Consider the following 60,948-nt stretch of genomic DNA (forward strand, 5'->3'; position numbering starts at 1 on the left):
CGTTTTCATTACATTGACAAGCCAGGGAAGATCATCTGGAGATCCACAGATTTGCAAATGAGCTTGGAAAGAATAAAGTTAATGAAGGAGCTACAGACCAAGCAGGAAATGGGAAGGAATCATATTTCAAATGCTTATTGGTCAACTGTGGGAAACCTGGTGTCATCCAGATGTATCTGTTGGAAGTTAAAACCCACCCTCTCCTAGGAAAATGGAATAGTTTAGGACAGGGGTCCCCAACCGCCGGTCCGCGGACCGGTACCGCCGCGGAACAACCCTTACCGGGCTGCTGGTTGCTGGCGCCGCCATCTTTTTTTTGCAAAAAGCGCTTCTGGTGAGCTTTTCCGGGTAAGCTCACCGGAAGCGCTGTTTTCATAAAAGATGGCGGCGCCAGCGCTCGTGAGCTTTTCCGGTAGAAAGCCATTTCTACCCGAAAAGCTCACCAGAGCGTTAGCGCCGCCATCTTTTATGACGAAACAGCGCTTCCGTGACGCCACCGGAAGCGCCTTTTCGTCATAAAGATGGCGGCGCCAGTTGACGCTGTACCGGGCCGCGCCCAGCTGATGTCGGAACCGGGCGCGCGGCGTCGAAAAGGTTGGGGATCCCTGGTTTAGGATATACTAAAAAGGCAGAATATTTCCCCTAAAAAGAGTAGAAACTCAGAAGCAGAAACTCACCTCAGAAGCAGAAACTTAGCCACCCCCACCCCCCACACACATTTGTTAATGGGCCATTACTCTGGCCTAGGCCAGCCTATTTTACATAACAAAGATCTATTCCAGGTAAAGCTATAATAGGAATTGCCCACAGCCCTTCATTACATCATCATCTAGCAAGGCTCAACCAAACCTGGGACTCAGGACAGCCTACAGAGTTGCCCCTGCATGGCCCAATGGGAGTCTGACAACCAATCAGAATACAAGCTCAAATTCAAATCCCAACAGAGGGTATAAAACCCAGGCACTTTCAGCATCTCACCCCTTCCTTCTTTCTTCACCCAAGGCATATGATCCTGTCCACCATTAAACCATCTTTCCAAGCAGTCACCATGTTTCCAGTGTCTTTCTTCCCCACTTGGAACTGAACCCAGAAAGGTATTTCTTCCAACATATCAAAATACAACTCCTAAAATTCTCATCTAGTATGATTAAGAGTCACGCTGGTTAAGTATTACGAAAGCAATTGTTGATAGCCAGAAGACATGAACTTAGGAGGAAACAGAGGTTAAACCATTCAATTTAAGAGATTTTTTTTTCTTTTGTCCAGAAATCAGGATCGGATCTAATGGACAATTTTCCAGAATGGTAGATTTTAACTAAACATTAAGGGCAAACTCTTAAGGCCTTTAGCCCCTACTGAACTATCTGTTGTGAAAAAGAAACTCACCTGCTTATTCAAAAGTATTTTCTGTTGTTTATTTATTTAATTTATTTATTTTGTTTGTCAAGCATGTATGAGAAAACAAGTATGAACATAACATATAAACATATGTATAAACAGGTATAACTATATACAGTATATAATAAATGGATACGAATAAATGGATAAATGGGAACAATAGGACAGGGACGGTAGGCACGCTAGTGTGCTTATGCACGCTGCCTTTACAGACCTCTTAGGAATGGAGTGAGGTCCATGGTAGACACTTTAAGGTTAAAGTTTAAGGTTAAATCCTTGGAAAAAGGGTTTTAAATTTTTGTTATTTCCAAAGTTAAAATACAAAACCCAAAAACAAAACAAGAGGAAAAAAAGAAGAAAAAAAGATAAAGACAGAGCAGAAAAAAACCAGAAGAATGTGCCTAAAACCAAGGTGATGAAGATACACGTAGGTTGTCCCTCCTGCTTGAATACAGGTAGTCCTCGACTTACAACAGTTCATTTAGTGACTGTTCAAAGTTACAACAGAGCTAAAGAAAGTGACTTATGGCTGTTTTTCACTCTTTTTTTCACACACAGCACAGCTGGGGTAGAAGCCATAGTGACATCACACAAGTGAGGCCAATGATGCCATTATGCATTGCATATAGTTTGTGTCATTTGCGTAATGACATGATAACTCCTATGACATCATTTGCCTCTTCCTTGTGGACACCCACATAAAGGCAGCTGTCATGGTCCCTTCAGTCAGGAAGAATCAGAGTTTTTAACGTGACTGATATAATCCAGGTAGGCCTCAACTTACAACAGTTACAACGGCACTGAAAAAATTGACTTTTTTTTCGCACCTAAAACCGTTGCAGCATCCCCATGGTCATGTGATCAAAATTCAGAAACTGACTTATATTTATGACGGTTTGCAGTTTCTCAGGGTCACATGTTCCCCTTTTGCGACCTTCGGACAAGTCAAGTCAATAGGAGAAGCCGGATTCACTGATCAACTGTTTTTATTAACAACTTAACAACGGTGGCAAGAAAGTTCATAAAATGGGGCAAAGCACACTTAATAAATATCTCACTTAGCAACAGACATGTTGGGCTGAACTGGGGTCGTAACCTGTACAGAGGTGGGATTCAACGTTTTTTTACTACCAGTTTGGTGGGCGTGGCTTGGTGGACATGACGTGGCTTGGGCGGCGTGGCTTGGTGGGCGTGGCAGGGGAAGGATGCTGTAAAATCTCAATTCCCTCCCCACCCCCACTAACCTGCTTCCTACCTCCGTTCTCCTGTGCAGGGCAACAAAAGAAGACCCAGCCAATTAGCTGGGACTTGGAAGGCAGAAAATAGATTTCCAGTTTTGGATATTTCCCTGCAATTAATCTTGTGTTCTTGGCAGCCTTTCGCAACCTTGAAAGGGCTTGCTCTTATCTGGGACAATTAGTTTTAATGACTCTTTGCTGTGAATGAACAGAATTCACAGAGACGCATTAAAAAGGTTTATTCTCCTACACATTTGGTGTTTGTTTGATTTGAACGAGGCTTGGGTCAGAACAAGCACTGAAAAAAGTGACTTGCACCTGGTCCTCACACTTGTAAACATTGCAGCATCCCTCCTCACGTGATCAGCATTTGGATATTTGGCAACCGATGTGTATTTATGATTTTGCAACACCCTGGGATCACCTGATTCCCCATTTGCAACTTTCCCGACCAACCTCTGAAAACAAAGTCAATGAAGGAAGCTGGATTTACGTGACAGCCACATGTTTCACTTTAATATCTGCAGGAATTTGCTTAATGACCTTGGGTGCGACTCACTTAACATCTGCCTTGCATAGCAACCGAAATTCTGACCCCAGTTGTGGTTGCAAGTCAAGGATAACCTGTACAAAGTGGAACGGCGATATAGGAAAAGAAATTGAACAGACTAGGAGAGAAAAATGACAGCTCCCCCCCCCGCCCCCCCCCAGGCCAAGTCTACAGGCTGGGCCAGCTGTCACTGAGGCAGAAGTGTTAATAAAAGAAACACGGCCCAGCACCGGTTCCCAGTCTCGGGCAACAAGTGCAGTCAATGTAAACCATCTAATTTTGTCCCACTTGCAGCTCTGCTGTCTGTAAAAGTCATCAGTGCATGGCCAGAAGGCCTTTCAGCAGTTCAAGAAGAAGTGATAAAAATAGAGTGCATAGGAGAGCAGGATCTTTAAAATTCAGTTGACTTGCAAGCATTTTGCCTCCCTAACCACTGCCCCCACCCCCCAGATACTTTAATTTTCAGTTGTGCAGGTCCTGCAAATTTTTTTTTTGGCCACATCCCCACAATATTGTTTTCACTCTTCTCACCAGACCAGAGAGGAACTACCTTAAGTGTCTGCAGAATCAGAACCTTTGTCTGCAGAATCAGAAGCATTGTGGCTTCTGAAGCTTCCCTGGTAATGATGTGATGCTGGTTTTTTTTTTTTTTTTTTTGGCCTCCCCTTAAAATTAGGGGTGTCAAACTCGATTTCATTGAGGGCCACATCAGGGTGGTGTTTGACCTTGGGGGCGTAGGTGTGGCCAGGGTGGGTGTGGCCAGCATGACATCACTCGTGTTGGGGGCACCTGTGTTGGCCCGAGAGCTCTGCCAGCAAAAACAGGCTCCCGAGCTCCAATTTCAGCTGCAAGGGTCTCCTGCAACTCTCTGCCAGCAAAAACGGAGCTTGGGTGAGCTGCCCGCAGCCCTCGCAAGTTCTGTTTTCAGCTGCAATGGCTTCCTACAACTCTGCCAGTGAAGACGGAGCTCAAGAGGGCCGCATGCAGCTCTTCCGAGCTCCGTTTTCACCAGCAGAGGCACTGTGGGCCGGTCCTTTGCTGGTTCCAGGGCAGCCCCACAGGCCAAATCTAAGCACCCCAGGGGGCCGGATTCAGGCCCCAGGCCTTGAGTTTGACATCCCTGCCTTACATCATCCTGAGCTGAAACTCTGTCAAATTGTAATTTTAGAAAATAATTTTAGAAAGTGAGATTTACTGAACTCACTGCAAACTTTTTTTTGCAGTCCAGCGGCTATAAAGTGGTTGTCAACACTTGAATGAAAAGTTAATTTTCTGCTAGAGGGAAAATAAAGTTATAATTTTCCCCCACCCAAGTTCCCAGATCCCTTGGCAATAGAATAGAACGGAACAGAACAGAATAGAATAAAATTATTCATTGGCCAAGTGTGATTGGACACACAAGGAATTTGTCTTCGGTGCATAAGCTCTCAGTGTACATAAAAGATATAAGTGATCAATCATGATCATAGTCATCATAAATACATTCATCATGAGTCATAAGATACAACACTTAGTGATAGTCATAGGATACTAAATAAGCCATCAAAATCGATCCACTGACTCCTGACTCCTGCTCTAAAACAAGAAGACAGAAAGCCAGCTTCTTTAACCAGGATTCCATGTTCTAATTTATCTGAGGACTCAAGCGATAAACAGGTTATTATTCCAGACTGACATACAGACCTGTAAATATTGGTGGTCAGCAAGTGCCTGGGGGGAACCACTTAATTTTAGCACTGTGACTCATAGGGTTTGGATGCCAGCAAGACTGGTGTTAAACAGATTGGCATCCCCAGGGATCATTCCAGTGTCATGTAAGAAAGCAACTGGAGAGCAAGTTAGGAGGACAGCTGGCCCTGCTCGTTTGTCCTCACTCTTCTGGGGATCCAACATCTTTCATCTCTCATGAAAGTTACAATTGCTGCTGGCCTCGGGGCCGGGATTCCCCGGTGACTCAACCCAAGTCATGAAAAGATGATCCCAATAGGGTAGAAGGTGAGAAGGTGACCTTACCTACCACCAGGACCCCATCTAGGCCAAAGGTATTTCTTCAAACTCTTGAAACTCTACCTGAATTATTTTCCCATTGGCCCATTTTCCTACATTAAGGTAGAAGAAAGATTAATATGCAAACCATCTTTCCAACTCTGGGGTCCTATCCAGTGTTAGCTATGCTTGTCCACTTTAATCTGGCCACATTTTCCCAGTATACTGAATTGCTATTTAACTGCATTAAACCAACTGGATTTAGCACTCTGTGTGCTATTTTTGTGATTCACCTGATTTAATATTGTGTGAACCCAACCAGTGTAACTTATAAATTCATGGAATGTTTGGTGGCAACATTGTCTAATCTTGCATGTAAAATACACTGCCTTTCTGCAGTTTTCAGCTATAAAATGTCTCAGGAGGTTCAAGCAATTCTAATGTCAACCTGAGAATTTTTTTAACAGCTCCTTGTAAAGAATTTAGGGGTGACCTCTAAAGAATTTCTATTGCTAAGAAAAGACTATTTCCAATGGTGCATGAGCTGTTGGAGAAATAATTCCATGACAAAGACTGCCGTTCTTTGTAGATAACTATTTGGAAGTAAACTATGTTGGACACAAACTGACGTAGCGAGGAACTTGCTTAATAAAGAATCCAAGAATAGAAACTCACGATGGTGCAGATGATCACATTGCTCTTCTGCTGATAATTTTTTTCAAAGACCAGTAACTGTTTATTTCAAATTTCCAGGAATTAAGTAGCAATCATTCAGTTCATCATATCATTTCTCAAGCAATTCAGTTTTTGTGATCTTTGTGGGAAATCTGCAAGGAGAGAGAGGATGTTTGTCTTTTTTAGTGTATGCTGAGAAGGTCTTCTACACAATTTGGGCAATTCTCATTTAATTGGTTCAAAGATGATTTACTCTAGAAGCTTCTTTCAAAAGAAGACTACTTCTGAAAAATAATTCTGACTGAAAAATTCAATTGAACATTCTTTATCAGTGTTTCTTCAACCTTGGCAACTTTAACGTGTGGACTTCCAATCCCAGAATTCCCCAGCCAACACAAAAACAAACACCCAGTTTAAAAATGAGTGTGGTATCATGCTATGGTACATCACTGGAGGTTTACTACAGAAAACTCAAATGCAGAGTATCTCTGATTGGAAGCTGGCCAAATATCTATCTGAAGATACCTAGCAAGGGAGAGTTTTATCTAATCCCAAGGTAATTAATTCAGTTTTCAAATTAGTGTTGCCACTAAAAAGCAGCTGAAAACTACTTAGGGGAATTTATTGACTGCATGCTTTTTACTTTTTTTTTTTTAACTTCCCTGCAGATGCTAATGTCTAATACTCACTGAAGGCACAATCTGACAGATGTGGACAGTTGGGGATGAGTACCCAGGATATTTTTTTTCTCAAGGAAGGAGGGAAGGAAGGAAGTGTAGGAAGTTAGCACCCACCCCTCTCCTAGAAAATTGAAATATCCTAGGAAATATTAAATAGGCAGAATGTTTCCTCTAAAAAGAGTAGAAACTCAGAAGCAGAAGCTCACCCCCACCTTTATTAATGGGTGGGCCATTAAGGCCTGGACCAGAATACTTTACATAACAAAGATCTCCAGGTAAAACTATAGCAATTACCAAAAGCCCTTTCAGTGCATCATCATCCAGCAAGGCTCAACCAAGCCTGGAACTCAGGACAGCCTACAGAGTTGTCCCTGCATGGCCCAATGGGAGTCTGACAACCAATCAGAATACAAACTCAAATTTAAATCCTAACGAAGGTTATAGAACCCAGGCACTCTCAGCACCTCAGCTCTTTCTTGATCTCTTCCTTCACCTTGAAGCATGTGATCATCCTTCCTTTTCACTCTGGAGCTCCAGGCCATGTGGTCCACCATTAAACCTTCCAAATAGCCTTCATGTTTCCAGTGTCTTTTTCCCCACTTGGAACTGAACCCAGAAAGATATTTCTTCCAACAGAAAGAAGGAAGGAAGGAAGGACCTCACAATCAATAGAGATATTGGTATACAGTAAGAACAATTTTCAAAACAGCCGAGTAACCCTTGATCAAAAAGGCCTGAGAGAGTCTCAGCTGTTGCTTGGAGAGGTGTTGATCTAACTCTCACATATCTGGCCAGGAAAAGTGAGGAGATCTGAACCTTTGCTTGCCTTTCCTTCTGGGTAATGCTGCACACCACCCTTTGCCTGCTATGACAGAGGTCAAGGTTCTGGCTATAGATTGATCCCAGGCACTGAATTAATCACCTGTCCATGATTTATGCTATCTGCCCTATTGGTTTAACAGGGTTATTACACACTCATTTTGCAGAAGAATATATGAGCTAGGAAAAGCTTGTTATATTCACTGGGGATTCATGGTAATTTTCCTAATGTTGCAATAGGCAGATTGGAAAGTGCTTGTGATGGCACCCTAATGCTAGCTTCTACATCTGGATCTATTTAATAATAGTCAAAAGAAACCATTTTTTCAGGACAAACATACGTATGTGCGTTCATAGCTCCAAATCAACAATTGGATTCACACATTACCCTAGAGTCCTAGACCATAATATGATTATATGGTTATTTTAACTTGGGCTTCCTGTTTTCTGCAAATGCAATTACTATGATTTGTGAGCCAGAGTTTATGGCTTAGCTTTTGTGTGAAGCCAATTTTAATCAGCTATGATTAAATGAACCACAAATTGCACATCACATGATGTGCAAATCTGCCCACAGCTTTCACTGATGCACATTGCAGCCTTACCCAACGATCTAATGCAATGTTTCCCAAACTTGGCAACTTTAAGATGTGTTTACTTCAACTCCTAGAATCCCTTGAATTCTGAGGAATTCTGGGACATGAAGGTTGAGAAATACTGACCTAATGCATATATACTGTGAATTGTCTCCATAGAACTCATTCCCTGGTAGTGTGTTAATAACTGGATACATTTGATTAATGATATGAATGTTTAGGATTTTTCTAAAAAAAAGAACATAGTGTTTTCTAATCCACCGCAAACAGCTGGCAAAAGAACACAAATATCCCACAAATAGGGCTCTGACGTAAACTAATATTGATACAGTACATACTCAAACAAGATATAGTGATCAGCTAATGGAAGAAACAATGACACTTTAGTATCTTCAATCTTTTTGGAATAGCTAAACATTGTACCAGGAAATTTGGCTGTGTTCTTAGTTAGTAGCCTTAGAATGAGGGCAGTTTCTGTTTCCAATTACATAGAAATCCTCCCTGTGAGAAAATGTACTAATGTATTAAAACTACAAGGCTGTGCGTAAGATTTCCAAAACATCAGTTTTGCATAAGCTACAACACATTAGATACTCTTAGCCTTCTACCATTGCTGATGAAGCAATGTGCTAGGCCCAGCTGTAGCAAAATGCTTCTCCACACTTAAAATACATTTAAAATTGCAGGCTGATAATATTTAATCAACCCTGCCGACCAAAACCAGTCAAGATACAATGATGTGAACAAGTGCCATTTACCAAGGTAAACAAATTGCACTAGAAATGAACTAAAATGCTTCGTTGATATAGCAACAGCTGCTGTTTTTCCTGTCTGAGTAGGAAGGTTGCTGTACTGTAAGAAATAACCAACTGAACTGAGTTTATCATTAATAAATTTAGGCTGAGCGCAAAGCATATTTATGGATAGAGAAGACCAGAGTAAAATAAACCAGATCAAATGAAACGAGTATGGAGAGCTCCTATCAAATAGCAAGGGATGTGCAATTGTTTTCAAAAATTGCCAAAGCAATTTATATTTGCAGATACCGTAAGGGAACTAAATAGTACTGTAGGAAGTGGGAGGAAAATATTCTTTTACTTATGATCGCAAACAGATTTTCCACTTCTGAAAAGTGTTATCCTGGACCACACTTCATTTTGGAGAAACATCCTGGCAGACATACTCCCCAACTTGATACATTTGATTCCATCTTGTTTACATTTAATTGCCCTGCCTCTCCAGCTATATCTTTAATATTCACTTTTGCTGACATCAGACTACATTTTAGAAACCACTTCCAGGTATTGGGGAAGGGTATCTCTGGCCTTGGAAGCTGAGACTGCGCATTTCTGTTGTTAGTTGCGAAGTCGTATCCAACCTATCGTGACCCCATGGACAATGTTCCACCAGACCTTCCTGTCCTCTACCATCCCCTAGAGTCCATTTAAGCTCATGCCAAGTGCTCTCAGTGACTCCAACCAGCCATCTCCTTCTCTGCCGTCCCTTTCTTCTTCTTCTTTTGCCCTCAATCATTCCCAGCATTAGGTTCTTCTCCAGGGAGTCCTTCCTTCTCATTAGGTGGCCAGAGTCTTTGAGTTTTCTCTTCGGGATCTGGCCTTCTAAAGAGCAGTTAGGGTTGATCTCCTCTAGGACTGACCAGTTTGTTCACCTTGCAGTCCAAGGGACTCGCAGGAGTCTTCTCCAGCACCATAGTTCAAAGGCCTCCATTCTTTGGCGCTCAGCCTTTCTTATGGTCCAACTTTCACAGCCATACATTGCAACTGGTAAAACCATAGCCTTGACTATACACGCTTTTGTTGGTAGGGTGAGGTCTCTGCTTTTTAATATGCTGTCTAGATTTGCCATAGCTTTCCTCCCCAGGAGCAATTTCTGTTCTACTTAAAGCTGAAAAGACTCTCAAGAAAGTCAGTGTTGAATCAGCATTTAGCACGAAATAGGCTGACTATATCCTGGCCACTATCTTTCCTTCAGTGCCGAGATATATTGCAGTACAGTATACCAACAGTCCTCAACTTACAATCATTCATTTAGTGACCATTCCAAGTTACAATGACACTGAAGAAAGTGGTCCTTGCATTAATGGTCATCACAGCATCCTGAGAATCCCTTGATCAAAACCCAGAGACTTGGGAACCAGCATGTTGCAGCATCCCAGGGTCACGTGATCACCCTTTGGGATCTTCCCAGCCAACTTCCAACAAGCGTAGTCGATGGGGGAAGCTGAATTCACTTAATGACTGCAGTGATTTGCTTAACGACCATTAAGTGAAGTGGCAAAGAAGGTCATAAAATAAGTTGCAACCCACTTAGTAACTGCCTGGCTTAGCGGTAAAAATTCTGGTCCCAACTGTTGTCATAAATCAAGGACTTATATTTCCCATTTGTTTCTTATCATCTGTTTACCCAACTGGCTGTTCCTCTTCTGTTTCATCTTCCTCATTCAGTTCTTCATCATCTTCTTCATCTTTAGGGGGGGGGGAGAAGGGGGGAAGGAAATAATTTAGATCCACTTTCCAGAACATCTCATATTATAGAGCTGTCTCTGAAGTATCTCAGATGCTTATGCAGTCCTTGGGAAACTTTCCTTCTAACTCAGCTGGTATCTATTAACTTTGTACCTCTTGCCACACAAAAGGTGTGTTAAGTTTGCTTGTGCACTAGAATATTAGAAAGTGCCACTTTCATCATGGGAATCAGCAGACATCAGCCCTAAGGCAAGTGCAGAAGGAAGCTAAACTGGGGACCAACAAGGAAACTGCTCTCCAAAATCCCCCACTATGAAACAGTGATGAATATTCTCATAATATTTATTATTCGCTGAACATTTATCTGGATTTGGCACTCTTCCCTCATAATAATCTAATGTCAGAAATATTTGGCACCCAGGATCCTAGGTATTATTTGAGTGTTGATATGCAAAAATGATAACCTGGTGCACAATGCTGTTTGCTGCAGTTATTTCCATATTATTATTATTATTATTATTATTATTATTATTATTATTATTATTATTATTATTATTATTATTATTTATTCCTTTTATGATCCTGTAATAGACTTACATACCGCTTTACAGTGCTTTACAGCCCTCTCTAAGTGGTTTACAGAGTCAGCATCTTGCCCCCAACAATCTAGGTCCTCATTTTACCAACCTTGGAAGGATAGAAGGTTGAGTCAACTTGAGCCGGTCAGATTCGGCAGAATTAGCCTGCAATACTACATTCTAACCACTGTGCCACCACAGCTCCTAAGAAAACATGATTCACTGCAAAACTTGATGTTGTGATAGTTTGTTGCAGGTCCTCATGTTAAGACTAATATGCGGCCATTAACCTTGTAACCGATACCCCATATTGATACCCAATATTGCCGATGGACAGAAAGGAGTCTGTGTACTGAGAAAATAGAAAATGCTTAATCCTATTGATGAGCATTTGGTACAGGATATGCAATCCAATAACACCCAGATGTTAGATCTCCCCCAGTTGGCACTTTCCCAAATAGATTGAACCAGCTATTCCACATGGATTTAGCTCATGCTTGCTGTTTACTAACAAGTTTTGTCTTCTAGAAACATCATACCGTAGCCTGGAATTGCTCTTCCTTGACCAGCCGTCGTTGTCTGTCACTGTGGACTCATCTGTGACCTCCCAGAGGGAATGGTTAAAAACCCAGCAGTCAGGACTGGCTCCTTGGCCCATCAAGAGGCCCATATCTCTTCCTATGGCCCTTTGTATCAAGAGTTCCATAATGCTGAGTTTCCACCATTTTTTTCAATTAGCTGTCTCCTCTTGAAACAGATGTTTGCCGTTTCTCTATTTCTTCGTTCTTTTGGTAGCTGCAGATTCTCTTCCAGCAGCCCTATTCAACACTACCCACACCTTTTGAGGAAATGATAGCCGAGAAGATGTTTCTGGAGGCCCTGATGTATTTATGGGACTTTTGTCAGATAAAATGGCTCACGTTTATGATTTAGATATCATTTGGCCAGAGTCTTGCTCAGAATTGATCTTCTGAGATTTGGGGTTCTAGTTTGCTTGTAGAGATAAGGGAATGAGATTCGCTGTGGTTTGACATCTGCCATCTGTGATGCCACTCACAGTAGACTCATGTCTCACTGGCTAGGTGGAGTGCAGGTACTAGGAACTGGGAGATGCTTCATGCCTCTTTTAGAGAAGGAAAGGAACCATGTGCTTTCCAGGGGACAATGATATTTACTGTCCCCCAGTCTAAACATTTTTGCATGGTTTCTGCCTACTTTCTAGTCTTTCATTCTGGAAGTAAGATTTTGGAGAAGGTAATTGTACAGAGAATCTTGAGGAAACGGGTTTTCCAAATCCCTTCCTGTCCAAGTTCAAAACTGCATGAGATGGAAACAGTCATTATGGTAGATGCCCTACATCAGAGCCTCCAAGGAGGTCCCCAATAATCCTTTCAGCTTTTTGGGTGGCTTTCAATACCATCAGTCATGGTATTTTTCTTCTGAGTAGCCTACACAGGTTGTAAATCAGAAGTGCCACATTATAATGGTTCCACTCCTTTACTAAGTAAGTGGTTCCAGTCAGAGACATTGTTATCCGATGTGGGGTGCTATTGGGTTTTCTCCTTGCTATTCAATATCTGTGTGATACTACTGGGAGAGGTTAACTGTTGGTTTGGGATGAAATATAATCAGAATGGGGATGGTATTCAGCTGTACATCACCACCCCAGGCCAGCCTGGAGATGCTATGGAGGTTATGACCTGGTCTCTGGAGGCCATGAGATACTGGGTGGATCAAAACAGGCTTAAATTAAATCCCAGCAAGATTCAGCTGTTGTTTGTAAATGATAGATCTGGCTTAGTTTCTGTTCCAAGCTTGGCTCAAGACTGAGTTGTATTTCTCTGCAGGAAAGAGATCTGTGAGTAGGGATCCTCCCGGATTCACAGCTCCTTCTCAAGGCAGCGTTGGAGGCTCTGGCTGGTTGGGAATATGTGGTGGCTAGTTGGGAGTATGTTCTGGCTGATGCACCAGTTTGCAGAACTCCTCGTGTGTAGGAGTTTTTTGGGGCGAGGGGAGTGTTGCAACAGATAGCAATCATGACATATATAGCCTACTGTTCACATGCAGCTGCCTTTGAAAATGACTGGGAACTACAGTTGTAAGAAATAAGGAAATTCAAAAATAAATTGGTATACAAGATGCTTAAATGTCTAGAAAAACATTTCTCCTTGTATCTATATGTTTTGCCTTTATACTTTTGACATGCTCCATTGTTAAGCCTTTTTATATTTTTATCTTATGTATAATGATGCCTTTTATATTATTGTTATTATGTTTTGGGTTTTTTATTATAATATCTTTGGGAAAATGGTAGTAATATGCTGAGCTTTTAAAATTTTATCTTCAGAAGTTAGAAAGAGGGGGTGCTACATTCCTTAAAGCTAAGGAAAGATGCCATGTGGGCAGCCAAACTAAGAGGTATGGAGGGGTATGGATGAGAACATAACAGAAGGAGATGATGATTCTCCCTGGAGACATCCTAGGATTAGCTGCAACACCTGAGGACATGTCCCATGAGTTTGAAGTTGGGAGGGACTGATTCTCAAGAAGGAGGGAACTTGGGCGTTGAGATGAAACTGTATATAAAATATGTTTTGGAATTCAAAAGTGTGGCTTTTGATTTGAACCTGCTTGTTGAGGTTTAAAAGGTCACCGGCGTTTTGCAAACTGCCTTTTTATTTTTTATTTTAATATAATCTTTGTTTTCAATGATCCAAGTTTCTTTCGTTGGCTTTGAGTTATTTCCAACAGTTCAAAATGCAGAGACCAGGCTCCCAATAGAAAAGAGGAGATTTAGCAGCATGGTGTCTGCTGTGGTCACTGCTCCAATAAGTCATACTATTGGTTTTGACTTGCAAAGCTCCACATAGCTCAGTCCTCATGTAACTCCAGGAGGTAAAGTCATTTTTTAGATAGTTGCTCAGGGTTCCCAGCCTATGTGTGATGAAGCAAGATCAGAGAGTGGAAACAACCTCCCCATTTCCCGATTGCCTTTTATAAGATTATTAATGTCATGTTGTCCCCACTAGCTTCTGATGTAGATGGTACAGTTATCTTTATAGATTTTTGTTTTGCCATGGCGGTTTACAAACATTTTTATTGGGGTTTGATATTACATTGGGGTTAGTTTTATTTTCTTCTATTATTGTAATCTCCCAGAGTGGGAGTGGTGCGATGGTCTAGAGGTGGAGCTCTTGCCTCACAATCAGGAGGCTGTGAGTTCGATTCTAGGTAGAGGCAGATATTTCTCTCTCTGGGCATACTGAGAATATATCTGCTGGACAAAACTCCGCATTGGTGACAGGAAGGGCATCCGGCAGTAAACACTCAGCTCCATTGCCAAGACTCCAGCCCGCAAGGGATTATGGGGTCGTTAAAAGATGATGATTGTAATCTCCCAGAGTGGGCAGTGTACAGATAATCCTAAAGTTATGACCAATCACTTAGTGACTGTTTGGTGTTTTGACCAACCTCCACAGAGTACTTACGACCTCTTCTGAAATTCCAATGGACGAGCCCTATCTACAACCACTTGCAGCATCCCATGATCATCCCATGTTTTACGACGTTTTTGCTGAAAACCACCATTCCTTCTGGTTTTCACCAAAACCAATCCATAGAAAATAAATGGTTCGTTTAACAACTGTGGTATTCATCTAATGACGGCTGCAAAAAAGGTCATAAAATTGGACCAATCACATAGGTGACCCACTTTACAACAATCATGATCTATGACTGCAAAGGTCAGGCAGGGGATACGTTTTCATGTGAATTAATTTCTACCCTGAATTTTCCCTTGGACCAAAGACAGTGTTCAACGGATGGTGGGAACTGCCTCCCATTTTATTCTCTCAGCAATAATCTGATGGAGATTGGATTGAGAGATACTTGACCAGCTGGGTCTGGGAGGAGAACCATTATTTTTGCCTCATTTTCTTCTTACTTCATCCTTCCAGGTTTTTTGTTTGTTTGTTTGTTTCTTATCAATAGAAATCAATAAACAGAACAATGAAAGTGTGAGTTAAAATATTGAAACAGCTTAGTGTTATCTTGTGACAGGTTAGTTTCACTGCCTTGAATGAGAACTATCAATGTATCTGATGCTTTCAAATCCTGTGTTTTTTTCTTTTTTAAAAATTTTATATATAAACATTTTTGAATGCAGCGTTTTGTCCAAGTCTGTTATTTACAAAAAATAAGAACCATAGCTAGCACTATAGAAAATATTGTCCTATTTTCTAATAGGAATACTTATATTGTAGTTATATGCCACCTGTTTTTATTTAAAACATTCATTGTTTTCTTTCTTGAACTTCTACCTTCTGTCTTTACCAGTCATAGAATTTATTTCATATCAAGCAGTATTCTGAGTCTTCTTTTTCTTTTATTTTTCAGGTTAATCTGTCCATCTCAGCACATTCTAAAATTATTCTCATTTTTCCAGAATTTTGCATAGCTAATCCTTGCTGCTGTCAGTATATGTAAAATTAAATATGCAGATCCATTATCATAACCCTCCTGTATTTTTCTTAGATATGCTATGTGTAGGGCCTGGATTATCAAAGGCTTTATGACTTATAAAGTCACTTAGGCAGCTGTATGATCAAGTTCAGACTAGAAGCTGATTCTTAATGATCCACTCTAACATCTCAATCATAAGCATTCTCTTGCCCTCATACAAAAACCCCAGTGTTGTTTTTATTCTAGGTAATCATGTAATTTCTCAGAGCCTTTTGAGGTTCATTTTCCACGAAGAGTTGAGCAACTTATATCAGAACAGTGCCAACTTAACCAGACATTCGGTACAGTGATATACTTCAGAAACCCCTAATTTAATGTTCTCAAGAAAGGAGTGTCTTAAATAGCCAAGTACATTATTTGGGAATATGTATCATTTCATTCTAAAAGGTGATGTTTAAGATTCTGTACAACAAGCTGCACACAATTATAACATTTAAATAATACAAGGAATAGGAACTCTGGCCTTCAGACACCAAACTTAACTCTGAGTAAATACCTTGAGCTTGAACATTTATATTTTATTAAGCAAGTCATATCTCCTGTCATAGCAACTGTTTGGTTGGCTATTTTAAGTCTCCCTGGAGTGATCTCCGCCTTGAGATCTGTCTTGGATGCTCCATGAAGTTAGTTCTCCCTCGAGATCATTCTTAAGTGATCCATGTACATATCTCTTACTCTATGAAGGATTTACAGTAGGTGTGCTGCTATTGTTGAGAGTTTTAGCAAATGAGCTATGAGGTCTTGCAAAAATATATAGTTTATGTTGTCTGAATCTTACAATCCGTGCATGATATGCAAGATAAAAGCAAGGAGCAGCCCATTGCTATATCTTTCAAACATGGCAGGAAGCTCAGTAGGGCTGGACCTATGTTTGATTACTGTGCCCATTTCTATGGTTTGATTGGATAGGTGCTCCAGGCTAGGATTTCTTTCTCAGAGCCTGGCCCTTTAAAAGCTGCACAATGAAGATCAGAAATCAACAAGCGTTGCTACTTGGAAAAGCTTAACCAGTTGACTACCACCTGTTATGCAAGCTGGTAAGAGCACTCAAGCTATAAAAAGACCCTTGCCCAGGGGGTATCAAATGACTACCCAGAAGGATTTGAATATTCTTAATGAACGGAATTGAAAAGGGGCCATGAATCTGGCTTCATTTAGAACTAATGTTTTCTTTTAAAAGGTAGAAGGTCCTTGCAAGGTAGGAAATCTGCCTTAATTTTATTTTCACCATTATGTTGTAGAGACTGGTTGGGGTGGGGTCTCTTATCCAAAGTCACCCAACAAATTCTGCAGTCACCCTGTGTTTCTCAACTTTGACAACTCTAAGAGGTATGGCTCCCAGAATTCCTCAGCTAGCTTGCTGGCTGAGGAATTCTGGGAGTTGAAGTCCATACCTCTTAAAGTTGCTAAGGTTGCAAAATCCTGCATTATCCTTGATTTCCATGGACATCCCCACAAAATAGGCCCGTTTAAAAAGAGGCGCTTTGCAAAACCTCTTTCTCTTTACTTCAGCAAAGCTGCACCACCAGAATCCTGCTCCCTTAAAGTATTTTATTGTGGTTCTTGGACAATGAGCATTTCTGTCTCTTTCCTGTCTCCTATAAAATCCATCTAAGATTGAACTGAGCTGACTGTGTGTACTGAATGCATTTCCACTGAAATTCAGGAAAACCCTCAAATTATGGTCAATTTCTGCAATAGATTTATTTATTTATTTGATTTGATTTGCCAATTGTTTACAAGATAATAAGTATAAGTGTATACATAGTTGTGAATACATGAAATGGGTACATATAAGAAAAATAAAAGAATAAGAGAAACAAGAGGACAGGGACGGTAGACACGTTGGTGCGCTTATGCACGCCCCCTACAGACCTCTTAGGAAAGGGGTGAGTTTAAAAAAATAAAGAATTCCTCCAACTTTTCCAAACTCTAGCAAATTATATTCCACCACTTTGCATGTTTTCTTATCTATTGCGGTCCTGGCAACCGCCTGCCAAATATATAACATGGAATGTACAATCATGGTTTCGGGATTCATGCTTGAGCAGGGGGTTGACCTCCAAGCTCCCTTCCAATTCTGTTATTTTGTATTTTCTTAAATATGATGTGGCTCAAGCTATAAAGATTGTCAAATTGATATAACGAATGACTGAGCTTTAATCATGTAAAAACCACAAGGAAATATATATATGGTAGTAACCTACATTATTGTCTGGTCTAGTTCAACCGTAACTTTACCTACCCTCATTCTAAATTTGGAAGCCCAATTTGCAGTTTTTCTTTATGGGGGGCTTAATTTCATTTTATTGCCCGCTTTTGCATCTTTTCCTACAGAGGCAAACACCTCCCTCCGTATCTTTTTCTCATTTTGCAAAACTCATACTAGGCGTCACAACCAAGCAGAGGTCTCCCTTCATGTTATGTCCTTTTAGTCAAGTAAAGATGTTGGTAGTATATTCATTACAATGCCTCTGAAACTGAGCACTACCATGTAGAAATGGACCAGGGGATGTCATAGGACTGGAAGAGTTGGTGCCAATATTAAGCCAAAGGATTTCTCTGCCTTTTCTCTATTGTGGTAGATACAAAGTTAAGCTCCTTCTGAAGCTCTAAGGCGCCCTCTTCCGACAGATATTCTGAAACAACCTAATTTTAGCAGAAATAACAGTATTGGAAGGGGCCTTGGAGGTCTTCCAGTCCAACCCCTTGCTCAAGCAGAAGACCCTATGCTATTCCAGACAAGTGGCTGTCCATAAAAGCCTCCAGTAATGAAGCACCCACAACTTCTGGAGGCAAGTTGTTCCACTGATCGGTTGTTTTGTCAGGAATTTTTTCCTTAATTCTAAGTTGACTTTATACATGATAGCAGCGTTCCAATATTTGAGGGGCTGCCACAGAGAGGAAGGGGTGAAGCTATTTTCCAAAGCTCCCAAAGGCCAGACAAAGAATAAAGGATGGAAACTGAACAATGAGAGATTCAGCCTAGAAATAAGAAATTTTCTGACAGTGAGAACAATCAACCCATGGAACGAACAGAAGTTGCCTTCAGAAGTTGTGGGAGCTTCATCACTGGAAGCTTTCAAGAAGAGATTGGACTGCCATTTGTCAGAAATAGTGTAGGGTCTTGCTTGGGCAGGAGGTTGGACTAGATGACCTACAAGGTCCCTTCCAATTCTGTTAATCTGTATCTGTCCTTGATTAATTTCTATCCAGTTTCACGTCCTGCCTTTATATGCTTTGGAGAATAAGTTATCCCCCTCTTCTTTGTGGCAGCCCCTCAAATACTGGAATATTGTTATCATGTCATTCCTAATGCTTTTCACCAGACTAGACATACCCATATGTCTACTTAATTTCCCTTTTGCACCATGACAACTCTATTATAGTTGGGAGACTATTTTGAACCCCCTGTCTCTCCACTGAGTGTGTGAGAAGTTTGGCTGGGCAGTATTTTCCCGACAACGTAGCAGAGTAAAACCGATGAACTGTACTTCTAGCATTTTGGTAAGTGCTGCATCTTTGGACAAGCAAATGTAAACCAAAGGATACTAGCAGGTATATTATATGTATTCACCTAACACTTCAGGGGTTCAAATAATTCAGTATAAAACTGAATTCAACTACAAGAGGTTTCTAATTTGAAAAGGGAGGCAAAGCAAAAGAGGAAAGATGTGTAATAAATGCAACACAGAATCCCAATAGAGTACAGACAATCTAATTAAATACAGGTAGTCCTCAATTTACAACAGTTCATTTAGTGACCAAAGTTATAAGAGCACTGAAAAAGTGACTTTGACCATTTTTCACACTTACAATTGTTGCAGCATCCCCTTGCTTACATGATCAAAATTCAGATGCTTGGCAACCGGCATGCATTTATGACGGTTGCAGTGTCCAAGTCATATTTTTGCAACCTTCTGACAAGCAAAGTCAATGGGGAATCCAGATTCACTTAACAATCACGTTACTAAATGCAACAATTCACTTAAACAGCTGTGGCAAGGAAAGTTATAAAATGGGGCAAAATTCACTTAATAAATGTTTCATTTAGGAACATAAATTTGGGGGTCCATTATGGTCGTAACTTGAGGACTACTTGTAGTTGCATTTTATGGCAAGAGTTAAGAACTTGGATTAAATTATATATATATATATATATATATATATATATATATATATATATATATATATATATATATATATATATATATATATATATATATTTTCTGAGGTTCTCGCGGATATTTGTATGTAGATCTTTGGTTATTCGGGTTTTCTTCCGCGTAAGATTGGAAGTATCTAGGCAACGTTTCGATGAAGTCTCATTCATCATCTTCAGGCTTGTGTCTTCTGCTCTGTGCTTCTCAGAGTAAGAATACTAGATACTTCCAATCTTACGCGGGAGAAAACCCGAATAACCAAAGATAGATAGATGATAGATAGATAGATAGATAGATAGATAGATAGATAGATAGATAGATAGACAGACAGATAGATAGATAGATATTTGTTTTCTTAAGTTTTCGCGGGAGAATCTCATCTGCCATCATCAGGCTTCTGTATAGTGTTCGTCTGTGAGTCAGACTTTTACAGTGGTTTCAGATTTAAATTTGGGGCAGCCTATTGCTGTGCCAGAATGGTTTTTTCTTCATCCTGATTGGTTGGGAGTCTTCGTCTGTGTTTATTGGTCTCGGAGTTTGCTGTGTTCTGCTTGATTGGTGTCTCTAATATCTTCTGTCTGTTTTTTGGCTCTTTTTGTATCTTGATTGGCTGGCAGCATTGTGTTACTTTATTGGAGGCCTTTAGTGCAGCTTGGCTTCGGGTAAATGGACAGCTATCATTAGTTAGGAAGCTGGGTTTCATCTGGGTGCCTGGTTGGGGTGTGTTTGAGCTGGAGGTATCAGGGGATCTGTTTGTGCCCAGGTGTTTGCCTGGCTTGTGGTGTGGAGATTTTTTTGTTTGTGAGTGCAGGCTTCCAAATGATTGACAGCCTGGTGGAATCATCTCTTCTATTCATGCTTTCTGATCTTTTTTCAATCTCTATGGCTTCTCTGATGATTCTGTGGCTAGGGTTTTCTATAGTGGCTAGGGTTTTGGTGCCATTGAAGTTGATGCTATGACCTGTGGCTTCCATGTATTGGATTAGTGAGGAAGTGTGTTCCAGCTTTTTGACTGCATTTTTGTGTTCATCCAGGCGGGTACTTATTCTTCTATTGGTCTGTCCAATGTATGTGGCTGGGCATGATGCACAGGGGACTTCGTATATGCCTTGGTTTTCCAGGTCAATTTTATCTTTGGGGTTGCTAAGGATGGCTGCTATTTTTCTGTCTGTTTTGAAGGCAGTCTTGATGTGATGTCTGTGTAGTACCTTACTAATTTTGTCTGTAGTACCTCTTATGTAGGGCAGGACAGCTGTTCCATAGGTCTGTTCATCTTCTGGGTCTCTATTATGTTTCAGTGTGTTTTTGTGGATCAAGCTGGTGATTTTGTGGATCAAGCTGGTGATTTTGCTGGTGACTTTCCCACGCCATTATAGTTGTGCTTTTAAAGTTGTAGCAACGTTTTGGCAGAATCTCATCTGCCATCATCAGGCTTCTGTATTGTGTTCGTCTGTGAGTCAGACTTTTACACTGACCAAGGCATATATGAAGTCCCCTGTGCATCATGCCCGGCCACATACATTGGACAGACCAATAGAAGAATAAGTACCCGCCTGGATGAACACAAAAATGCAGTAAAAAAGCTGGAACACACTTCCTCACTAGTCCAACACATGAAAGCCACAGGTCATAGCATCAACTTCAATGGCACCAAAACCCTAGCCACTATAGAAAACCCCAGCCACAGAATTATCAGAGAAGCCATAGAGATTGAAAAAAGCATGAATAGATGATTCCACCAGACTGTCAATTATTTGGAAGCCTGCACTCACAAACAAAAAAATCTCCACACCACTAGCCAGGCAAACACCTGGGCACAAACAGATCCCCCCTGATACCTCCAGCTCAAACACACCCCAACCAGGCACCCAGATGAAACCCAGCTTCCTAGCTGTCCATTTACTTGGAGACGAACACAATACAGAAGCCTGATGATGGCAGATGAGATTCTGCCAAAACGTTGCTACAACTTTAAAAGCACAACTACAATGACGTGGGAAAATACCCGAACAAAGCTGAATACCATACATGTAAGTACCCGAGAAAACATATATACACACACACACACACACTTAATGTCATTTTACATCTGTGGTTTTTATATGTGGTTTTACCCATTTGTTATGTGCCACCCAGAGTTGCCTCCAATAGATGCGTAACTATATAAATTTGATAAATATATATCCATAAATTTGATTATAAATAAATGCAGAAAGGGGAAGGGGTTTTGGAATTCTCAGCCCTCTGCAGGCTTGTTAAAACATTGCAGGGCTGTGGGGAAAACATATCTGAGAAAATTCTGCAAGCCTTTCAGAAGGAGGGGGCAGAAAAGTGGGAAAAATCAGAATCTCCAAGAAAAATGTACAGTACAAACAATCCTGCATTTGAGTGGGCACTTCCTATAGTTCACACGTCATAGATGTGGTGCATTCACTCTTCAAAGCATTACATCTGTGCAGATTCTGCATAGATAATAAGGTCTCTTCTCAACCAGTTATGAAAAATGAGAAGCAGTGAGGCTTTCAATTAAAATACAAACAGCTGTATTTTCCAGCTGCAGAAGAGAAGCGTGGGGAAAATCCTCACCCTCAGATTTCAACCTTCACGTCCCTGCAGCATACAAATAAGCATCTCCATGGACTGGCGTGGCGAGCAAGGCGGCCACCCACCAGCCCCACGCTAAGAAAATAATAATCGACTATTCATGAGGAAAACCGGATTTTCTCCCTCGCCTTCTTCAAGCTAAATCAGCTTTAAATAATTTAATTTAAATAATTAAGCATTAAATAGACACCAAATTAGAGGACGGAAAACAGAGGTGAGAGATGCAAACAAGATCCAGCAGGGAAGATCTCTAGGCGATCGCCACGGCAGGCTTTGGGCAGGGGGAAAATCAGTCGAAGAGGGGGCAGCGCGGGCTGGGGAGAGGGCTGCAAAAAGGAGGTGAAAAGCCCAGCAGGCGCCACCAAAGACGGTCCTCAGCTCCCCGGAGAGGGAGGCTGCGTGCGCGATGGACAGCCGCTGGAACAAGCCGCCCTCATCACAACCCAAACCTCCCTGGAAAATCCGCCGTGCATCCGCCGGTGTCTTCCTCGAGATGCCCAAGCCGCAGAGCCGACTCTGAGCGTCTTCTTACTCCATTCCCAACGATTTGCTTCCAGCCAATGCCCGCAATTGCAGCAAGAGAACTGCACCGCAGCAGCAGCAGCACCGCCGCATTTTCGGTGCCGCAACGCAATGCAACGCTCCGAGCAAGCAAAGCACCAAATACAACAAAACAGCCATGCAGCACTATTCTGCAGGATTCCCGGGCGAGCGCGCGAGCCTAATATAGCGATGGCGGCGCGCGCACGCGAGAGAGAGAGAGAGAGAGAGAGAGAGAGAGAGAGAGTGAACGAGAGAGAGCGAGCGGTGGGCAGCCAATGAAAAGAGGCGCGCGCTCCCCCGAGCGCCCCCCTCCCCAACTCGCGAAATGGACGCCGAAGGCCCGCCTTTCCTATTGAACCAATCAGAGAAGCGGAGCGAGCGAGCGCCCGGGCCGACTTCCCGGGGCGCGGGACCGCCCCTCAGGGTGCGCGCGACGGGCCCAGAAGGGGTGTGTCAGGGAACCCGGGAGAAGAAGTAAAGCGGGGCGGGGGGGAGGGAGCCCGATAATGGCGGCCAGGAGGAGAGAGCTCCGCGGCAGCTCTGAGGTAAAAAATAAACATTGAAAGCGACGCTCGGCCGCGTTCGGGAAGCCGGGAGGCGCCGGGGCGGCGAGGAACGCCTCTTGACAGGCCCGGGGAGCATGGCGGGCAGCTGGTGCGCGCCCCTGTCTTGGGCCTGTGGAGGAGGCTGCAGCGAGCGGCCTGACCCTTGGGCGACTGTGTCGTCGGGCCCTGGCGCTGCGGGCGAGGCTGCCGCTGTCACGGCCGCCTGCTTTCCCCCACGCCAGGCGGGGGTGGCTGTGGGCGGCCGTCCGTCCGTCCGTGTCCAGATACGAAAGCGGCCGCCGCGGCTGTCAAACCCCGGCCCGTCCGCGCATAGCATGACGCCGGGCTGCCGAGTCCCGTGCAGCGGTGGAGAAGGAGGCCGGCCGGGGACGCTCTTCGCGGCTGCAGCCGGTCAAGCGCTTGGCGGCCGAGGGCGAGCTCGGGGCCCGCGGTCGACGGTGGGTAGACTGCCGGGTTGGGGTCTTTAAAAGTGGTGTTGTCTTGTCCTGAGCCGGAAGGATTCCTCCCAGCTGAGAGGTCTGACAGCCCCCCTCCCCAAATGGGGTGTTTGCGGCTTCTTTGCAGGGGCCATTGCCCGCTCATGCCGCTTGGCGGTGCAGGAGCGTTTGGTGCACCTTTGGAGTCCCCTTTGAGGAGGCCCAAGGTGTAGATTACAGTGAAACCTATTCCTGAATAAACAGTGCCTGGGCTCGGAATATAAAAAGGATGCAGCAGCGACATCTCCTTCCAGGTTGTGAAAGAGGAATTAAGAGAAAGAGCTTCCTGTGGGATTAATTTCATATCAAAATGTTGACAATTCTCCTGAACTGAGTACAGGCAGCACGCAAGGGACAGTCCTTACAAACAGTTCGTTTAGTAATCGCTCAAAGTTACAACGGCACTAAAAAAAAAAAAAAGTGACTTACGACTGTTTTTCACAGTGGCAACCTTTGAAGCCATCCCCATAGCCATTTGATCAAAATTCAGATGCTTGGCAACTGGTTTGCACTTATGACGGTTGCCGGGTCCCTGGGTCATGTGGTTTGCGACCTCCTGACAAGCAAAGTCAACGGGGAAGCCAGATCCACTTAACAACCGGGTAACTAACTTACCAAGTGCAGTGATTCACTTAACAACTGTGGCAAGCAAGGTTGTAGAATGGGGCAAAACTCACTTAACAAACGTTTCTCTTAACAACAAAAAATTTGGGCTGATGATTGCGGTCAAGAGTCGAGGACTACCTATAGAGGAATTTGGGCCTCTTCCACCCAGGTGTTTCTTTTGCTTTCCAGGAATATGATATGCTTGACTTGGCATGGGGGGAGTTCAAATGAGCAATGGAATCAAGCCTGGGCTGAATAATTTTGGCTCTAAGAAGGCATTTCCATAACAACTATAAGCCTGCATTGTTATCTTTAGAATGTGGCGGGTAAAATTCTAGTCAACCCTACTAGAGTGTTGAGAACTGAGCAAAGGTATGAGCAAGAAAGTTGATATTTGGTCCATTAAATAGGTATGCGCAGAAAATACGCTCTTGCTGCTGTACAGATTGACCCAGTTTGTTTACACTTTTATTTTAAAAATGGGTTTATGAAGAGCTATGAATTACCCATTACAATTCTCTGCTCAAATATGCTGTGTGTGTATAATACATTCTCCTGCAACTCTTTTTTTCTGCCATTGGAGGATGTTTAGCAGCATTCCTTGTTTCATTTGATTATTGTGGTCTCAGCATTGTTTTCCATACTGCTATAAGAAAAAGATAGCTAAAGCATATCTTCCCCTGCATTCAATCTTATCCATTTCATAGGAAAAAAACAAGGAGCCAATTTCTGGATTGTACTGGTACCTTTGTTTTATACTTTCATGCATCTTTATATGACTTTCTTAATGTTAAGTATTTTGTTTGTAATATTTTTACATACTACTAAATGTTCAAGAGTAACAGAAGTATCTTCATATGGGCAGCCAGAATCACTGCTTGAATCAGCATTATTTAGTGTACCAGTACTGTACCAGGGTGGTACCAGTAGCAAAATGGGGTAGTAGTCATGAGATTTTGTTTGTTACACATATTGCATTTTAGGATATAAAGGTTCTTCAAGGTGGCTTGCAAAATACGAAGAATATGGTAGGGACATTCAAAGTTAGCTATAAATAGCAGCATTTATTACAATTTTCAACTTCAGTAACCAGATCAATAAAACCCTTATTAAAACCCAGATACGCTTTTTAAGAAATGGAATTCTACAATGGTAGTTCTTAGTACTAGATTTGTTCTCTGAAATGATAGGTTATACTTGCAGCCAGGTAAGCTATGGTAGGCCTTGACAGGTTCATATAACTGCAAAAAGGTTTCCAAGTAACCTTATACCAAACTGCTTAAGACTTTCATTCTACGGTAACAGCTAGCAGTTGAATAGATACATTATACAGTATTATATGACTGAATTCATACATCATGTTAAATAATAGTTTATTGACGAAACTAATTGCTTGAAATGTGCCAAATGTTAAGCAATAAATTGTGCTATATTTTGTCAGCTACAGTGTCTGGATTAACAAAAACCCCATTTTTATCTTAAGATGTGTGAAAACAAAAATCAGCTGCATTTTTTGTGTTTTTATCTCCATAGACACCTTGACCTTGAAGATGGTGAGTAGCCAGCCAAAATACGAACTAATAAGAGAGGTTGGTCGTGGCAGCTATGGTGTGGTATATGAAGCAGTAGTAAGGAAAACCTCTGCACGTGTTGCAGTGAAGAAAATTCGGTGTCATGCTCCAGAGAACGTAGAACTAGCCTTGCGTGAGTTCTGGGCACTTAGTAGTATTAAAAGCCAACACCCAAATGTAATCCACTTGGAAGAATGCATATTGCAAAAAGACGGCATGGTTCAGAAGATGTCCCATGGTTCCAGCTCTTCGCTTTATTTACAGGTAAATGAAGTTGCAGACAATGAATGAAAGAAACATTGCATTAAAAGTTTAAAAAAAAAAAGGAACAGCTATTTGGTTTTCGAACAGTGAACTAGAGATTGCCATTCCGTATAAATACAGGAAAGCAAATATGTTTGCTTTTCTGTATTTGATGTAGTTTTAGATATCTCAAAAATCTTGCCACTAAACAACATTAAGCTTCAGGGAAACAACAGAGTACACCTCCACTGTAGAACATTGGGTCTTCCCAGAATATTCAATTACCGTATATACTCGAGTATAAGTCGACCCGAATATAAGCCGAGGCACCTAATTTTACACAAAAAACTGGGAAAACTTATTGACTCGAGTATAAGCCGAGGGTGGGAAATGCAGCAGCTACTGGTAAATTTCAAAAATAAAAATAATTAATTTGGGAAACGATCTCACTATCATGAAAGGTTTAATTGATTCACTAACCCAAAAGAAGAAGATGATGATGACAGCGGGAGGCAGGAGTCACTCTCTTCCCCTCCCTCGGAGGCCCCCTGAGTCAGGAGTCACTACCGCCAGCGCGGCCCCAGTCCCGCCGCCTCGGGAAGGGAAAGGCAAAGCGCTTTTTGCCTTTCCCTTCCCGGCTGGGGCTGTTGGGAGTCGCTGCCGCCGGAGGCCGCGACTCCACACCATTTTTTTCAGAGGGAATCTGACTCGAGTATAAGCCGAGGGGATTTTTCAGCACAAAAAATGGGCTGAAAAACTAGGCTTATACTCGAGTATATACAGTAATTGTCTCTGAGTGCTTGTTTAAGCAGAAATGTGGGTTATACATTGGGTAAAAAAAATTTGTAGCATTGTAAGGAAAAAATTGCTCCCCATGGAAAAGGTACATTAATAATCCTTTTAATAGCTTTTATGTGGGACCACTTAAAAAATCAACATTGTGGTAAGAAATAGCTTGATCAACTCCAATGAAATTTGTTTTGTTCTTTGAACTCAATTATATATTGAGATTAATAAGATCAAGAATAAAATGCCATTAAAATAATATATTAGTACTCTTCTTAAAATGCCATTAAAAAGCTTTAAGATTAATTGTCCTCCCCATCCAGTATGCTACAGAATTATGACAGTCTATGAAAACAAATTAGTTTTTTTTTATGCCAAGCAGATTGTCAAAAGAGCTGCTCAGCAAGATATATTTCATTAATAGAATATAGAAATACACTTGGGACATTTAAATTTAACTTTTAAAATTAAAAGCTAAAGCCTCCTGTTTTGTGGTTGTGCTATTTTATTGTTTTTTCAGGTTAGTCTGGTCACATTTAATTATACAAATAAAGAAATAATTGTGCTCAGTGGTTTATTAAATAAGTTTTATTACAAAGAGTTAAATTAACATTTGTGTTTATGCTCATAATGGTAATCTGTGATTTCTACCTCAAATTTATAGTTTGTAGTGTTTGTCATTTAACATATTATGCTAATTCATGGTTTGTTGAACAAGCTACCAGCCCATTATGTGATGTGTCAAATGCAAAAGACCAGGTCCACATATGATGGTCCAATTAACTTGACTTAATGATAAACAGCCTATGCATAGGAATGTTCTCAACTAAATCATTGGTACCTTCTTCAAATTAGATAAGTGTCCACAGAATTCAAAGGGGAGTTGGACTTAGTTCACTTGTGGTTATGTAGAGATTCTAGGCTGATCCTTCTTTTAACCCCACTCTCAGGGTTGGCCACTCCTTCTCCTAAATCTTGTTTGTTTTAGCTTAGCATAAATTGAACATGGACAATTATGATTTATTAAGTTATAAAGATTTGGTTTACATAACAGCCATAAACCATTTATAAGCCGTAAGGATAAATTCATATTAAGCCCAAATCAGACTAACAACATTCTGGATCAGCATAATATGTAAACATAGACTCACTTTCTGTTTTAGCCCGCATATCAGAAATGAAAGTATAGCTTGGTTTAGCTTTATAAACCACATATGAGCATATGAGAAAATGAAATGATGAAATTCATATAATTTTTCTACTGCATCATGCCATAAGCGATGTAAGAAAATCCTTATATTAAAGACCAGAAAATGTTGATCAAATGAAAAATGATATTAAATAAACATAGTTCCAAACTAAGTTCTACTTTTTTGTTTAGAAGCCAGTATTTTCCAAGATTTAGGGGGCCCTTGGACAGTCACTCATGGCTTGACTAATGTGCTTTACATTGGGATTTGAATCATGTTTGTTTAATATATACATGAAATATCTTTGTATTGTAGCTTGTAGAGACCTCCTTGAAAGGTGAAATTGCCTTTGATCCCAGAAGTGCCTACTATCTTTGGTTTGTGATGGATTTTTGTGATGGAGGTGATATGAATGAATACCTTCTATCCCGAAAGCCCAGCCGTAAGACCAACACTAGTTTTATGCTTCAGCTTAGCAGTGCTCTGGCTTTTCTGCACAAAAATCAGATCATTCACCGCGACCTCAAGCCTGACAACATCTTGATCTCTCAAAGCAGGATGGATGCTAGTGACCTGGAACCTACTTTGAAAGTAGCTGACTTTGGCCTAAGCAAGGTTTGTTCAGCATCAGGACAAAATCCCGAAGAGCCTGTGAATGTAAATAAATGTTTTCTGTCTACAGCTTGTGGCACAGACTTCTACATGGCTCCTGAAGTTTGGGAAGGTCACTACACTGCCAAAGCAGACATTTTTGCCTTGGGGATTATAATCTGGGCAATGTTAGAAAGGATCACTTTCATAGACACAGAGACAAAGAAAGAACTCTTGGGCAGTTACGTAAAACAAGGGAGTGAGATTGTACCTGTTGGAGAGGCATTGCTGGAAAATCCAAAAATGGAACTACTCATACCTGTTAAGAAAAAGAAAATGAATGCTTGCATGAAACAGCTGATTAAAGAAATGCTTGCTGCTAACCCACAAGATCGGCCAGATGCTTTTGAACTAGAACTCCGGTTAGTCAAAATTGCTTTTAAAGACAGCAGTTGGGACACGTGACTTCTGAAGTACTTTGCCTTTTTGGCAGAAATGTGTGTAACAATGGTGCAGCATTTTAAACAAGCAAAAACCAGACTAACCCACATGTTATGTGTCAGGGTTCCATGTGTTTTCCCCATTGCATTTCTCTTTATTTTTGTACGCTAAGCAAAAGGTTGCTCTTCTTGTTTCAGTATCCAAATATGTATATTCCCAAGCTACATCTGTAAAAAGCTTTCCAACTTGTCAGGAAAATTAACAAGTTAGGCAATACTTTTGCAGGAATACTTTATGGAATATTTCAAACATTCCAATTTCTTACTGTAGAATCTTGAATGCCCTTGAAGGAGAAGACTTGCATGCTGGTAATGCAAATCATCAATCAACTTTGTAGAGTAAATGTGTATATATTTATGTCACAATGGGTGATGTAACCCCTTCCAATATGGAAAAAGTATGTTCAAAATTTATAGAATTGAATGACTGTGACACATTCTTTGATGCCCCAGCCTCTGTGTCCATTCCCTTTTCTTCCCCTTAAAACAATGTGATGACACAAAATGAGGTCTACAGTATGATGCACAAGAACCTCTGATTCAAGCAATGAAGAGAAAATCTTAATTTGGAAGGTTGCATTTGTTTGGAAGGTTGTATTAAATAAGTTGATGGCTCATTCCAGTTGAGGTGCCAACACTTTGTTGTGACACATTTAGCTATGTTTTTCAAGGATAACCAAATGATCATATGATAGACCCAGAGTTACTGGTCACAGCTGTATTTTATATTTGACATTAAGTCTTATTTGAATTCAGGATTATTTTTTTTAAAGGAAGATTTTTAAAAAATATCTTCAACTATGGTTCCCTCAAGATTTAATTTGTTGTCCGGCAGAGATTTATTACCCCGCTTCCCCATGCAGTTTGGGTGAAAATTATAGAAAATTGGGCACTTTTTTCTTAACACATGTACAGAGAGTGGCATGTATAATTAGTTCAACCAGAAGCCTAAATGTTCATTCCATTACCATTGTGCCACACTGATGTGACATTACTACTATTGCCCACTGATAACTGGAGTCTGTCACTGCTAAAGTGAATCCTCCCCCCTTTTTTTCCCCCATCCGAAGCACTCAGCAAACTGCTTCTCTCCCAGGCTACTTGGTTTGCAGGTTGCAGCATCTTGTTCATACATACAGTTAAAAATAATTGAAAACCTGGTACAGTAAACAAATGAAAACTCAATTTATGAGTAAATAGGTAAATTTCATGAGAGGAAATAGTGTAGTACATGTCTTCAGTGTTGTCAGAAACATTTTATTGAACAGGTTGAAACTGTCGTGATGCCGTCAGCTACAGCACAGAAACCAGAAAGTGAACTGCCCTGTGTTTTCTTACAAGAAGCACTGTAGAAATTATGTTTTAAAATCCTTATTTGATATGCCTAGAATCTGAAAAGTAGATAAGAAAATATATTTGTTTATTCCTTAGCTGCTATGTCCATATTGAACAAGGGGACATTCAAGGGGATATATTTCTAAAACTTGAAAAATACTTTTTTTTGGTTCAATGTAGTTATCAGTGATGTAGTATCCTTTGCTTGCTAATAGGAAGTAGGTCTCACAGAATTCAGTGAGGTAAGATATGCATAGAATTATTACTTTAATAAGTATGCATATGATTGTTACTTTAATAGTAGATACAATTTTGGAAAAATTCAATTTTGTTTTTTTTTTGCTAAAATAACAAATAAATGTCACGTTAACTCAGAGATATATTTTAAGAGAATTTCAACTAGGGTAGCATATGTCTGGCTTGCAGTGCTAAATTGTTTTAGCTGAGAATCCAGGTAATGTTCGTCCTTTAACTGAGAGGATAAGACAAGGGCTTGACTTATATACATTTAGAGTATCAATGTTTCAAAGTAAAGTTCATTCTTTAAAGCACCGTTCGTGCCTTTAGAGACAAGATTGCATTGTGGTTATCCTGTGGTTAATGACATTGTATCTCCCATCAGCTGAACAGTTACATAATATTTGTGTGAAACAAAAAGAATATGAGTGCAGGATCTTGACAGTCCTTATGTATTAGAAGAACCAGCAACTCTCAACCACATATGTCATAACTAGTCTGATTACTACATACAGTTTCTTGGCACATAACAAGTCTTTCAGATTTTTGGATATATTATGTGGTGTACTTTTTAGTGCAGTGCAGAAGCTGCAAATAGAGCAAATTATATATTGCCTAGTAACACAGTTAATGTTAAAAGTGCACTTGTTTCTTATTTTTAAAAGTTGGGGAAACTTCCCTGGTCATTTTTGTTCATGGTGCTTAGTATGTTGGCATTGAATGCCAACTTGATTGTTCCATTTATTACATACTGAATAATTGTTTCTTAAAATCTCTGTGTGTGATTTTTGTTGTTGCTTGTGTTTGGTTTGCTTTCCTGTAAAATCTTTGAAACCAATTGTAGCAGTCACAGAACAATCCACCAGCATAACATAGAATAAAAAATAATTCATCAGCACTTCAAAAGAGAAAGGAATTTCAAAGCTTTCTGTTATAAATTGTAAATTTTATTTTGTTGAAAAAATTATTAAGGGGAAATTATTGTGTAATTTATTGAGTTCATGACTTTTTTAAAAAAAATAAAAATAAAAGTCCAAATTTACCCATGAATTGTAATATGATTTTTAACATTCTTATTAGCTAAATGAATTATATTTTGTTGATTTTTTCCAGGACTGTGTGGTGAAGATAGCTAGACAGCTAGATAGATAGATAGATCAACATATATTTTTTTGAGCAAGAAGTTGAGTTTGAGTAAATCTTGACATCTCTTTCATTACAGAAGCAGTTATGAAAAATGGCAATGATTCACATGGCCTATTTTAGGAGTCAATAAAAACAACATAATAGGTGGACCGTTTTGTCAATTGATCTACAGCGTGGCTTCACTCTTAATTCTCAAACATTCTTAAATACCTGTTCTTCAAGTAATGTCCTTATTCAAGCATCAACAGGCACAAAGCTTAGTCTGATTTCCTGTTCAGGTTCAGCTAGAGCAAAATAGACTCTGATAGTACTTCTCTTGGACATGCTTGGCTATAAAACATTGATGAGTAATTTTGTTCACTGTTCATTTCTGTGAAAGAAGTACACATCCTCATTTGCAACACAATTCCCAAAAATCAAGTTATATCTATGGCTTAAGAGTATATTTTAGCTGATAAAATTAGCACTCCCTGAGTGATCTGAATGGAGCTAGTACATCTCACTTTAGAAACTTGAGAGAATTTATAAATAAGTAAATTCCGTCTGTGGAACTGAAAACTAGCTTCTTGCATATCAGGTTTCAAAAATTCTTGCTTATATTGCCTCAACATATTTGCCCCTGCCCTAACGTTTGTGTGCTTATCTACACCTGTGGGAGGAGCAGCTTTGTGTAGCAGCCTGCAGAATTTCAGTGTCATATTTCCTACTTTCGATTTGTTTGTTTTCTGAGAACATTTCAAATGGTGCTCTTCCTCATTCATCAGCCAAATTCTGGTTGAAACTGCAGCATAATGATAGATGGTTGGCTGGTGCGGTTAGCTACATAATTTTTTCATAAAGGAAGCTAAACAACATCTGAGGTTTCTGCCCTTTGAACATTTTACAGACGAAAAGTCACACTGTTCGGTTCAAAATCCAGTTGAAGATACCTGCCCAATTCGTCTTTGTTAAACATACTGGGTTTGTGTTTTGAATGTTTTTAAAAGTGTACGTTTCTAAATATTTCTTGCCTGTGCTGATAGAACACCTAGCCAACCCTGGCTGGCTGCAAAAAAACCCAAACAAGATCAGACTTGGTTAGTATTGGGAAATCAGCCAGAAAATTTCAGTTTAGCATTTAAGTCTATCAAAAAATACCTAGGGTTGAAGGCTACACTAGATGGTACCATAAGAAAAATATTTTGGAAGAAGATAGACCAAACATTTCCATATTGCTACTAAAAAAAACTACAAGGAGTTTTCTGAACGAGTTTAATCTATTTTAAACAGTTTCTCCAACCTGGATGGTTCGTTTTAATCGTAGTTTGTTAATTCACAATGACATAAGTCATAAACCATGTTTATAATCACAGTAACAGGGTTCAAATTCAAACAAATAACGTTATGGCTTAAGATGGTATGTAGACAGCTTTGAAGCCTTCTGCTGAAATCTTTGTTCTATTCCTGGAGATCTTAATACATAGTTTGCTTTCCCATGCCTACTTTATAGTGCTATTGTGAGCCACAGGTTATCTTGTCACTCCTGTTTTTTTTTTAAAAAAAACATTTTCTCCACCAAGATAAACTGCAACATCGCAAAGCATTGAGAAATATTGGTATTCCTCTGAATTCTTCAGGCTGGACAACCTATAACCATGATGGTGAACCTCTGGCACGCATGCCAGAGGTGACATGCAGACCCCTCTCTGGGCATGCATGCCGTCACCAGCTACTTTTCTGGTTTCCGGTGCATGCATGCACACTGGCCATCTGGTCTTTGGTTTCTGGTGATCCAGCATGCACAAAGACCAGCTGGTTGGTGCATGCATGCACATCAGCCAGCTGGTCTTCAGTTTCCAGCATGACATGTGCACATGCATGCGTTTTGGTTTGGGCACTCGGTGCTGAAAAGTTTCGCTATCACTGACCTCTAAAATAAATAGACCAGTAACCTGACCAAATCAAATATTTTCTAGGCATGATAAAAAGAAATGTGAGGTCTTTGCTTTTCAAGATGGCATGTTAAGCAAGCTGGCTTAATGCAAAAACTGGAGGAGGAGGGAGGATTCAAAAGATGTTTTCATAATTCATGTGTTGAGCAATTCTGGCCAGAAATGTACAAGACACAGGATAATAGCAACTGGGAATTGTTGCAGTACCTTTTATACCCTCTAGGTGGCACGTTTCTCTAGAGTTTGTTTCAAGTTTTATTTTTCTCTGCTTGAAGATCTCAGCTGCATTCAATTCTATATTCTCACCTGAAAGACAAATGCAATAACAATAAGTGAATAATCAAAACAAGCACCATATCCCAGAATACTAAGAGGCACCTATTCTTAAATCTGACATTCATGCCATTTCCACAGAGCTCTTGTTGAGCAATCTTAACTTTCAGGAAAAAAAACAATGACTACATATTTGGCAAGCAGGAAATCCTGCACAGGCCCACTTCCTGAGAAAGGTTGAGTAAATGACTGGAGGGAAGCTACTTCCATAGAATTCCCTTTTTCAGAGTCATCCAACCCATGGAAAGGTTTTTTTGTATCGTTTCCATAATGGATGGATGGATTTATGGCACCTATGACAATACAGATAGTCCTCAACTTACAGCCATAATCGGGACCAGAATTTCTATTGCTAAGGAAGTAAGTTGTTAATTGAGTCATGCCTGATTTTATGACTTTTTTTTGCCACAGTTGTTAAGTGAATCATGGAATCTGGCTTCCCTCATTGACTTGACTTGTGGGAAGATAGCTGGGAAGGTTGCAAATAGCAATCATGTGACCCTGGAATACTGCAATCTATCATGAATACATGCCAGATGCCAAATGCCTGAATTTTGATCACGTGATCGTGGGCATACTACAATGGTTGTAAGCAGTGGTGGAATTCAAAATATTTTACTACTGGTTCTGTGGGTGTGGCTTGGTGGGCATGGCAGGGGAAGGATACTGCAAAATCCCCATTCCCTCCCCACCCCACTAACCTGCTTTCCAGCTCCGTTCTCCTGTGCAGGGCAACCAAAGAAGACCCAGCCAATCAGCTGGGACTCAGGAGGCGGAGAATAGATGGGGGCGGGGCCAGTCAGAGGTGGGATTTGCCGGTTCTCCGAGCTACTCAAAGTTTCCACTCCTGGTTCTCCAGAACTGGTCAGAACCTGCTGAATGCCACCTCTGGTTGTAAGTACAAGGACCAGTTGCAAGTCCCTTTACCACTGTAACTTTGAACAATCACACTAAATGAATGGTTGTAAGTCAATGGGATTATAAAGAATATGATGATAGCTGAATCTCTTTCCAACTCCCTTGCCTTTGACTCAAAGTTATACTCAAGACACAAACATAAGTTGCTACCATCAAATACGATGACCCATCAGTTTAGATTTTTTTTTTTTTAAGTATTAAACCCACTGATAGAAGACTGGGTCATTAATGGCTATATTATTTCCCTTGAATCACAAGAAACGTGTCTTAAATGACAGCTGCTCCAGATCATGGATGGAACAGGATTATTGCATCGCCCTGTTGAGGTTACCTTCCCGTAACTGACTGGTCATTGCATGCCAGAGAATGAGTTAGAATAAGCCTTAGAATAACTTGATTGTCACTTTAAATGTACACTAATCAGCATACATTAAAGTGAAATTTCATTGCATATAGCTCTCAAAGGGTCACCAACTCCAATATATACTACATAAATATGATAAATAAATAAACGAACATAATTATGCATATACCTGCATATATTATATGACACAAACAGCACATGGCGAGAAAAATGAATCTTGCGAGTTTATCAGACAGATGGCATAGGGAACAAAGCTGTTACAGAATCAGGTAGTCCTGCTAGAAATACCTCAAATGTTGGGATAGGTCAGCTGTGCTTTTATTCTATTCAAAGTTTGTTCTCTATAAGCAGCAGCATCTTTGAGCAGACTTTATTTCTGAACATTTTCCTACCTTCACACTGGAGACATGCGTATTTCTTGCTATATAATAATGCCTGGTGGGAATGAGCTGTAAGAGGGGCACAGACCATACCCTGGCTTAGCTTTACTGTCCAATTTGGAAGGCAAATCAAATGGAGAGGGAAAAAAACCAAATTCAACAGTGTTAGTTCACAACATCACTTGCTTATGGGTATGGTGCTTGGCAAGAATTCTAAGAGAAATACTATACATCATGCCATTTATCTCCAAAACTGCTGTGAAACATTGGCCGGGATAAAATTTCCTTTGTTATTATCATAAAATAAATTTGGCACCCATTCCACATTGGATTTTCCAGAGTGAGGCTATCTCTGTGCTATGACCCCTTGAATGAACCATATCATTGGGGGGGAAAGTAGTTTGATGACTAAACACACTGTCCCAAATTACTAAACTTCTTTTTAAAAAAGGAAATAAAGTTTCTAGCATTAAAAATTCCAGAGGTCATCATGAAAGTTATTCTTTGATTTCAGGAATTGACAAACTCAGAACCATCCCAAAAGAAGAGTATTTAAAATAATTTATTATGAGGCAGATACACAAGTATGTAACACAGTTAGTTTTCAACTTACGATCACAATTGAGCCTAACATTTCCATTACTAAGGAAAACAGTTGTTAAGTGAGTGGCATGCCATTTTACACCATTTTTGGCCATAGTTGTTAAGTGAATCATGCAGTCGTTAAGCAAATCTGGCTTCCCCCATTAACTTTGCTTGTTAGAGGATACCTAGGTGGGTAAGAAAACTGTTTTAATTCAGCTTCTAAATTCTTTATAGGAAAGGCAGGAAAATATGAGGACAATTTACAGAATCCGAAGGCAAGAGGTGATATTCAGCTGGTTTTGACCAGTTCTGGAGAACCGGTAGCGGACATTTTGAGTAGTTCAGAGAACCGGCAAATCCCATCTCTGACTGGCCCCGCCCCCATGTTTTCTCTGCCTTCTCTACCGTCCCAGCTGATTGGCTGGTTCTTCTTTGGTTGCCCTGCACAGGAGAATGGAGCTGGAAAGCAGGTTAGTGGGGTGGGGAGGGGAGGGGGATTTTGCAGTATATCCTTCCCTTGCCACGCCCACCAAGCCACACCCACAGAACCAATAGTAAAAAAAAATTGAATCCCACCGCTGCTGAAGACTTGCTTAAACTGTTCCCTGAAAGGATTTAGAAGGGACCAAGTCTTAAAGTTGCCAAGTTTGGACACCCCTGCTCTGCAAACTTGGCAAATCCCCAGTCCATGGACCAGCATTGGTCCACAGTATACCAGAAACCAGGAAACAAGCAAACAAAGAAACAAGTGAAGCCCCACTCACAGCATGCAGGCAACACATGAAACCATACCCCCTCAAGTCTGTGGAAAAATCTCTCTCCATGGAACCAGTCCCTGATGCCCAAAAGGTTGCGGGGCTGCTGCTCTAGAGCGTAGTTTCCCAACCTAAGCCACTTGAAGACGTGTGAACTTCAACTCCCAGAATTCCTCACTCGGTATGACTGGCGGAGGAATTCTGGGAGTTGAAGTCCGCATGTCTCAAAGTGGCCAAGGTTGAGAAACTTTGCTCTAGACTAGAGCAGGGGTGTCCAACCTTGGCAACTTTAAGACTTATGGACTTCAACTCCCAGAATTCCTCAGCCAGCTTTGCTGGCTGAGGAATTCTGGGAGTTGAAGTCCACAAGTCTTAAAGTGGCCAAGGTTGGACACCCCTGCTCTAGAGACTTGGACTTATACTTCAACCCATTCCTTAACCCCCTTTCGATGGCATGTGCAGTACTGCAAATTGTTGCTCTGTTCTGCCTTTGTTAATCTCTGCTCTTCCTAAAATAACATGGAAAAATGACTGGGAACTGAGATGATTCACATTCAAAAGAGTTCTCCGAAACAAGCTATTTAAAATTCTTGTTTACACTTCTCTGGCTGGCCACTTCAGCCCTGCGTCCTCGCTTCTAGACTTATTTTTGTTTGTTGCTGTGGAAAAGCTCATTTCCCTTTCAGTGGTTTTCTTCCTGAATTATGATTTTACAGCTTTTGCTCTGGAGAGCAGCCACCTTGAAGGAAAATATAAGTGAAGAAGATCTCAGAGGTGCCTAGATGGAGATTACACCCTGAAACATTAGGCAACAACTAATAGATAGATAGATAGATAGATAGATAGATAGATAGATTATAGATAGATAGATAGATAGATAGATGATAGATAGATAGATAGATAGATAGATAGATAGATAGATAGATAGATGAGATAGATAAATAGATAGTTTAACAGAGTTGGAAAGGATCTTGTAGGTCATCTAGTCCAGTGGCCGCCAACCAATGGGCTGGGGACCACTGGTGGTCTGCGAGTAAATTTTGGTGGTCTACAGTGAAATGCCACACCCAAAGCACACACCCCCAAAGCAATTAATCCAGGCTGTGTGGGAACACAAGGCTGCACTGCCCACATGGCCCGTGGGAACACAAGGATTGCATCGCTTGCATTGCGAACAACACAAGGTAGTGAGGGGAGGGGGGAAACGGCAGAGGGGGGAACTTGCCCAATCACCCCATGTGCCTGGCCTGACCACTGGGCTGCTTCTTTCCGCTTCTTTCTTCTTCTGCTTTTGGCTGCACGCAAGGAAAGCAGCAGAAGTCTTTCTTTCTCTCCCCCAAAGTCTGCCAGAAATGAGTCTTTGGGACCCTGCAAGTCCTCCCGCTCCAAGAGGCTGTGCCATTCTGGCAGAGTTTGGGGGAGAGAAAGAAAGACTTCTGCTGCTTCTGCTGCTTTCCTTGCACGAAGCCAAAAATCAGTCTCTCTCTCTCTCTCTCCCAGAGAAAGGAGCTGGAAACGGTATCCTGTGATCCCAAATAAAGAATCTGCAGACAGAGACCCTGGGAAAATTCCCGAGACCCTGGGGAAATCCCTAATAAAGTCTGCAGGAAAATCCCTCACACCATTTACCTACCAATCAATCATTCTTTATTTGGGATTGCAGGATACCCTCTCCCCCCCCACCCCGAGAAAGGAGCTGGAGACGGTATCCTGCAATCCCAAATAAAGAATGATTGATCGGCAGGTAAATGGGGTGGGGAATTTTCCTGCAGACTTTTTGGGGGATTTTCCCAGGGTCTCTGTTCCGCGGGATTTAAAATTATGAGTTTGGTGGTCCCTGATGTCCAAAAGGTTAGCGACCCCTGATCTAGTCCAACCCCCCACCCAAGCAGGAGACCCTACACCATTTCTGACAGATGGCAGTCCAGTCTCTTCTCGAAAGCTTCCAGTAATGAAGCTACCTGGTGAGATAGGTTGGTTGAAAGAGGGATGGACCCGAATGAGCTTCTTCATCTCCTAATGGACGTGAACCCAGGTTCCCCCTGTCCTCATCTAACATCTTAATTGCTGAACTATTCTCTGAGGGAGATGGCAGTCTCCAAATTTGATCAATAAATGTCATATTTATAAAGCTTGCATGACAATCCCATCAATCAAGGAAGAGGAGAGTCTCTGTTTTGTGACTGTGTGTTGTTGTCTAAATATTTCTCCCTGTTCTCAGCCTTACTCTTATGATCCCCCAAGTATGTTATTTTCCAAGGGGTTGGTCTCTGCTCCCCCTGTGGGATCCGTGTTGTTGCATATGGGTGGGAAAGCAAGGAAAAGCATCCTTTCCATTTCTCTAAAAAAAGAAACAACATTCTGTGCAGGAGAAGATTAGCCACAAAAATAACCCCTCGGTTTCTCTTGTGGCTTCCTGCAATTTAAATCTCCTCAGGAAAGAGTGTGACCCAAACTTCCTCTTGGCTGGATTGGCAGCGAGAATAAGGATGTCCCAGCTTTTAACTCTGTTCCTGCCAAACCAAAGATTACCTCTAAGTGTATGCGTGAGCCTGGACAGCCATTTGTCTGAAATGGTATAGACTCTCCTGCTCGAGGGGGGGGTTTGGACTAGATGACCTCCAAGGACCCTTCCACCTCTGTTATTCTACAAAAGGTCAACTGGAATGGATGCCGATCCATAAAGATTTTCTCTAATCTGGTGCTTTCTCCAATTGCATTGGATTCCTGTTCTTTCTCCTGGTAGGACAGATGTAAATGCAGACTTCTCTAAGACATGGCCGGTTTGGAGAAGGTTGTGTGTTGTGCCATCCCATTATATATGATTGTTTTTTAAGATGTCGCAAGAAGTTCTTGGTTTTGTTGCAATCAAGGACACTTCCTCATGAAATCTTTGTGTCAGTTCTGAATCAGCTCAAGCATGTCTAATCTTACCTCACTACTGTCTGCCAGCAAAATCAGTTTAAGATCTTGCTTAGCTGCAGCGTATGTAAAGTAGCAGCCAGTTTGGTTTTTCAGCTTGAAACATTGCAATTCTGCAGAGGTTGTGAACTCTCTGTTCTCCTGCTGGTGGGAACATTTGCTTCTTTCACCCCTACCTGATAGAAATTCAGCCGCCTTCTTTAAATGCAAGGAAGGATCATCCCCTCATTGCAGTTGCTTATTATTTGGGTGGGGTGGGGGTGGAAATCATCAGGCAGACACACACAACATGAATGAAAACTATATCAAGGGCAGGATATTGTCTGAATGTTATTCACTGAGCTTTCATATTGGCCAGTGGACAGAATTGACCAATATTATTCCGCACCTTTTAAGGTAAGTAGGCCTTGATATCAAAAATTACTTTGGAGGGTATGGCAGTGGCTTCATATGGTTGGGCTGATCTCCTTAGAAGTCAAAGACATCAGGTTAATTCATGACTTTCGTGGACATGGGAAGTCTTCCAATCAAGCTAGATAGCCTTCGGTCGATTGCATTTTCTAAACCAGGGGTCTTCAAACTCGACAGCTTTAAGACTTGTGGACTTCAACTCCCAGAATTCCTCCTCCAAGCATGTTAGCTCAGGAATTTTGGGAGTTGAAGTCCACAAGTCTTAAACGTGCCCAAGTTTGAAGGCCCTTGTTCTAAACTGAGCAGAGGTCAGACTAGATAGTCTGCAGTGATCCGTTCATTTCCACAACCCTGTTATTGCAGAAGAGCTTCGCAAATAGAATTTTTAAAATGTGGAGTAGTTTATCGTTCTCCAATTTGGTGTACTGGTTAAGGCACCAGGTTAGGAGAAATCATGAATTCTGGCTGCATTAGGCACAAAGCTAGCTGGGTATCCTTGGGCCAGTCACTCGTTCAGCCTTTGGATGAAGACAACGGCAAACCACTTCAAGCAATCTTGCCAAGAAAAACCCCATAAGGACTAGTCCACGCAGTGGTCAGGAGTCAACAATGAGTGGTGATATATACTGTTAGCTTATAAGCCTTTTTTTGTTCTTTGTATTGTTCCTTTTTCTTTGTGTTTTAGGTTCCCCTCCCCCCATGTTTGGGTTTTTAAAAACATCTTAAAATAGAACCAATGTATTTTTTTTTCCTTTTCCAAATTTCCAGTTGTTGAATCCCTTAGCATTAAGCCTATTTTGTTATTGAAACTTTGCCCAAAGATTTTTTCCCCCCAGGACCAGTTTTGAGAACTGAAATTCTTGTACCCCCGCCTACATCTAAGCTACATCATGCCCCATATCTAACCGTATTATTTTGGCCTTTGAGACAGGAAAGAAAAAAAATGCTACCTAGACCAGAGGTCTCCAAACTTAGCAACTTTAAGACTTGTGGACTTCAACTCCCAGAATCCATAGCTGGCTGGAAAATTCTGGGAGTTAAAGCCCACAAGTCTTAAATTGCCAAGTTTGGGGACCCCTGACCTAGGCAGTGCCTTTCTCCCTTCCTGGCAGCAAAAGAAGGAGAATAACAAATGTAATAATTAACAAAGCTGCTCCTCCTCCATGACTCTTAAAATCAGTTGCCTGAGATGGAGTTATTGGCTTTCTTGTTAAAAAAAACAGTGACCCATAACACCAAGTCCACAGTGGTCAAGATTGGGCTGTAACCTGATTCTAGTTCAATTCTGGGCAAAGTAAAAAAACAAAAACCCTTCAAAAACTGCCAGTTTTCAGCATGAGAGGATGGGATTTCCTGGCGTCTGGATTGTGTTGTTTTCTCATGGAAGATGAATGTCTTCCCACATTCATCCTCCATAATCTCCATCGACACATTGGGCTGTTTTGGGGTAGTGTGTGACTTACAACCTTTTGTTTTGGGACTGTTCAAAGTTATAAAGGCACTGAAATAAGTGACTTACACTGTTAAAAAGTTCCTCCCGCTTAGAAAGATGGCAGTATCTTCATCGAATTGTGATCCAAATTTGGGCCATTGGAAACCATGTGTATATATATGATGACTGCAGAATCTGGGGGAATCGTGTGACCACCGTTTGCGACTTTTCCAGCTGACTTCTGACAAGCAGAGTCAATGGGGGAAGCTGGATTTGCTTAACAACCATATGATTCACTTAACAGCTATGGCCAAAAAATTTGCTAACAACAGGCGTGACTTGCTTAAAAGCCACTTTGCTTAGCAATGCAGATTCTGGTCCCAATTGTGGTTGTACGTCGGGTGCTGCCTGAGTTGTCTTCTGAATATGGGCATCTTTGTCAGGAGTGGGGTTGGTGGTACCATGTGTCACTCTTTTGAAGCGGAGCTAGTTAGGAAACAAACTCCAGGAGAACGACTGGGACTCTTCCTTATTGAGATATAGCATCTTGAAATCCTGACTGTGTTGTCCCCTCCCTGCTTCTTACATCCCAGGGAATTAGGGTGGAATCAGACCGATTTCCCAATTTCATTATCTGTATTTTTTATTCATTGATCTGGTTTGATTTGTATAGCCACCCATGTCTCATGGATGGACAACACAGAATTAAAACAATCATGCCAACCCCCCTAACCAACAAAATACAGATGTCAACAAAAACTGCAACCCTATTAAAATTGAAACCAGATTAAAGACACATAAAACATAATCAGTAGGCAAATACAAGCCACACATCAATCCAAATAATCTCACAGGGTTGTTGTGGGGAAAATAGGAAGAGAGGAGTATTACAAAGGTTCACCGCCTTGAGTTATTTATAACAAAACAAGGCAGGGAATAAATAAATAAATAAATAAATAGTAAGTAAACAAGTAAGGTAAAGTAAGGTAAGGTAAGGTAAGTAGATAAGGTTCTCCAAAGTCTTTGGCTAGTTACATCATGGCAATTTGTCCGCCTGCCCAGAGGTGGTATTCAGCAGGTTCTGACCAGTTCTGGAGAACCAGTAGCGGAAATTTTGAGTAGTTAGGAGAACCAGCAAATCCCGCCTCTGACTCTGACACTGTCCCCATCTATTCTCTGCCTCCCTCGCGAGTCCCAACTGATCGGCTGGGTCTTATTTGGTTGCCCTGCACAGGAAAACGGAGCTGGAAAGCAGGTTAGTGGGGTGGGGAGGGAATGGGGATTTTGCAGTAACCTTCTCCTGCCACTCCCACCAAGCCATGCCCACAGAACTGATAATAAAAAAAATTGAATCCCACCACTGAGCCTGCCCCATAGTGATTCCATTGGATAACTCACTCAAGATAACCATATGTTCAGCAGTGGGGTGCTGGATCAGATTCATTTTATGCGCTCTGTCATTGGTTGACTGTAGAGTCCTTGGGGACGGGGTTTAATCACAATCAGAACCAGCATGAATTGACGTATCTCTTGATTTGGGGTGAGTGAAAGTGCCTTTAATCAACTACAGCCACCTTTCCTTGAGAATAAATCCTACTGGCTTCCTTGAATTACAAGATGGTTTCTCAAACTTGGCAACTTTAAGATTCAATTCCCATAATACCCCAACCAGCATGCTCCCTGGGGAATGATGGGAGTTGAAGTCCACAATCTTACATTGCTACAGTTGAGAAACCCTAATCAAGGTTAAGAATATGGTGCCATGAATGATGTAATTTGGAGCTTTCAAGTTGAGACTTGGTGTTGTGTATTTCATTTTCAAAATAATGAGGATCTGACTTCTGCAAGGATCCTGATGAGCTCCTGATCGCTCCTGAAGATAGAATTTAACAAGAGTGGCAGACAGGTGTATTACAATCAGTAACCTAACAATAGCAGCTAGAAAAACAACTCTTGCAGGATATGCCGTTCCATCCTCCAAGGGTTTCCTTGTTTTTTTTAACTGGTAAACTACGTTCCATAGCTGCTGTTAATATTTTCTTTTATTACCCTTAAGGACAAAGGCAAGCTTTTTCTTTTCTTGCAAATTTATAGCTGTCCAAGATCCCACTTGGTCTCCATTTCTATGGCCACCATCTGGAATTAGCCTGCAAAATGAATGATTTTGCTATCTTCAGAATATGTCACTAACGAATATGCATACAGCTGTCTTCAGAATTGTTGGAAGAAATATCCTTCTGGATTCAGGTCCAAGTGGGGAAGAAAGACACTGGAAACATGGTGACTGCTTGGAAAGATGGTTTAATGGTGGACAGGATCACATGCCTTGGGTGAAGAAAGAAGGAAGGGGTGAGATGCTGAAAATGCCTGGGTTTTATACCCTCTGTTGGGATTTGAATTTGAGCTTGTATTCTGATTGGTTGTCAGACTCCCATGGGGCCAGATTCAGGGGCAACTCTGTAGGCTGTCCTGAGTCCCAGGCTTGGTTGAGCCTTGCTGGATGATGATGTAATGAAAGGGCTGTGGGCAATTCCTATTATAGCTTTACCTGGAGTAGATCTTTGTTATGTAAAATAGACTGGCCTAGGCCAGAGTAATGGCCCATTAGCAAAGGTGAGTTTCTGCTCCTGAGTGTCTACTCTTTTTAGGGGGAAATATTCTGCCTTTTTAGTATATCCTAAAATATTTCATTTTCCTAGGAGACGGGTGGATTTTAACTTCCAACAGAATTGAAGAGCCAAGGCAGGCTGCTCTTATTATTCCCATATTGCACACTGGGAGACTGAGATCATTAAATAAATTCTTGGCTGTACCGAGCTGATGGCATGGCCACCAGTATTTAACCAAATTCTCAAAACTTGCGTGTACCTTATAAGTGCAGTAAAATACAAAATCAATACCCATCCACATGTTTCCTTATAAAGAAACTCATTTTAAGGTCTGTGTTCCGCTGTTCCAGAGAGCACAAGGTGAATTCTTTGGCAAAACAATATGAAAAGCACTGGGCAAAGAGGGGTCAAAAGCAGACTGAAGGAACAACGTGGTTCAGAAGGGGTTAAGACCGAAGAGGGTGTGGATTAGCGTTTTCCTGCCTTGACAGCCTGTATATACAGCACACAGACCAGCTGCCGGCTGGCCGCACGCCGCCGCCGTTCACTTCCCTTACTTGCCCGAAGAATCTTCTGGTGCTCGGATGTTATTGAAGATGCTGCCATGCTTTTAAAAAGGAGCAGAAGGTGAGTCCATAAACAGACCTGCTTACCAGCATATTGGGTGACTGCCAGATTAGAGAACCAGCTGTTCAGGAATTGGCCTTCCTTGGCTTTGCTAATGATCTTACTGACTACGAATTCTCTTCCACTTCATTTGAATTACGGTAGACCAGCCAAACCTTGGGAGTTTTAAGATGTGTGGACTTCAACTCCCAGAATTCCCAGCCAGCTGTGCAGGAGGGGAATTCTGGGAGTTGAGGTCCACACGTCTAGAAAGTTGGCAAAGTTGAGAAACCCTGGGATAAACTATCTAGTTCAGGGGTGTCCAACCTTGGCAACTTTAAGACTTGTGGACTTCAACTCCCAGAATTCCTCAGCCAGCAAAGCTGGCTGAGGAATTCTGGGAGTTGAAGTCCACAAGTCTTAAAGTTGCCAAGGTTGGACACCCCTGATCTAGTTAGATTCAAAGGAATCAACTGTCCATTCAGGTTCAGGCTCTGTGTGTGCATTTTAGTGCTTAATTGTGGTGGGGAGGAAAAAAAACCTCTTTATTGGTTATATATCCATCCAGGCTTACAAGGTGAAAATGTGGCTGGCAGCTTTATATCTTGGTGTGTTTTGTGAACTTAATCCATCTGTTTCAGAATCTGGTGTAAACCCCAAGCAGTTGTTTTAATCCCAGAAGCAAAAGGTGATGGCTAGAGTCAGACATGACTATCAGGGGGAATATTTACATTTTTTTTGCCCATTTTATCTGCTATTTTTGTACAATATTATGTATTCATTCACCCAGTTTTGGCTGACAGAAATTTAGGCAGACTGGATCCTAATCTTGTCAACCTTAAGATAAGCTTTTTTTCAAAGTGGACTTCAGAGGACCGCTATCCTAACAAATCCATCAAATCCATAGCATAACTGTCCACAACCTTGCAGGTCTCACAGCTGCCCTGGATTATAATATCCATCATCCTTAAAGACAGTGAAGTGTGATGGATGCTGTAGTCCAGTGAAGGGGAAGCACGCCTGAGGATCAAATGCTAATCCACACATCCAAAAGGCAATGGTTTGGGGTAGATAACGCCCCCCCCCCAAACCACACAAGATTCTTGTCGGAGAGCCAACTCTTGAGACCATGGTGATATGTTTCCTCTGGCGAGCAAGTGGCAACTCAAAATAAGCCTGTGGAGGAGTCTCTTGTGGCTGGTGTGGTGTTTGGCTTCTGGGCATATGTATCCCATTTGGTGAGGTCTGTACTTAAACCTCCAAATTTGGAGGGTGTGGCCCAGAGTGGAAGGAGACTGCTAGCACCAGGCAGGCTTATTTATAGTTGTGAATTCAAGAGGCAAAAGTTCAGTAGAAATTTGTTCTGTAACCTTGTTTTTGTAAATCCTCTTCCTCAGATCCACGGGTCTTAGGGAAAGCTGGCTTCTTGGGGAGGGGAGTCATGACATGGGCCTCTTTTGAAGCCCTTCCACCTCTTACGTGATAGCACGATGACCAGGTCTCATGAGAAATTGTGGTCACCGTGGCTTCTTGATACCTACTGCTAAATAACATAAGAATTCAGTGATGGTTTTAATTTGGGAGGAAGGGGTATTTTCATGGTGTTCCTCTTAGCTGTTGGTGAGCCAAGGTCCAAGAAAGATTGAGCAAGTGAGCCAAGCTGCCTTTTTGATTAGGTTCAAAACTCTCTTTGGACAGGAGTACCTCATCAGGGCATGTCTAGTTCCCCAAGGAGAGGCTCTGGTTTGTCCCCACAACTGCCAGCAAACAATGTTTGATTAGGTCCATAACGCTTGAGATATGATGTTATTCCAGAAGTTTGCAGAGTAGATGGCTTCAGATGTTTTTGGTGCACCAGAAACAAACCCCTTCCTATTTGTGCAGGTCAAGCATTAGTTGTGCACCAGGCCAAGTGTTCCCAGAAGACTGTACAACCATGTCGTAACCTCTTCGGAGGGGGTGGAAGGCTTCTGAGACGCTCATGTGAGCCTGTTTGCCAAGCAGAAATAGCAAATGTTGAGTCTAAGACATCCTGCCTTCAAACAAGGCTGAATGTCTTGAAGACTTAAGAAAAAAATATTGCAAAAGTCCTCGAGGGCCAAACAGAAGTGAAACAATTTATGCAATCCATCAACAATAGATTAATGCTTTAAAAAAAAAACAAATTACAAAATACAACAAAAACCTAACCAAAATATAAAGTATACTGTCATTACAGTAAACAGTTACAATTCATTTTATAATTGTCTCATGCAAACATTTTGCAATTAGGTATCTATGCATGAGTGTGTGCTTGTATATGGGTGTGTATATAATAATAATAGATAGAATGTATTATTACAGGGGTACAGGTAGTCCTCGACTTACAACTTTTCGTTTAATGCAGTGGTTGCCAACCGGGGACCACTGGTGGTCCATGAGAAAATTTTGGTGGTCCGCAGAGAAATGTCCCCCCCAAAGCAATTAATCCAGGCTGCACGGGAACACAAGGCTGCGCCATGCACATGGCCTGCCCACCTGCTGGCCCCCAACCTTTGGCCGAGCGCAAACCTTACCTTGAGTAGAGCCACGCGAGCTGGAACTGGAAGGCAAGATCAGTGGCGGGCTGGGGTGAGATGCTACTGGTTCTGCCCAGTTCTAAAGAACCGGTAGCTCTGAAGAGCAGCAGACACTGAACTGGTTCTGTGTTTGCTGCTGTTTGGCCGGCCCACCTGCCCGCCCGAGCTCTTACCTGTCCTTTATTTCCTGCTTTTTCAACCTCAGCTGCTTTGGGTGGCACAGCTGTGGTTGAAAAAGCAGGAAAAATTAGGCTTTTCAAATGCTGCACACCTGCGCACAACACTTTTCAGCTGTCTGGGCAGCACAGCCTAAGGTTTTTTTACATGCGCGCACAGCAAAACGTACTCACCAAACCAGTAGTAACACTGGTTCAATCCCACCCCTGATGTCGAGGGAGGGAAATCCGGCCCGGGGTGGCTTGCTGATGTTGGTAGGAAAGTCGGTCTCATATTCCAGAGCTGCAGTAGTCACAAAACTGGTCCATGACAGGCCGGTGCACCTGGGTGGAGGAGCAGCTGCTCCAGGATGACCAAAGGGCCAGTCCTGTAACTACTGCAGCTCTGGAATATGGGACCGACTTTTCCACCAACTCAGCAAGCCACCATGCAGTCAACATTCATATTAGTGGTCTGCGGGATTTAAAATTATGAGTTTGGTGGTCTCTGAGGTCCAAAAGGTTGGTGGCCGCTGGTTTAGTGGCCGTTCAAAGTTACAACAACACTGAAAAAAGTGACTTGTGACCGTTTTTCACACTTACAACGATTGCAGCATTCCCAACGGTCACCTGATCAAAATTCAGACCCTTGACAATTGACTCATATTTACGACCGTTGCAGTGTATGTGGTCACCTTTTGTGACCTTCTCACAAGCAAAATCAATGGGGAAGCCCAGTTAAACAATCATGTTATTAACTTAACTACTGCTGGGATTCACTTAACGACTGTGGCCAGAAAGGTTGTAAAGTAGGTCAAAGTTAACTTAACTGCTTAGCAAGAGAAATTTTGGGCTCCATTATGGTCGCAAGTCAAGGAGCAGGGTAGATGTTGCTGCCTAATTGTACTGAACATCAGTTCCCATTGGCCATGTTGTCATTTCAGAGATACATCACAGGTGAGACAAAATATTACTCTCTTTGATCAGAATAATAATATGGGAACCCTTTTATGTTTCTTATGAGAAAAGATGAAGCTACGCCTCATATGAGTTATGTTTTCAGTCATCTTTCATCTTTAGGGAACATGGAAAGATACTAAAAGATTTACAGCTTTGGGACTGTCAACTTATTTCTAGTGTTGGAAGGATAATATCGTTTTCTGGGTTCAGTTTCAAGTGGGGAAGAAAGACACTGGAAACATGGAGGCTGTTTGGAAAGATGGTTTAATGGTGGACAGGACCACATGGCTTTGGAGCTCCAGAGTGAAAAGGACGATCACGGGCTTCAAGATGTTGGGTGAAGGAAAAGAAGGAGCAAGATGCTGAGAATGCAATTGTTTTATACCCTCTGTTGGGCCCCACCTTAGTGTTTCCTGTTCCTGTGCAAGAAATGTATCCCATTGGCTGTCAGACTCCCAGGGGTGGGGCTCTTAGCTGGACCATATGGCTTCACCTGAGTGCTGGCTGATGCAATGTTCCCAGGTCAGGCGGTGAGATGGGTAGAGGCCTTTGTTATGTAGAATACTGTGGTCCTGCCTTAATGGCCTGCCCATTAACAAAGGTGGGGGGTGAGCTTCTGCCTCTCTGAGTTTCTACTTCCCTTTTAGGGGAAGTATTCTGCCTTTTTAATATTTCCTAGGATATTTCATTTTTCTAGGAGAGGGGTGGGTTGCTAACTTCCTACACTAGCCTAGAATTCTCTCTCTCTCTCTCTCTCTCTCTCTCTCTCTCTCTCTCTCATAGTATTTATTTATTTATTTATTTATTTTGGGCTGAGGCTGAAGGGGAAGGGAGAGACAGAGCTTAAGAAAGTCAATATAGAACAGACAGTGCAGGAAATGGCTCCTTTGTTTTTCAGCCCAGACGGAGGGGGCAGTGGGTTCAGCATGTGGCTTCTGCTTGACTGGTTAGGAACAAGTGAAGAAACACAGTTGTGCAATTACCGAAATTTAACTTGGGCATCTCAAGCAGCTGGTTAGGTGCTCCATCCTGCTCCAGTGGCTGTGCTGAAAAATACAAGAGCATTGGCGATTCCGTATCAAGACCGAATGGCACCGTGATTAGTGCTATTATATAGGGAGGATTTTATTGGAGTTCCATTCTGCTTTTATTACTTTAGAAGTAATTCGAAGTGGTGAACATACATAATACTTCTCCCTCCCCCTGTATTCCCCATAACAACAACCCTATGGGGTGGATTAGGTTGAGAGAGAGAGAGTGCTTGGCCCAAAGTCACCCAGCCAACTTTCATGCTTAAGGCAGGACTACAGCTCACAGTCTCCTAGTTTCTAGGCCAGCGCCTTCACAACCACTATTTGTCTGAATTGGTATAGTAAGGTGACCAACCGTCCTCCTTTAGCGGGGGACAGTCCTCCTTTTGTAAGTTCTGTCCTCTCTCGAAAAGTATCCTCCTACATGTCCTCCTTTTTGATATTTGAAGACTAATCTGTAAATCTCCATATTTGATCGATGCCGAGCAGATCCGTTGTGTGTGATGTGACATATTTGTATTTGACGTGATGATTTGTCAAGGTTCGGTACAGTGCAGCGAGACACGATTATGAGATGCATGCACTCCACCCAGGAGAATTGTTTGGAGAGAGTGCGCCATGCGCAAGTGGCTTAGTTTTTTTTCTTCAATTTATTTATGTCCTCCTTTTCATTGTATAAAAAGTTGGTCACCTTAGGTATAGGGTTTTCTGCCTAGGCAGGGGTTGGACTTGAAGACCTCCAAGGTCTCTTCCAACTCTATTATTCTATTTTTTTCCCAAAGTCAAATGGTTCTGGGTTACAAGATGCTAGGTATTGGGTGTGACTCCAGTTTAGAGATCTATTGGCTCCTGTGGAATTAGATGGCCTTTTTGACACCATTTGCTTCTCCCTTAGTATATAAATAACTACCTGCAAATCTCAATGAAGGGCAGAAGTGGGTACAGAACCTATTGAGCGCAATGGCACTCTCTGACATATCAGCCACTTTTTTGATTTGCCATCTTTCCCATTTTTAAATTTCTGTACATGAGAGCAGGCCCATTAACAAGAAGATCCGTGACAGGTATGGGAAGAAGTTGTTGAAAATCTTATAGGGGAGCATTTTTTTTTTAAGGACCTACGGCCCATCACTGTAACAATTCCATCGACTGTCTTCCTGTATCTGCAAATGATTAACTAGAGAATAATTGGAGAGGAAAGCAAAGTCTTAGCAATTTTTCATTGCAACCTTATTCGTTTGGTGTTCATTTACTCTTTAAAATTAGCAAGGGTGAATGGCTGGGGAACTAGAAAGAACCCGAAGAGGCAAAGGCCACAATAATTTTTACTGAATTGCATCAGCATTGTGCAATTATCTTCTCCAACCTGATATCTCCAGATCAGGGGTCTCCAACCTTGGCCACTTTAAGCCTGGAGGACTTCAACTCCCAGAATTCCCCAGCTGGCTGGGCAATTCTGGGAGTTGAAGTCCACTAGGCTTAAAGTTGCCAAGGTTGGAGATCCCTGCTCCAGGTGAGCTAGGATTACAGGATTCCCAACGAGAGGGACCTGTAGCTCTTGGAGCTATACTTCTGATACCTGTGCAAGCTTCAGATTGGAGAAGACTAGCCTACCGTAGACATCCTCATTTGTTGAAGAAGCAAAAACTAAATCTGGTCTATGGAATTCTCTATTCATGTTACTGCAAGATTCCTACCACTAGTCAAGGTTGGGATATAGGTGTAGTCAGAGGTATATCAAGAACAAAAGACTGTATCATATCTACTTTTGTGGAAAAACCATGGGGTCAGGAAACCCTAAACGTGAACAGGAAGACATTTCTGCTCAGCCAAACTCAGTGGGCACATCCTGAATGGATCTTCCCAGGTAGATTATTTCCATCGTGTCATTCTGATTGGTTAAAACACAAAGGATTCACGATTCAGATCTCAGAAACTCACTGCGTTCTGTCTATCTGGCTACACTTCTGCAAGCAGCTTTGAAACCGAATGGTAGAATTCCTCCAATGGTCATGCTGGATTCCAGCACACTCTGCCTATCGGATCCTATCAGTAATCTACCATTTTTCACCCATTCTGGGCCCTCCCAGCCTTTTCCAAGATCTTTCCCAGGATAGCCTCTCCAGATGTTCATAAACTCAAACTCTCACCAGCCTCAGTCAAGCATTGCCAAGAATGAGAGTAACATCTTGTGGGAAGCCCCCCACCCCCACCCCCCCAAGAATGAAATATTTTGTGGAATATTAAAAGGGCAGAGTATTAATTATCCCTAAATGAGAAATAGAGAAACATGATTTTTTAGAGGCAGGAAGCAGCCCCCACTTTTTCTCAATAGCCCCAGGTAAGGGCCTGGAAGATGATGATCATTCATTGGCTAAAAATGCATTTCTTTCCTGAGGGACTGACCCCTTTAGTACTGACTGATAACTACCCCTCCCCATGGAAACAGGCAATAGACCACAAGCTGGGCTCTTATGGGCTCTCACCAGTATTCTTAATGTCCCTAGGCTTTGACCAAGCAAAGCAAGTAGTAATCCATAGAATGAAGGACATGGAGTTCCAAGAAGAACTAAATAGGTTGGCTCGCTACAGCGGGGACAGAATTAAACAGGGAGTGTGGGAGTCAGCAAGATATCTAAATGATCTGATCTTCCCAAAACAAAGAATAGCATTCTTCAGAGCCAGATTTAATATTCTCCCATCAGCATTCCTTCAGGGCAGGTATAAGAAAACACCAATAGCAGAACAGGTATGTATGTGTGGTAAAGGAGAAGCTGGAGATATCTCACATGTTTTATTGTACTGTGAGTTTTACAGAGTATATAGGTCATTGTATATTCTCCCCTTACTAGAGAGATTGCCAGGGAGGGCAGACAATTTTGATGTAGACTTTCTCCTCCAGGATTCAAACCCAGCTATTACGGGTGCAGTGGCAAAATTCTGTGTTGCTGCAATGTCTACTAGAAAAAAAATGGGTTACAGAATTATAGCTGTCAATTTGTGACAATTTTTGGAGATAGAACAAACTTTGGAAAATGATATTTACACACATACTTATTGGCTCTCCACTCATATAAACCAGGGAGTAACCCTAACTGTTTGAGAACATGTATTTTCTTAACAGATGTTTTTATCCACTATTAATGTATTATAATGTGTCAGTATTTTTTTTAATATATATTGTAAATAGTGATGTCTATTGTTGGTTTAAGACCGTAATAAAGTTCTATTCTATTCTTAATAGCCCACAGCAGAAGCCAGCACTTAAAGAGATAAAGAGCTAATTGAAAGAAGTCGACTATCTAGATGGCTCTATTCATAAGCAAAGCAAATACCGCAGGCAGAAATCCATTCAAGACAGGATATTTTGAAACTGCTTGCAGCAAAGTTTTACTGCTAACAAAAGCAAAGTGATAGGATTAGAAGTAGTCCCTCACCCAAGATCCAACATAGGACGAAAGCCATTAGGAATTGCCTAACACCCTTTCAGAACACAAATCCCTTCGTTACACGACCCCCCCCAGAGCAGTCCAAACTTCACCTGGCAGCTCAGGTAAACAATAAGCCAGAGGTTGACCAAATAAGCTCAGACAAACACCTATGAATTTGCATTGCCTCTTTTGCCTATAGAGCCAGCTATGACCACTACATGACCCCATAGGAATCTGACAACAGCCAATGGAATATCGAAAGGACATGTTCTTGCACAAGAAAGTGGTGTGGTGGAGCTCTCACCTCACAATCAGGGGACTGTGAGTTCGATCCTAGGTGGAGGCAAATATTTCTCTCTCTGGGCACACGGAGAATATATCTGCTGAACAAAACTCCACATTGGCCACAGGAAGGACATCTGGCCAGTAAACATGATGATGATGATGATGATGATGATGATGATGATGATGATGATCTTGCACAGGAACAGGAAGCTCAAATACAAAGCCCAAAGAAGGTATAAAAACCCACCCACTCTCAACTCCATTTTGTCAGCTGCCCAGAATGATATGTGGTTGGTGGTTCTGCCCAGTGGTGGTATGCTACTGGTTCACCCTGGTTCACCTGAAAAAAGCCTCCCACAATCAGTTGAGAGGAGGAAAAAAGACAAGGACCAGCTAAGAGGAGAAAGAAAAGAACAGGGCAGGATCGTCCTTCCTACCCGCCCCTGCGCTTTTCTCTTCTTTATCCCCTCAGCTGGTGTGTGGAAAGCTGCACGGGCGTGCTAGGTGTGTCGATCACCAAACCAGTAGTGGAACAGGTGGGATCCCACTGCTGGTTCTGCTTCATCAATAAAGGGAAAACCTCTCTTTGCCATCAGCCTCCAGTCTTCATTTTATTTCCAGTGCATTTCTCCCAGCTTGGAACTGAACAAGGTGGATATTTCTTCCAACAATTTAAAAAGTGACGAGTTCTCTGTGCCCACTTTTTCCCCCAGATTAAAAAGCCAGGCATCCGTTTCTAAAGCATTGCTGGGCATTGCCCTGTGAAGAGGAAGCAGGCGTGGTGGCCCACCTCAGACCAATCCTCTTTTAGGAACTGAGATTTGCTTCGAATGGCACGAAACAGAAAGGAAGTCCATAACACCCAGTCTGGCTTTTCTAACCTCCCACTGTCTCAATCTTCCTGCCTCAGACTTGGCTACTTCCATACAACCAGTTGCCTGGAGCAAGGTAGAACAGCTTTTGTGCTGTGGAGTTTGCTTTGTTCTGGGAATGGCTGAGCCTACAAAGATAAGGCTGGTAGTTCCTCTTTTTTTCCTGCTTGGCTTCCTCTGTAAACCTCTGTATGAAACCCTGGAACTCATTTGGTATCCCACCCAGCAAGCTTCTTCTTTTGAAATGAATCTATCTGGAGCATCCAGGGGAGACATGATAACAGTCTTCCAATATTTGAGGGGCTGCCACAGAGAGGAAGGGGATCATGCTATTTTCCAAGGCACCCGAAGGCCAGACAAGGAATAATGGATGGAAACTGAACAAGGAGAGATTCAATCTGGAAATAAGAAGAAACTTTCTGACAGTGAGAACAATCCACCAATGGAACAGCTTGCCTTCTGAAGTTGTGGGAGCGCCATCACTTGAGACCTTCAAGAAGAGATTGGACTCCCATCTGTCAGAAATGGTGTAGGGTCTCCTGCTTGGGCAGGGGGTTGGACTAGATGATCTACAAGGTCCCTTCCAACTCTGATTATCTGTTTATCTTTTAGCCCTGTAGAGCATATTTAAACATGCTGGAATAAATATGTGTTTTAAACAAAGCACCTGGTATTTTAATGTTGGAGCATAACAATTAAATATTTCCTTTCTTTATCCAGGGCCAAGACTTTGGCTGAATCTAAGTGATATGGCCTGACTAAGTGAAATTTGCCAGGAATTGCATGGAATAACTTGGTGGGTTAGTCACTGATGGGAGCCACAGAGATGACCTTGGAGAAAGGATTCGGAAATTGTTCCAACAGCAGAAAGTGCTAAAATATGCTTTGAGCCAAGGAAACTATTACCATAGGAAGAGTCTTAGTCTGGCCCCTCCTTTAATCCTTGTGGTATAAGATGGGAAAACATGGGCAGGCTTATAAAATACTGTTACTTTGCAACATCTTATCTTAATAATTAACTATAATCATCCTGAGGATTCTGTTAATCTGGCCAGCCTTGAAGACAGTCATACAGTGGTGGATCTGCCCTTCAATTCTTGTAAACAATTGACTATATTTAATGTAGCAGAAAGGGAAAAATTCATTCATTCATTCTTGCATCTTCAAGTCAGTTTTGACTTCTGGTGACTGAACAAGTCCTTACACTTTACTTGGCAGGATTTTTGGAAGTGATTTGCCCTTGCCTTCTTCCTAGGACTGAGAAAGAAGGCCTGGGCACAAGGTCATCCAGCCAATTTTGTGCCAAAGATGGGTCTAGAATTAACAATTGCACCAAAACTGGCTAAATGTATGTCATCCGATATGATTGATGTTAAATGAAATCAAATTTAGTTTTTGTCCAGGCCTGCTTACTTTTTGGAGTAAGTTTCTCCCAGGCCTGCTGACACAGGAAACTCACAGTTACAAAACTTAATATATAGTCATCCAGTCTTTGCTTAAAAATATCTGATGAACCAAAATACTGTTTTCTAAGGCAGCCTGTTCATGACTGAATCAAGAGCTCTATCTCATGATGAGCTGAAATCCCCTTATCATTTATTCATGCTGGTCAGGAATTATGGAACTTAAATCACAAAAGTTGTAGTTAAAGAAGATTATCCTTAGTAGGGACATTCAGAAAATCATAGAACAAAGTCGGAATTACTTTGGAGTAAGACTTTTTACAAGTTGGCATTGTTGCAGCCAATCCATTTTGAGCCGGAACATTGGAGTTTCCCAAATGGTAGGTCAACGCTTGAACTTCATTTTAAAAAAAATAAATCAAAATATTAATCACTGCTGATTCATTGTGTCTGTATTTCCTGAAAATTCTCATCATTCAAGAATCTTAATGTGATAAGAAATACCATTCTGTATCTGCATTATCTCATTAATCTTCTTTTCTGTTTCTAGGACCATCGTGGAGTGGCGTGCATCCAACGGTGTTCTCTCTTCAGAGAAAGATTTCACTCTTCATTGGGAGCATGACTGAATTCCAATAAACGGAAACAAATAAGCAAGTAAAGTGGTTTCCAGCATTGCAGAAGAGATTACGGAAGAGTAGCTAAAGCTTCATGTAGGACAACCGTATACCTTTTCTCCAAGGTGTGGTGTTGGGCAAAATTCTGCTAATTCTTTTAACCTGTTACCCAAAACAACCTGGTTTTGGGGATTGCGCGATATCTGAAACCGTGGATACAGCATGAGGCCTCTTTCTCCAGGAGATGGACTTTCCCCTCTGGGCCTGCTCACACGAGGGCCTGACTACTTGCGTAAGCAGCTGGAGATGAGCAGTGGTGGGCGGACGCCAAGTGCCGTAGAGAGGCTGGAAGCTGACAAAGCCAAATACGTCAAATCCCGGCAAGTGATCAACAGCCGCCAAGAGCCCATTCTGCTCAGCCACACTCCCCAGTCTTCCCCGTGCTGCAGGAGACCCCTAACCCTCCACCAGCGGAGTGAATTTCCTCACGGCTTGACAGCAGACCAAGATGGCCTCCGACCCAAGAAGCAGCCCCCTTCTCCTCAGTCCCCCATAGCGCGGCGAGGGGGCAGCAGGCGCCTACTGAGGCCTGACTCACTTGTCATCTACCGGCAAAAACGCGACTGTCCTCTGGTCAACAAGGAGAACAGCAAAGGGTACAACCTAATGAAGTGGCTGTTTCAGGGTCCGCTGAGAGATGGACCTCATAACTGTTCTTCTTCAAGGAGTCTCTTAGGAGATGGACATCTGGAAGAGACCCAAGAAGAGAACTCCATGGTTTGGGTACCTGCAGAGAAGGAGGACGCAAGGACTGCACATTCGGTGGACAAGTTAGATGGATTCATGGGTTGTGAGTCTGAGCCGAGTCCAAAAACCCAGGCCAGCTCTCAGCTCCGTGTTGACCAACCCTTTCCTTCCTCTGGCCATTGCCAAACAGGAGCCAAGAAAGAGCTGACTCTGAGTTATTCTCTTCCTCTTTCAGAGAAAGAACGATTCTTTAACTACTGTGGCTTGGACCACAATTTAGTAGAGGTGCTCGGAATTGAACGCTTCAAACCAGGCAGCTGGGAAGCCGGTTCCTTCTGCATCGGATCAGCTAGTTCAGAACATGATGGCCTTTCCTACAATGGGGAGCCCTTGTCTGCTGAAGACCCAAGTGACAAGCTGCCTGCATCGGTCTCTGTCGTTGAGCGAAACGCCCGTGTCATTAAATGGCTTTACAGCTGCCAGAAGGCCCAAACAAGGTCCAAAGAATCCACCGTATGAACTCATCAAGTTCTGGGGTCCAAGGCTCTCCCTTGATCCCAAGTGAGGGGAAGTCCTGCTTTGGAGGGGAGGCAGTGGTGGGATTCAAAACTTTTTACAACTGGTTCTGTGGGCGTGGCTTGGTAGGCGTGGTGTGGCTTGGTGGGCGTGGCTTGGTGGGCGTGGCAGGAGAACGATACTGTAAAATCTCCATTCCCTCCCCACCCCACTAACCTGCTTTCCAGCTCTGTTCTCCTGTGCAGGGCAACCAAAGAAGACCTAGCCAAACAGCTGGGACTCAATTGGAGGCAGAGAATAGATGGGGGCGGGGCCAATCAGAGGTGGTATTTGCTGGTTCTCTGAACTACTCAAAATATCCGCTACCGGTTCTCCAGAACTGGTCAGAACCTGCTGAATGCCACCTCTGAGGGGATGGCAATGTTCACCATAGGAAACAGCAGGGAATATTGCCAGATGTGTCTTTCTCAAAGGGACACCAGTTGGTCTTGAACTTTTGCTGAATTTTCCCCAGTCTTGGATAATAATGATTAATTACCATACTGAGAATTGAAATCTAACAGAGGCAGAGGGGCCTCAAATAGATAAAATATTTCCTAAAGGCAATGAGGCAATAAAGACCCAGTTTCCAGGCTACTTTAAGGGCTAAAATTTCTTGTTGCCATCTAGAGCAGATGAATACATTTTCCTTTCTTTCCTCATTGATTAAGAGCCATTGTGATGCAGCAGAGAACACAGGGAAAATTAGTTCAAATCTCTACTCGCCCATGAAGTTTCTTAAAGTGGAAGGTTAGGTTTACCTAGCACTTGTTCTATGAGGTTGTTGCAATGATATATCCTGATATATCCTGCTAACAAACAACCCCTGTGTACATCAGCTGGTTGGGTTATTAATCATTGCTTATTTAGACCCCTAACAAAGTGCTGAGCTCTTAAGGAATTTCCACTCCTGTTGGCAGAACTGTCTGAGTATGGTTCGCTATTGAATCATCTAACCTTTCTTTTTCCCCATAGCTTGGTTCAAGTCCAGTGTGCTTGGCTCTTCCTTTATGTCGAAGCCTGTATGACTTGCTTCACTGCGCTGCAAGATGATTCTGCTTCCCAGTGTTCGTAATTAAAAAACGTTGTTGATAAACTTGTCTGCCTTTGCTTAACACCAAACCACCTTTTGCAAAACAGCATCTTGAGGGGGTTAAGCTAATGTCAGGCTGGATGATTTTATGAGTTTTTACATTGTGGATTTTTAATGCTGTAAGTCTCCTGGAGTTACCATGTGTGAGTTGGGCGGTTTTATAAATTTGATTAATAGATACAATAAATTTATTTTCTGGTCTGGGAGAAGCCCTAGGCAGACACAGAACATAACCCTTGACTTCTGTAAAGTCGGAAAAAGGATGCATGTACTTCTGGAAAACTGGAATTATTTCTAGGTGAGGCCTGAGGATTTTATTCAGCTGTGTTTCCTTCTGTTCAGACTGTTCACTACTTTGATGATGGGAAGAATCAAAAAGGACTCTCTAAGGATCCTTCCATACCTCCTCTGCTTCTAATCTTTAATCACAATTTGAAATGTACCCCATGAATTTCTTGCAGTTTTGAGAATAAGGAACACAAATCTTTAGCACATGCAGCAACAAAATTCTCCATTCCCTTCCAGAAAACAGGGAAGGGAATAAAATATATCAACATGAAGAAGTAGGAATATAATCACAACTCTTATCAATTTCATCCCTTCATTGGGGAGCTGGGGGGAGGGATACAAATCTGTAAAACCATTATTACCCTTTATGGACCCATTAGAATAGTGGAAGTACAAATAGCAATAGCATTTAGGCTTATAGACCGCCCCATAGCACTTTACAGGGCTCTCTGGGGAGTTTACAATGTAAGCATTATTTGCACATCATTCCCAACCATCTGGATTCTCTGTCCGGAAGGCTGAGTCAACCTTGAGCCCCATCAGGATCAAACTCCAGGCTGTGGGCAGAGTTTGCCTGCAATACTGCACTTTAAGTATTGCACCACCAGGGCTCCTTACAAATAGCCAGGAGAAGGGAAGACACAAGAATTCTGCCAGTAGAGAAATGATTCGCCCCGGGGGCTCTTCAAGGTTCCATAATTTCCCATGAAAAACTGATTTCAGAGCTTTTTATTTTTTAATTTCACAACAGAGCTGCCAAAAATAAAAACAAAAGGCACACCTGCCAAAAGTCAGGTATAAAAGGTGTGGAGATGATCTGGGAGTTGTCCAAATATCCTTTGTAGAACTGCCGTGAGTTGCATCTGCTAGAGTTGGGCAGCCATATACTGTACATTTCTTAAATCAAATCAATAAATAAATGATAAAGCTTCATCTTTAATAATGTGGATGCATAAAATCTCAGGCATTATTATGGTATCAGCTTGTGAAAGGTGACCTTTTTTATAACTGAAGGTTTATTGTAATTGAAGGCTCATCTCAGAAACAGCGTGCTTGCACAGATCTTATATGCATCCTAAGACAGTTGATACTTTCCATTGAATGCCCATGAAAAATTGCAGCCTACGAGTGATGAATACTGTCTGACAAACTCTAGATCAGGGGTGTCCAACCTTGGCAACTTTAAGACTTGTGGACTTCAACTCCCAGAATTCCTCAGCCAGCTTTGCTGGCTGAGGAATTCTGGGAGTTGAAGTCCACAAGTCTTAAAGTTGCCAAGGTTGGACCCCTGATCTAGATTATTGCTCCGCAGAAAGTTAACAAGTTTTTAAATTCTGATGACAGTCTATCTATCGCCACCTTGTGGTAACTAGATATATCACAACCCTTTGATACAAAACCTACATTTACTCTGAATAGGCAATTTATTCTAGCCCATTCCGTGAAAATACAAGATTCCATTAAAATGAACAACTTGAACAGCTACATTTCCAAACTTTATAATTTTGCAAGCCTATATTTCAAAACGTGGTCAGTTGCAAGAGTCGAAGACACTGTGGAACATTTCCCGTCCTTTAGGAACCCTACTTGAATGTCATGCCTTCCCCCTTAATAAGCAAAAAC

At 41.8% G+C, this 60,948-nt stretch overlaps 2 protein-coding genes across 6 annotated transcripts; both read left to right on the forward strand.

The window, feature by feature from the left end:
* The first annotated feature begins 23,264 nt into the window (after positions 1 to 23,264).
* On the forward strand, positions 23,265 to 31,988 carry PDIK1L (PDLIM1 interacting kinase 1 like). 3 transcript variants are annotated; one of them, XM_026676035.2, is made up of 3 exons: positions 23,265 to 23,382; positions 26,019 to 26,320; positions 28,591 to 31,988. In XM_026676035.2, the coding sequence occupies exons 2-3, from the start codon at positions 26,036 to 26,038 to the stop codon at positions 29,329 to 29,331; spliced, it is 1,026 nt and encodes a 341-aa protein (XP_026531820.1). In that variant the 5' UTR covers positions 23,265 to 23,382; positions 26,019 to 26,035; the 3' UTR covers positions 29,332 to 31,988. The 3 variants fall into 3 exon arrangements, with proteins under 3 accessions (XP_026531820.1, XP_026531821.1, XP_087826752.1); XM_026676036.2 differs by having other exon boundaries at positions 23,319 to 23,840; XM_087970626.1 differs by lacking the exon at positions 23,265 to 23,382 and adding an exon at positions 24,699 to 24,857.
* A 13,237-nt stretch (positions 31,989 to 45,225) lies between these two features.
* On the forward strand, positions 45,226 to 60,246 carry FAM110D (family with sequence similarity 110 member D). 3 transcript variants are annotated; one of them, XM_087970628.1, is made up of 3 exons: positions 45,239 to 45,351; positions 55,343 to 55,418; positions 56,576 to 60,246. In XM_087970628.1, the coding sequence occupies exon 3, from the start codon at positions 56,865 to 56,867 to the stop codon at positions 57,906 to 57,908; it is 1,044 nt and encodes a 347-aa protein (XP_087826754.1). In that variant the 5' UTR covers positions 45,239 to 45,351; positions 55,343 to 55,418; positions 56,576 to 56,864; the 3' UTR covers positions 57,909 to 60,246. The 3 variants fall into 3 exon arrangements, with proteins under 3 accessions (XP_087826753.1, XP_087826754.1, XP_087826755.1); XM_087970627.1 differs by lacking the exon at positions 55,343 to 55,418 and having other exon boundaries at positions 45,226 to 45,351; XM_087970629.1 differs by lacking the exons at positions 45,239 to 45,351; positions 55,343 to 55,418 and adding an exon at positions 56,287 to 56,405.
* Positions 60,247 to 60,948: the final 702 nt, after the last annotated feature.

This window comes from Notechis scutatus, chromosome 8 (genome assembly GCF_049901735.1).
Source record: "Notechis scutatus isolate UNSWTSFEM ecotype Mainland chromosome 8, rNotScu1.2, whole genome shotgun sequence".
NCBI classification, from domain to species: domain Eukaryota; kingdom Metazoa; phylum Chordata; class Lepidosauria; order Squamata; family Elapidae; genus Notechis; species Notechis scutatus.

Coding starts and splice junctions, on each gene's coding strand:
- PDIK1L (XM_026676035.2), top strand. CDS start 26,036: ATGGTGAGTAGCCAGCCAAAATACGAACTAATAAGAGAGGTTGGTCGT. Junction 26,321..28,590: donor GCTCTTCGCTTTATTTACAG/GTAAATGAAGTT, acceptor TTTGTATTGTAG/CTTGTAGAGACCTCCTTGAA.
- FAM110D (XM_087970627.1), top strand. CDS start 56,865: ATGAGGCCTCTTTCTCCAGGAGATGGACTTTCCCCTCTGGGCCTGCTC.